Below are 51,640 nucleotides of genomic sequence, written 5' to 3'. Positions count from 1 at the left end.
GCCACAGCCCGTGCCGGCTTCATGGGACACGCCTTTTGTCTGCGTGTGGAATATGACATCCACAGCAAGACTGAACTTTTGCCTCCACCTTTTGCCAATGAATAGACTATCTGTAACTGGCATCTAGGGGGTAATAATTATTTATTGGATAAATGAATCAAAAAATGATTTGGCTCAAATCTATGGCTTTTATTGAAACATTGTTGGGCTACAGTTACAAAGGGTCACCTCTGTTACAAATGCCACAGGGGCTCTGCTTGTTGCTCTCCATGTCATTGACCCTGCTCTTGGTTTTTCTCTGCCCTCCTCCACATAATCTCAGGGTGCCCACATCATCTAAGGATGAGAATCTCAAGGCTAAGTACAACACAGAGCTTTCTTATGGAGCTAGGCACAGACTGGCCTATGACACACAGGGCTGACTTCTCAGTTCCTAGCAGCTTCCACTAGGAGCAAAGCAGGCACTTTCTCTAGTCTTGGAGCTGATTTCTAGATTTAATTTATTAGCTCAAGTTGAAGTTCCATTCCCAGGTGGAGTACTAAAATCCCCAGTTAGCTGTCACGCCCAGCATTTCCTCAACTGGGCTTTTGCCCTAAGTACCCAGACACCCTCTCCTTGGCTCTCTAAAGTGCCTCTTTTTTTTTTTTTTTTTTTTTTTAATGAGATAGAGTCTCACTTTGTCACCCAGGCTGGAGTGCAGTGGGGAGATCTTGGCTCACGGCAATCTCCACCTCCCAGCTTCAAGCAATTCTTCTGCCTCAGCCTCCTGAGTAGCTGGGATTACAGGTGCCTGCCACCACGCCTGGCTCATTTTTTTGTATTATTAGTAGAGATGGGGTTTCACTGTGTTGACCAGGCTGGTCTTAAACTCCTGAGCTCAGGTGATCTACCTACCTCGGCCTCCCAAAGTGCTGGGATTACAGGCATGAGCCACCGCACCCAGCCTAAAGTGGCTATCTTCTAATCCAACCTGTCAACTTCTTCCTACTCCAGCTTTCAGTCTCTAAGCTGTCTACTCCTTCTAGTTCCTGATTAGCCAGAGTTAAGCCAAACAAAAATATGTTTTGATGTTTTGTCTGCTCACCGCACACCCAGGCAACGTGAATAAGGGGACACATTTGCTCCCTCAGTTTATACCAATCACGAGTGCAAGCACAACAGCTGAGAAGAGAGGGCGGTTACTCCTCTGGCTGATGACCCTTTCCACCTCTGGGACATAGGTGTGTATAACATCTGTTCTCCCAACCATCATCCGTGACTTGCTCCCTCTAATCCTTCACAATCTCTCCAGCAGTTGTTTCTCTCTTTTCTTTTCTTTTTTTTTTTTTTTTTTTTTTTGAGATGGAATCTCACTCTGTCACCAGGCTGGAGTGCAGTGGCATGATCTCGGCTCCCTGCAACCTCTGTCTCCCAGGTTTAAGTGATTCTCCTCCTGAGTAGCCTCCTGAGTAGCTGGGACTACAAGTGCATGCCACCACGCCCAGCTACTTTTTCCGTATTTTTAGTAGAGATGGGGTTTCACCATGTTGGCCAGGATGGTCTTGGATCTCTTGACCTCATGATCTGCCAGCCTCAGTCTCCTAAAGTGCCAGGATTACAGGCGTGAGCCACCGTGCCTGGTCCAGCAGTTGTTTTTCTAAAACACAAATAGGCCGGGTGCATAGTTTGAGTAACCTATGATTGTGACACTACACTCCAACCTGGGTGACAGAGTGAGACCCTGTCTCTAAAAATAAAAAACAAAACAGGCTACCTGGTGAGTAGCATAACTCATGGTGGGGTAGAAATCAAGGCCAACATAGTATTTCTGTAATGACTCTGCTGCTTTTAGGTTGGGTTAGGCAATATCCTCTTGCTAAGATTAGTATCGACTCTGAGAAATACTTTATTCAGTTGTAAAGTCCCAGTTAAATTCCTTTGCACAACTGGAGAAATAAAACCTTTGATTAAAAACTAAAATTTCCCCAGCCCTCTAAAAAGGGATGGGGGAGGGGAGCAGGTGGAGAGGAATGTCTGATCTGTCATATTCTTTAGTCAGAGCCATAAACGTGTTTGGGTAAGACAATCTGATGTTCTGATAACGTTGATAAAAGTCACTTGAAGATTGGGTCACAGGAAGCCCAAGATAAATGCTGAGAGGAAACAGGTTCTTTTTGAAGTAGCCTCTTCGTAATCATTTTCCCACACATTCGTTCAACTTCCGAAAAAGGACTGAATACCTGATCTGCTTTGCAAATGAAACAGTTTAAGAAAGAGAAATTGAGATAATAATTAATAAATGTGTTTGGAAGGCTCCTCCAGCTTGCTTTAAGTTCAGGCTGCGGCTTCAGAACTGTGTTAACTTCTCCTGTAAAGACACAGGCTAACGGTGGTCTTCAGTGATTTTTACTCTACCTTGTTTTAAAAATGGATTCAAAGTGATTTATTGGAAAAGATTAAGACAGAAAATAACATTATTAGGACGAAAGAAGAAAGGGAGTAGGAGGAAATGATGATCCAGAGAAAAATAAGACTATAAGCAGGTCATCAGATATTATAGTCCTATCAGTGAAAGCACAGTGGAAAATGCATATTTTACCTCACTCTTTTTATACATGCAGGGAGAAAATAGTCTGATATAATAATCCGGTACTTAGCTTTAAAAGAAATTTTTCTTGGCCGGGCGCGGTGGCTCAAGCCTGTAATCCCAGCACTTTGGGAGGCCAAGACGGGCGGATCACGAGGTCAGGAGATTGAGACCATCCTGGCTAACCCAGTGAAACCCCGTCTCTACTAAAAAATACAAAAAACTAGACGGGCGAGGTGGCGGGCGCCTGTAGTCCCAGCTACTTCGGAGGCTGAGGCAGGAGAATGGCATAAACCCGGGAGGCGGAGCTTGCAGTGAGCTGAGATCCAGCCACTGTACTCCAGCCTGGGCGACAGAGCAAGACTCCATCTCAAAAAAAAAAAAAAGAAATTTTTCTTGAACGTCTTCACAAGATCATAGGATGGACAATGTCTTCAGCAGCATCCCGACAACACAGGCAGTAACAGGTTTTGTAAGGCAGTGGCTCAATGGTATTGCTTGATGAAACTGGATACCATAGCTCCAGAATTCAACTGGAGAAGAGCCGCAAAGGGGGCAAAGGCAGCACAATTTATTATCTTGTACATGCCAGGGCAGGCCTTTAATTCTGTCTTCATGTTCTACACACAGGTAAGAGTTTTACATAAGCTGGAAGTGGGGGAGAGGAAGACCCCTGGAATGGCCAGAGGAGTTTCCGCTCCTACAAAAACCACATTTTAAAAAAGTCACTTGACGCCAGGTGCAGCGGCTCATGCCTGTTATCCCAGCGCTTTGGGAAGCTGAGGCGGACAGATCACGAGGTCAGGAGTCCGAAACCAGCCTGGCCAGTATGGTGAAACCCCATCTCTACTGAAAATACAAAGTAAGCTGGGTGTGGTGGTGCGTCTGTAGTACCAGCTACTTGGGAGGCTGAGGCAGGAGAATCACTTGAACTCGGGAGGCGGAGGTTGCAGTGAGCTGAGATTGTGCCACTGCACTCCAGCCCGGGTGACAGAGTGAGACTCCATCTCAAAAAATAAAAAGTAAAAATAAAAAATTAGCCAGGTGTGGGGGCATGCACCTAGTTACTCAGGGGGCTGAGGCAGAAGGATTGCTTGAGCCCAGGAGTTAAAGGGGGCAGTGAGCTATGAACGCACCACTGCACTCAAGCCTGGGGAATAGGGCAAAACCCTGTCTTTAAAAACAAAGTCATTTGAGACACAAAATTACAGCTAGATAGAAGGTCTAGTGTTTTTACAGCACTGTAGAATGACTATTCGAATAGCTAGAAAATACTGAGTGTTCACAACACAAGGAAATAATGTCTGAGAAGATGTACATGCTAACTATCCTGATCTGATCATCATATATTGTATCAAAACATCACAATGTACCTCATAATATAATTATGTGTCAATTAAAAAATAAAAATTTTAGGCCGGGCGAGGTGGCTTATGCCTGTAATCCCAGCACTTTGGGAAGCCGAGGCAGGCAGATCACGAGGTCAGGAGATCGAGACCATCTTGGCTAACACGGTGAAACCCTGTCTCAACTAAAAATACAAAAAATTAGCCGGGCATGGTGGCAGGTGCCTATGGTCCCAGTTACTCGGGAGGCTGAGGCAGAAGAATGGCATGAATCCAGGAGGCGGAGCTTGCAGTGAGCTGAGATCGCACCACTGTACTCTAGCCTGGGTGACAGAGCAAGACTCTCTAAAAAAAAAAAAAAAAAAAAAAAAATTTAAGTCCTTTGAAACTTGTGGACAAATCAAAATTTCTTGTTTTCTACTTTGCATTTCTTAAGCGTGCCAATCACAGTGCCTGGTAAACAATGTTTGTCAAAAGAACATGATTAACAAAAACCCAATTGTTACTGGGTTGGAGATACTTTAAGCATCTGAATGAGATCATGGCACTGTTACCACTAAGTAATGGTACCTTTCATAGAATACATTCTACATACACACTTCCTTAAGTTATGACCTGAGAATTGGTTTCTGTTCTCAAACACCTAATGAAAAGGATAACAAAACTCAGAAGTATTTTTGGGGCCAGGCGTGGTGGCTCACACCTGTAATCCCAGCACTTTGGGAGGCCGAGGTGGGTGGATCACCTGAGGTTGGGAGTTCGAGACCAGCCTGACCAACATGGAGAAACACTGTCTCCACTAAAAATAGAAAATTAGCCAGGCATGATGGCGCATGCCTATAGTCCCAAGTACTCTGAAGGCTGAGGCAGGAGAATCACTTGAACCTGGGGGGCAGAGGTTGCAGTGAGCGGAGATCGTGCCATTGCACTCCAGCCTGGGCAACAAGAGCAAAACTCCGTCTCAAAAAAAAAAAAAAAAAGTGTTTTTGGTGAAAAATACATTTTATCAATGAGAAGAAGCATATTTAAAAACGTTTGTCCAGCTGGGCACAGTGGCTCAGGCCTGTAATCCCAGCACTTTGAGAGGCTGAGGCGGGTGGATCACCTAAGGTCAGGAGTTCGAGAACAGCCTTAACAACATGGTGAAATTCCGTCTCTACTAAAAATACAAAATTAGCTGGGCGTAGTGGTGCATGCCTGTAAACCCAGCTACTCAGGAGGTTGAGGCAGAAGAATCGCTTGAATCTGGGAGGTGGAGGTTGCAATGAGCTAAGACTGTGCCATTGCACTCCAGCCTGGGCAACAAGAGTGGAACTCTGTCTCAAAAACTAAACTAAACTAAAATTAAATTAAATTAAATTAAATTAAAAAAACATATTTCTCTAAGGAATCGACCTAAATGTCCATCAATGACACACTGGATGAAGAAAATGTGGTACATACACACCATGGAATATTATGCAGCCATAAAAAAGAATGAGATCATGTCTTTTGTGGGAACATGGATAGAGCTGGAGGCTATTATCCTTAGCAAACAAACACAGGAACAGAAAACCAAATACCGCATGTTGTCACTTATAAGTGGGAGCTAAACGATAAGATCTTATGAACACAAAGAAGGAAACAACAGACACTGGGGTCTACTTGAGGGGAGAGGATGAGAGGAGGGAGAAGAGCAGAAAAGGTAACTATTGGGTAGTGGGCTTAATACCTGGGTGATGAAACAATCTGTACAACAAACCCCATGACATGTGTTTACCTATGTAACAAACCTTCACATGTACTGCCAAACCTAAAAGTTTAAAGAAGTAAATAGCATCTCTCCCAGATTTGCTTCATGATTTCTGCTTAAAAGACCCCACAACATTAAGCGTTTCTGGGTGTGAAATTACACAGGCCTCTCTTAACCACAAATTGAGATGCCAAGCACAAAGAACATGCTCATTAATATCAGGGTGGAAGTAAACACAAAGATAGTTGAGAAAAGCAGCAGATCACTACTACAGGCATTAGGTAAAAGATTTTTATTCTTATTTAACCATGCTGCATGTATACATACAATATCAATATATACAACTTGAACAAATACAATTTATACATAAAATACAATGAAAGCGTGGCTTCTGAAATTAATGCAACAAACTGTACAATTTGTAATTCTGGCCAGTATACAGTATTATAGTAATGCTACTGAAGTTATTCATTATTTAAATTAGTCAGACTACAGTGTAAGTTCAAAGGCACTAGAAACATCTATGTTTTCTTCTAGTATTTTTAAGAACAAAAAATAATTAAAAACAAACAAATGTATACACTAGGAAATTGGGCAGACATTGGTGTACTTAAATGTAAACATTACCCATTCCTTAATTCACAGCCTGTAGGAAAGAAGAAGACTTTCCTTAAGAGTGAAGGGGAAGGATATTAAAAACAGACTAAAAAGAAACAAACAAAACAAAAAACAACCAAAAACCATAATCATAGTTTTAAAAACATGTTACAGAGGAAGTAGCACCACCCCCTCCCCCAAAACAACCTTAAATTTTTGCTGCAAAAAGAAAACAACAACAACAACAACAACAAAAAACTCCCTTTCTCCAGAAAGGAAATGAAATGGCTTGTCAAATGGATTCTATTCATGGGGCAAACATGGAGATGCAACCCTCCCCTTGATTACTCATCTCATGCTTTATAAGAATCTAAACACAAATAGGAAACACTATGATAATTTTAACATCCTATTAGTATATGTAATTGTAAGGATTATTAAAGAAGATACTATAAACCAATAATTCTACCAATGCTTCTTTTAATAAATAAATATTACTTTTTAAACTAAAGGGAAAAGAGAATACCCATTCAATAACCTATTTATATGTATGTGCCACTCATTTTAAATCTGCATATTTATTTCAAAAAATGAGCAAGTATGTTCATCTATATTGTCTCAGGAAATTAACACTGACCATACAAAATATTTCATTTATGGACAAAGACACAGTAAATGTGAGGAAACTACAGAATTGCTATGACTGGAGCTAAATGAATAGCTCTGAAGTCAGTGTCCCATATTTGCATATAGATATTCAGACCAGGCTTGAGGCCAGGTGTGGTGGCTCACACCTGTAATCCCAGCACTTTGGGAGGCCGAGGCGGGTAGATCACAAGGTCAGGAGTTTGAGACCAGCCTGGCCAACATGGTGAAACCTGGTCTCTACTAAAAAAAATACAAAAATTAGCAGGGCGTGGTGGCGCCTGCCTATAATCCCAGCTACTCAGGAGGCTAAGGCAGGAGAATTGCTTGAACCCAGGAGGCGGAGGTTGCAATGAGCCAAGATCGCGCTACTGCACTCCAGCCTGGGCGACAGAGTGAGACTGTCTCAAAAAAAAAAAAAAAAAAAAAAAAAAAAAAAAAAAAAAAAAAAATTCAGGCCAGGCTTAAATATCAAATTTTTGGTATTTCTGAGATGGATATTTAATGTCCATCTGGTATAATCAGTTCTAACATAATGCTTTTTTAAAAAAACTGCTATAGTAGGTGGGGTGTGGTGGCTCAAGGCCTATAATCACGCCTGTAATCCCAGCACTTTGGGAGGCTGAGGCAGGTAGATCACTTAAGCTCTAGGAGTTAGACACCAGCCTGGGCAACATGGCAAAACCCCCTCTCTACAAAAAAACACAAAAATTAGCCAAGCATGGAGGCATACAAGTGTAGTTCCAGCAACTCAGGAGGCTGAAGAGACAGAGGCTGCAGTGAGCCGAGATCATCCCACTGCACTCCAGCCTAGGTAATAGAGCAAGACTCTGTCTCCAAACAAACAAACACCCCTGCTATAGTAGCCTGCTTTAAGAAATTCTCAATTGACTTTCTATAGATCGGCTTTTTATTTTGACTTTTTATAGATTTCTTTTTATTATCATGGTAGGGTGGGATAGAAAAAACATCTAACATACTGGCTTAAATTTCCATGTTTTAAAGCTTGATTTAAAAGTTACTCCTTTCCTATTAACTGAATTGTAAAGGTTAGAAACATGAACTTTTAAAAAGAAGCATTTTTTTTTTCAACTGGTAAAATTAAGATATCTTTACAGTAATTACTAACAGAGTTAAATGTGTATCATCAAAAACATTTTATAATTACCAAAATATTCTGATCACACAAAGCTTTTTTACAAGACACATATTTACCTCAACTCTTCACAGTATTTAAACAATGCCCCACAGAGTTAAGTAATAAACTTCTAGCTATCTTACATACCACAAATAAATGCTGCCAGTGAAATGCAATTCTAATCACCTAGAAAATGTTCACCACACACAGGACATTCAGTGTTCCAATTATGGAATGGACTTGAAATTTATGGATACATTTTTATTACCACCTCACCAGTACTCCACCTTCACTCACCCCTACTCTATACACAGCTTTGTCATTAAACTAAGATTTAACAAAACTTATTAAAATAATATTAATTTAATAAATACTAACTTATAAAGTCTCAAAATATTTTCAACCAATGTGTTTCAGGGCTGATTACATAATTTTGAAAACCACAAAACATATATTAAGTGGTTTAGGAGTAGCATAACTTTACTTTTATTTTATTTTTATTTTTTGAGGTGGAGTCTTGCCCTATCACCCAGGCTGGAGTGTAGTGATGCCATCTTGGCTCACTGCAACCTCTGCCTCCCAGGTTCAAGTGATTCTCCTGCCTCAGTCTCCCAAGTAGCTGGGATTACAGGCGTGTGCCACCACACCCAGCTAATTATTGTATCTGTACTAAAGACAGGGTTTCACCATGTTGGCCAGGCTGGTCTTGAACTCCTGACCTCAAGTGATCCACCTGCCTTGGCCTCCCAAAGTGCTGGGATTACAGGCGTGAGCCCCTGTGCCCCGCCAGGAGTAGCATAACTTTAAAAAAAAAAATAAAATAAAAATTTCATAAGCAGCCAACAACAGAAAAAAATAATTCTATTACAGCTTACTTTACTATGAAATCAACATAGTTTTTATTTGTAGAGGAATATGGTCTAACTAGATTACTCAATAGAAGAAATTCAGAAAATAATATTTTATTTTTAAAACAGAAAAACAAAATAAAAAGTGTTTTAAAGGCAAAGTATTTAAAAGATATTTTTCTTGCTTAGCTGTATTTTCTGGAAAATGGAGACCTTCTCAACTGGGAGATATAAAGTAATTCCCACCAAAATTTAGAACTCAAAGAAAAGCATCCGTAAGTTACACTTCAGAGTGAATTTTTAAAACTACACATGCAGGCAAAGATAACTGAGCAGTACTTAGCTTCTTAATTTTCTGCAACAGTAGATCCTTTATATTTACGTACAATTCAATATTTCAAGAGAACATGAAACCAGAACATAAGATGTATTTGATTTGAACTCAAACTGGCAAAAAAAAAAGTTAGGAAAGGTTCAGATGAAACATTTTCAACTTTTTAAAAAACATGTATACTCGCAAAGATTGTTAAATTATAAAATTTTCTACAGAACATCAATAAGATCAGTCATCTCATACTTAAAATGCAACAAATGTTAGACAATTAGAATGTGTTTAAACAGGCTGGGTGGGTTAGTGTTAGGACGGAATCATTTCTTAGATGTACAGTCCAAACATTCATATATAACAGTGTAACATAGGACAATCTGATCTGCTTCTTTCTATGTGCAAAACAGGACACAGTTTTTTTTTTCTATTTTGAAATTCTAGTTACCTAAATATACAGTAGTTGGATAAATAGCTAATCAATTTACACATACATCTAAACTGTAACTCTCTATAGTATGAACTGCTCCCCCAACTTCCCTGCACAGTACAATTGAAGAGTAGTAGTACGACAATTTGAACAATCACCAGTTGTACAATTTTAATGTTATATTAATATATGTAGACTAAAAGTTATTAAGCAAATTATTATTTCCAGTCTTATTCATTGATCTACAGCTTCCATCAACTGAAATTATAGAGAAGTCTTCACTGTTTTAATTAAAGATTTTGTACAGGCATGAGAATATCACTAATTTTTATTGTGACTTTAAGTCTGTAACATTTACTGTAGTAAAGAGTCAATTACAGTTTCAGGCTTTGCAGAACGCTTTCTGTTTGGAGAAGAAAAAAAGCAAGCATGAATGCTTTCCTAAAAGACTGAAATGCAAACATTTTACATTATATAGAAAATATGGGGTGGCCTGTATAGAGTCTGGAAACAAGCCAAAATTTGACACGTTTGACCATGGTAAGTGTTCAATTAATGCTCACCTTTTCAGGCTACAGGAAGTTGACTTAGAGTAAATGCAAGAGGATGGCAGCCCACCCCATTATGCCAGATAGTGAGGGACAGGACAGGTGATAATTTCCAAGACTGGACTAGGTCATGTGGCCAGGCCAAGTGAGCTGCATGCTTGCCAGATTTGAACCCCCTGATTATCTCTTCTGAGGTACTCGAAAAGGTACAAGTGCATTCAGAGGAAATCAGAAACAAATCATCTCAGGCAACATCTCACAGATGCGTATGTAGGGATTTACGGAAATGCTATATTAATGTATTATATTTATTGCAATTTTGACCAACCCATCTAACTATGTGTTTCTAATGAGGAACACCACATTGAACATATCATATAATGTAATATAACATCAATAAGCCATTTAATGCATGTATTCATCCATGTTTATGGCTATCATTTTCTTAGGGTTTCCATGGTTATAGCAGGCCAATTCTAGTAAACAGAGATGGTGAGTGGCTCATATAATATTGGGCCACACGATTTTTTTAATGTTAAACTAAAAAAATGACATATCTTAAAATGGGTGTTCTGGAAAATGTATTCAAATATCTTATCATATTATTTATTCGTTTGCTTTAGGGTCCATACAGTTTAAAAAAAAAAAAAACAGTAACTAAAACCGAGAGATCTCAAGTAAATAATTCCAATTTCTGGCTCTTCCTTAGAAAAGAGAAGATCCAGGCCAGGCACGGTGGCTCACGCCTGTAATCCTAACACTTTGGGAGGCTGAGGTGGGCAGATCACCCGAAGTCAGGGGTTCGAGACCAGCCTGGCCAACATGGCAAAACCCCATCTCTAGTAAAAATACTGAAATTAGCCGGGTGCAGTGGCAGGTGCCAGTAATCCCAGCTACTCAGGGCACTCCAGCCTGGGCAACAGAGTGAGACTCCATCTCAAAAAAAAAAAAGAAAAGAGAAGATCCAGAAACAATGAGCCCTCTATTTCCATAGATAACTAGGAAGAGAATAGCAGCCACTCACTTTAGACAGGACTGCTCACCACTGCCAATTTTCCTCCTACGCTGAGGACAAATGTCTTACCGATTATCATCACTCTTGCATTGTCATTTTATTAAAAATGGAAAAGTAAAAGATACATCTAAAGGGACTCGTGTTTCTTAGAAATGATTTGCTTCACTCATAATATGCACGGCATGTGTTGGTAAAGGAAAGTTTTTAACCCCTCACCTAAATGCTACAGAATGTAAAAATTTGTACATTTTTAATATTCAACTGTTTGCCCAACCCTGAGTTCAACCTTCCCAAATTTTTAAGTGTTAAGTCATGTCTGTGAGATTATGTAACACAAAAATATCAAAACCATACAACTTCATCCCACATGTAACTTTAAAGTCCATGCACTCAAAGTAGGGAACAAAGCAGCTTATTATTTTCTACATTTCAGGAGCCCCAGAGTCTTAAAATCAGCTTAAATAAACTGAAGAGTCCTTGATGTAGGAAAGGGAAAGGAAAAAATAAGCTCCAGCCCAGGACTCCCATATCCCGATTTCCCTGAGCTTATGTGATGATACATGCAGACTACCCAACAGTCAAAACCAGTGCCCAAAGGAGAGGGGAAAATGTCCAAGGAAGTTCTCCTTAGCTGGTGACTGAGGAAATCAAGGTTCTTGGGGTACTGTGACAGAAAAACTAACCAGCTGAATACAATACCTTGGGAGACCAAACAGGCAAATTAATTAGCATTTCACAAGAAGAATTAGTCTAAGAATTAAGGAATTAAACCCATTATACATTTCGGAAATAACAGAGTGAATTAAAAATAAATTCTATTACTCAGGAGCCTAAGAAGTTGGAAGACCTTAATTCTTTGGCCAGATTTTATTTACTCAAATTCTAATACACAAGGAATTTGATTTTTTTTTTTTTTTTGAGACCAAGTCTTGCTCTGCCACCCAGGCTGAAATTCAGTGGCATGATCTTGGCTAACTACAACCTAGGTTCAAGTGATTCTCCTGCCTCAGCCTTCCAAGTAGCTGGGATTACAGGCAAGAGCCACCATGCCTGGCTAATTTTTGTATTTTTAGTAGAGACGGGGGTTTCACCATGTTAGCCAGGCTAGTCTCAAACTCCTGATCTCAAATGATCTGCCTGCCTCGGCCTCCCAAAGTGCTGGGATTACAGGCGTGAGCTACCGCACCTGGCCAGGAATTTGATTTTTAATAAATCAGCTAAAATATGTATTATATTTTAACTAAATAAATGTTAACTTCCTGTACATGTATCTAATTAGAATACCTCAATGCCTTCATTACATCAGCTTCAAGGACAGTCCTTACCTTCTCCCTGTCTTTGGCCTGGCTTTCCCCTTTGAAGTTCGTGGTCTTTCTAGTTTCATCAAAGACTGACGCAGACTCTCCTCAGTATAGGCAAGATACACATGAGAAAGGTCCACTTCAAAGGGCTAAAAGAAACAAACACAAAGCACTCTTAAGGGAAAGAGTTAAGCCAGATTTGGGGGAAGATTTAAAATACTGAATAAACTCCTCAAAAAAAACTGTAGAAACTAAAACCAAAGAAACGTCTAACGACATCATCTTCTAATCCCAGTATCTAAAACGTACTCACCAAGGTTGGTGAGTAAGAAGCCCTGACACACTATAAATTTCCTTCCACACAAAGAAAAACTGCTGCTGTTTTTCTTAAAGCTGCTCCCTCTTCTTTTTTTTGAGACGGAGTCTCGCTCTGTCGCCCAGGCTGGAGTGCAGTGGCGCAATCTCAGCTCACTGCAAGCTCCGACTTCGGGTTCACGCCATTCTCCTTCCTCAGCCTCCAGAGTAGCTGGGACTACAGGCGCCCGCCACCGCGCTCGGCTAATTTTTTTTGTATTTTTTTAGTAGAGATGGGGTTTCACCGTGTTAGCCAGGATGGTGTCGATCTCCTGACCTCGTGATCCACCCGCCTCCGTCTCCCAAAGTGCTGGGATTACAGGCGTGAGCCACCGCGCCCAGCCTGCTCCCTCCTCTTCTTGACCTATGACTAGAACTAGCTTTGAAGAGAAAGACAGACACATTCTAGTCTCTACCCATAACCCTATGACCCAGAGTGGTAGTGAAAAGAGGACTCCAAAGAGTGACTCCATGCCGTCTTATGGTGGGAATAAGCCTGACATCAAGACTGATGGTAAGCAGAACGGTCCTCCTCATCACCCCATCCTAGAGCCTTTATTCCCAAAAGATCAGCCCGTTTCTCAGCACAGCTGATTAACAGATATCAGGTTGATAATACAATTTAATGACTCATATTCCTATAAAGAAACAACTGTAGTTTTGTGTTTTTTAAAGAAGTACTCTTACATCTTTCTCCTTTTTATCAGGTACTGGGGTTTGCTTCCTCATGTTATTTCCTGTATAGGCAACACATTTCTCAAAAAAAGAAACGGGGGAGAGAGAGAAATGTCTTAATTAGTAATCAATACTGTGAGTGAGGCAACTAACTGAGAAATCCTAATATTACACTAGTAAAACATGATTTGAATGCTGGAGCAGAAAGGGCCCCAGAGGTCACTTAGTCCCACATAGCCCCTGACCCTGACCATTTCCACCCAGACCATGATCTGTATGTTACAATTAATTACACAGAATTAGAAAAATATTTTATCTGCCCTACTGGATTCTCATCTGATTCATCCACTGGACCACGTTCCTCCCCGTTGTAGCCAGCACAATATCTAGACCATAGGAAGTACTCTCATGAAAGAATTAAGGTAATACTCACTAGCTGCCATTCTCCTATGTCTTCATTCCAATGGACATAGTTTTCAATCATTTCCTTTTAAAAGGATGAAAGAGAGTCTATTTTTAATATTTAATAACATTTAAAATATTGAAGTCATACAACTAAAATCTTAATAACATTGAGTAATAAAAGTCTCAAAACATTATATACTGATATAACCTTTTTATAAATTCTAAAATATATATTTCTTAGGAATGGATGTAGATGCAATAAAACTAAATAAAAATGAAAAAACAACAGAATGAGAAACTCGGGAATCAAGATAATGATTACCTTGGGTTGGAAGAGGCAAAGGAATGAAATAAGGGAAGGGGAAACTGTTTGGTTAGAAGTAGGTTATTACCAGGGTCCTAGCTTTTGTTTTGGGTGATGAGTTCATTACAAAAATAACTAAATAAAAGCAGGCCATCCTAGGACCAATAAGGAGAATGTACCATGAACCCAGGATTAATTCCATGTACCTGTGGTCCAAAAAAAAAAAAAAAAAAAAAAAAAAAGACTAAGACTTATTTTCAGACAAATTTCTTAAAGTTGTATTGAGAGTCAAAACAGGTTTTTAAAAAAATTGGCCAGGCATGGTGGTTCACACCTAGTAATCCCAGGACTTTGGGAAGCCAAAACGAGCAGATCACCTGAGCTCAGGAATTCAAAACCAGCCTGGCCAACATGGCTAAACCCTGGCTCTACTAAATATACAAAAATTAGCTGGGTGTGGTGGTGCACACCTGTAATCCCAGCTACTCAGGAGGCTGAGGCATGAGAATCGCTTGAACCCTGAAGGCGAAGGTTGCAGTGAGCCAAGATCACACCACTGTACTCCAGCCTAGGCAACAGGGTGACTCTCCCTCCCTTACAAAAAAAAAAAAAAATCATAATGTTAAAGTTTACCAAAATGTACTGAAAAGACAAATTTTGGATTAAAAAAAAATAGAGGCTGAGGTTTTAAAATTATACTAGTACTAAGAATTAGCATCCATCTGGAGATGAATGATGGTGCAGGTTGCACAACAATATGAATGTCCTAAATGCCACTGAACTGCACACTTAAAATAGCTAAGATGGTAAATTTCATGCTATCTACATTTTACCACATACACACACACACAAAAGAATCAGCATCCACAGCAGGGAGAAAAAGGTAGCATAGGGGTTCCATTTATTCTACTTGTACGATACTGGGTGCTGAATGTAGGAATGGGACCCACACCTTGATTCTGATTGCATGTACATGAATCTGAGTTCATCTAAAAGGTTAAAAAATTCTCATTGAGGCCGGGCGCGGTGGCTCAAGCCTGTAATCCCAGCACTTTGGGAGGCCGAGACGGGCGGATCACAAGGTCAGGAGATCGAGACCATCCTGGCTAACACGGTGAAACCCCGTCTCTACTAAAAAATACAAAAAACTAGCCGGGCGAGGTGGCGGGCGCCTGTAGTCCCAGCTACTCGGGAGGCTGAGGCAGGAGAATGGCGTAAACCTGGGAGGCGAAGCTTGCAGTGAGCTGAGATCCGGCCACTGCACTCCAGCCTGGGCGACAGAGCAAGACTCCGTCTCAGGAAAAAAAAAAAAAAAAAAAAAAAAAAAAAAAAAAAAAAATTCTCATTGAGATCCTTAGATTGAAACACAGATTATGTATTAAGAAAAGTTAACAACTAAAGTGAAAAGTGATGGCATTTGTTCAAAATATTGTACATTCAATAACTGAAGTATTAAGTATTTACCATCAATTAAATTAGAAATCCTTGTTCCTTAACCCCAGTCAAGTGACTATCTGGGTCAGAGAACTTCCTTTTTACCTGATAATCCCGAGGTATAAAATTATCAATAATAAGCATCTGAAGTCGAAGCTCCCGGCTAAGTTGTCGAATATTCTCCAGTAGACCTTCAATTTCCCTCTGATGTTCCTGTTGAAGATCAGCCATCTACCAGAAAATCCATAAAAATATTATGAACAAACAAGACTTTAACTACCAAACAGCACCATCTCACATAGGACGCTTGTCTAAGAGACCTTGTGAGAGCTTACCTAGTTCTTTTATAAAAATGATAAACAGCGTGACACTATCAGCATCTATTCTACACTATTCGTTAAGGTTGAAAAGAAACAACTTAGCCTAATAGATAAAATTAAAAATTGCGCATAAAGGATAAATATTTTATTTCTTTTAAATTATAAGCTCACATTATGATTACTTATAAATTCTTAATCAAACAACTCCTTTTTCAAAAATTCAGAACTGCATTAGTAGGTAATTTCTAAGAGAACCAACCTCTGATTTTGCAGCCATCAGCATAGTCCAAACTTTCTTTAACTTCTTGGTCTTTCCCTGTGCTTCCTCTTGCAAGCTGGTATATTTTTCTTCAATATCCAAGCGTTCTTGCTATGACAAAAATTAGTAAACTTCAGAATTTTCTTTGTAAAATCAAATATCTAATTCTTTAACAAATGACATAAATGATCTTAGCAACTCTGATCTTCAAAGCAATCCATAAACATGCTTTAAAATTTCAATACGATTATAGATATTTAGCTTTCCACTAGAAAAGTTAAATCTCGCCGGCAAAATACCAAACTAAAAACAGAAAGTCACATTACCTCTTTTTCCTCAAGTTCTCTGCGAAGTTGCTCTGCTCTTTTCCTCCTTTCTTCCAGTTCCATGTTAGATTCTTCAAGAAGTTTCTCTTGTTCCTCAGCTTTGGCCAACAAATCAACCCCACCAACAATTACCTTCTTTTCCAGGGCAGATAATTTTTCCAGCAAAGACTGATGCTCTTGTCTGTTGATTAGAATGAGGATACTCTATATTCACTGATCATCTATTATTCTACTAATAACATTTCCCAAAATTTAACAAAAATTTGGATATACAATTTCAAAATACAAATATAATTATGTAACATCTCTACCAAATTATACCACTGTGTAGTATCGATTTCTCATTTAATCTATAACTCATTCTAATTCATTGATATGTTCTCCTATCACGTGGAAATAAAATAATCAAAACAGATCTAGTTTTTAGAAATACACTATATACAATAGACCCTTCTATCCAAAAATAGTTACACTGGAGACAAAAATCAAGCTTTTAATCACTATTCAATTTTCCTATTTTATATATGCTATGAAAAAACAGAAATTTAAATCATGAATTCATCTCAATTCAATAATACTCACTGGGCTTTAAGAAGATCTTTTTCTCGTTTCTCTAATTCAGCTCTAGCCTTGTTTCTTTCTTCTTCTTCCATGTCGAGCTTTGTTTCAAGTGCTTTTCTCTCCTCATCAATTTTTGCTTGCATTTCAATCATCTTGTCTGGGGATACTTTCTTTTTTCCTATTTGAATCATTTAATTGAAACAATCACTAAAATGAGTCAATGTTTCAGACTTATATAAATTACCTCCTTCAATGTAGAAATGCCTACACTCCTCAATAATACAAAACCAATTATCAATATTTTAAGGAAATCAAACCAATAATACCATGCATTTCCATTTATTATGTTCCTAGAAGAACTTTATAACTCATTGCTAAATTCAAACTGTTGTCCAATTTTACAATGATAACTAAGAACAAAAGTGAAAGAGAAGCAAAATAGATGAGCTAAGTAATAGGAAAAGAAAGATTAACAGGAAAGCCAAATTAAAAAAAAAAATTATGTCCCCAGATAACAAATACAGGTTTAAAAAAAAGCAACATGATTCTTCAGTTACTTTTTCTTGATAACCAAGTACAAAATCAAGTGACTCCTTAAAATATATTTCCCAATTTCACATAAAACAAGTAAATAAAAGTCACATATAGGTATAAAACGCACAGATAAAAATATCAAGCAGAATTTGTATCAAGTAGTTTTAATATATTTTTCAGAGTTTTTCTAAAATGTTTGTTAAATAACATTAAAGTATTTAATTTCACAGCATACTTTCAAAGGAAAAAATTCTATGCTATGTAATTATGTAACAGTTACATACACAGTAATTAACCAAGCATTTCACTCCTCAGCTGAGCTGTCAAGATATATCATCATACACTAAAGGAACAACTAAAATAGCTTGCTATTATGTCAAACTCAGGACTCGAAGGCTCCCTAAGTCAGAGTAACCATGCCAAGTGTCAAATATAAGTAGAAATGCTACCAAATAATAAAGCTGGAATACGGTTTCCAATTGATTATTTTTGCTAATAATGTCTAATAAAGTATTTTACATACATGTAACAGGTGCTCAAGGAAAGTTTATTAATGAATTTCAAAATCATAAAATCCAAATAAAGCAAGAGAAAATAAAACTAGCTTATTAAACTGGTTATGAAACTGAATCAAAGACAATTCATTTCTGGTCATACAGTTTCTTAGAAACATACATTCCTTCAGAAAACCAATAAAATTTTTCATAGAATTGGTCTGAGGCTCTCCTAGAACCTTTCTGTCATTCTTAACTTCCTTCCCAAAGAACTATAGAAGAAGAGTGTAAATCATAAGAGTTTATAAATTGTTAATGTCTCCACCCAAAAGCTAACCCCCCACCACCTAACAAGGTAAAAGAACTGAAAAACAATTATGATGGAGATACATAACTGAGTATATTCTTTCAGGAACTATGAAATGAAGAATCATTAATAGGCTTTAACTCTTCAGGACAAAATTACGTAAAAAACTCAAGGGTTTAAAATACATTACTTCTATAGAACTGTAAGTCCAAAGCAAACCTAAGGCACGAGACAAATGAAACAAAAGAGTAAATAAAAGCACTGATCCAAATTCATGCTTTGGTGTGGTGTGATTAATTGCATTCCAAAAGTCAGGATGTAGACTGATTCTATTTACTGGCTTGTTTGGCACAGTCATCTGTATTGAATCTTACGAATTAGCTATTAAAAAATAACTTTAAAATAATTTAACTACTATTCCCATAGTACTTCCCATTAGTTATACTATGTCTTAGAAATTTGAAGCTACAAAGTATCAGTTCAGGTATATAGTAAATATATACATTCAAAAAAGTGTAACTTGCTTTCCACCTCAGAATTATAAGTATTTAAAGACAAAATGGGACATATGTTAAGATAAAAATAATAAATGCATGAAGACAGTGATGCTAACAGTATAGAGGAAATGATCTAATCAACATATGAACAGTAGTATGTACAGGCTTCAAGGGTTCTAATTGTTTTAATAGTTAAAAACAGTTTCAAAACCTATTAAGAAGCAGTAAAATAAAAAGATTTTTTTAATAAAAAGATTTTATATGTAGAAATACAAAGACACATAACTGTTCATGAATTAATACATTACATTAGTAATTTAAAACTTTTCAGGTATGTTTCCAAACTGATACTTTAGCAGCAAAAGTCTTACTGTGGTCTTGTAACACTTTCATGAAGACAATCAAAGAGATATAGCCAGGGTTAGTTTCAAAAGCCTAATATTTAAGTAACATATTACTCTAGCCAAAATCACTCTGATAAATCATTATATTTCTTCACAAATAATATTTTAAGCTAAATGTGAATATGTACTAACTCTCCTAACCAGGTATTTAAAAATGTGACATCACTAAAAGTCACTTTTACATGTATTTTTTAAGACTTTTTTTTAAAAAAAAAACCTTATTAAACAAACCAAACAAAAAAGAAATCTATTTCTAACAATGCATGATAAAATTCAGCACAAAATTTCAGGCAAATAAATATTTTTAAAAGTTAATGCCTTGGGAGGTCGAGACGGGCGGATCATGAGGTCAGGAGATTGAGACCATCCTGGCTAACACGGTGAAACCCCGTCTCTACTAAAAAAATACAAAAAACTAGCCAGGCGAGGTGGCGGGTGCCTGTAGTCCCAGCTACTCGGGAGGCTAAGGTAGGAGAATGGCGTAAACCTGGGAGGCGGAGCTTTCAGTGAGCTGAGATCCGGCCACTGCACTCCAGCCTGGGCGACAGAGCGAGACTCCGTCTCAAAAAAAAAAAAAAAAAAAAAAAAGAGTTAATGCCATAAACAGTATTTAATTAAACCAGACATAAGTAGCAACATTTTTTATTGCCCTTTGCCATGTGCTCTAATATTGTGAAGGTAAACTGGCCAGGGTAAGTTAAAGGGGAAGAACTTCAGGGCAGTCCTAACTGAATCATTTTTATTACATAAGCACCCACGGCATAACCAGGCATCTGATTCTTGGCTTTTTAAAAAAAGGAGAAAAATGTTTGAATGTGAAATAATTTACACTTGTATTTCCAAAATTTGGCTTAATGGGTGTTTAAGAATTTAGGAAAAAAAATGAAGTTCTTTTTAAAAGCTAAAGTTGAAAGAGTGTTAAAAATACAAAAGATAGATACTTACCTGGCAAAAAAAAAAAAGTATTAAATTTTAAAAATTTAATGTATTTAAATAACATAGTTCTTTATAGGATAAATAATTGTACCATGTGGAGTGCAAATCAATCACACCAACCTGCTTGATCTTGCAATAAGAAGAAGTAAGCAAATCGCAGACAGGAAGCATATGCACAGAGATGAGGAGGAAAAAAAGGAAAACATTATTTCTCTTGTAAAACAAAGAAAAATACATAATAGCATTCATTTAAGTGTAGAAGTAAAAATCAAATCGTTATCAAAACTGAAATAGAGCCCATGTAAAAAGAAAGCATATTCAACACAATGAGAGATGTCATTTAAGGAAGAATATTAAAGTTAACTTAGTCTTAGATTATAACTCAAGCCAATCTCAAGAGCTCACACTGATTCCCCAAGTCCTGCAAAGGTCACAGTTCAACACCATGTGGTTATGCTAACAGTAGACATGAAATTAGGAACCTGCTAAGATCTGGGAAGTAATCTAAAAGAGCAAAACAGAAAATTAAGCCAATTTTAACAACTAGTATGTTTAAAGTGACAAAATTCACACCGTCCATATCAAAAATGTCCCAATTCAATATTTCTTTTTGTATATGGATCTATTACAGGCATGCTTCACTTTAAGAAAATCTAACACAAAAACCTGAACCAAACAGATAAATTAGATTACAGTAATTTCCCGATTATTTGATCAACAGAAAGGTCTAATGAAGAATTTTTAAAGACAGCAAGTTCTCCCAATATATCCGATTTCCCAACCGGATTAAGGGCTTTTTTTTTTCCAGAAAATAAAATTATTACGTAAAATGAAGTATACCTGTACAGTAACAAACTTACATTCCTTCTATTAGTAGACTGTTAAGGGTAATTATAAACAATGATTCTATAGGAGTCGGTGTCAATGATTCAAGCAAGAAACACCTTTTACAAAGGCCATTCAGATATTTAAAAGGGAGGGTACACACAATTTACACACAGCAACCACATGCTAGGACAACCATCTCTCCACTTTACCAACACGCCCACATTACAACAAAAAAATTCTGTGCTAGATATGCAAATAGGAATTAAAACTTCTTGAACAAAGTACAACTCATTTCATAACATACTTTCATATAACTACTCTTTAATAATTAAGTTTTAAAACAGAAAACTAAATTGCAATGCCTCCCACTCAAATATTTTCTCATATTTCACAGTTTATTATACAAAGTAATACCTCTATGTGGTTTCTAATGCAATTCCAAGTATTTTACAAATTATCCTTTGAAATGAATTGTTTTGGTAACTTGCCTACGAATTGTCAATAGAGAAAGAAATTTCTAATATTCTTGGAATTCTTCTTCTAGAAAGCTAAAAGCATAAGAACAACAAGCAATTATTTTTGTCATTCGTTTTGAAAGGGTAAGTATATAGATAATGCTTTAAAAGACAGTAAGCTGCAGGGTGGTACAAGAAAGCAACACTACTCCCCTTTCTTCTGAAAATAAAATATAAATAAATTAAGTAACACTTTTCAATTTAATTAAACTAGGTTTTAACAAAAGCCTTTAAGTTTGAAATAAGTCTAGATGGATCCTGCACAAACTTCTCGTGATTCTGCATTCGCAAATCATACCTTAGAAAATTTCTTAAAATCAGCTGGGCGCGGTGGCTCACGCCTGTAATCCCAGTACTTTGGGAGGCCGAGGCGGGCAAATCACGAGGTCAGGAGGTCGAGACCATCCTGGCTAACACGGTGAAACCCCGTCTCTACTAAAAATACAAAAAGGAGCCGGGTGTGGTGGCAGGTGCCTGTGGTCCTAGCTACTCGGGAGGCTGAGGCAGGAGAATGGCGTGAACCCGGGAGGCAGAGCTTGCTGTGAGCAAAGACTGTGCCACTGCACTCCAGCCTGGGCAACAGAGGGAGACTCTGTCTCAAAAAAAAAAAAAAAAAAAAAAAAAAAATTTTTCTTAAAATCTACCAGGTAATTTAGAAATATGGATAAATGTCCGTTTGAAACAAAATGCTATTCAATTCATTATTACTTGCTTCAAGCTTTACGTTTTTCTTTATTTGGGAGCCTTTAATCTTAAGCTACCAATAAGAACAGGACACCAAAGTGTAAAAACTTGCAACTTTACGACATGTTATAATGGGCATTGGTGTACTTCAAATATAATTTGTACTTTTAGATATATAAGATTTGATGTTACGTGTCCATTATTCTGAGCAGGATTACAAATGTGTCACGAAACCTAAAAAAGAACCATAAGAATTATTCTTTTATACAGCTTACTAGCTCTCTTTACATTATCTCAATTGCAAAAGCATGAATCTCTCTTCCATTGTCTCAAACATAAGCTAAAGCATATGTTTTAACAATTATGATTAACTGGAAGCAATGAAAGGGGGAGGAGGAATCATCACATGCTTTGTTCTACTGAGGAATCCAACATGTATTCTTTAGGTAATGACAGGGAGTGGTGCAGCAGCATTGCTCAAATGAAGCCCATGGGTTATGGAAAAGCCAAAGCTCTGTTAGAGAATGTAAGAGCTACCACTCACTAGGCAAGAACTTATCCAGAGGTTTCTCTATGACAGAACATGTGGAGTCTGAACTACTGCTGCTGCTACTGCCTGGAAAACAAAGAAATGAGCCCAACGGGAACCAAAGAAAGAGGAAACAAGAAAATGAACACATACACAGAGAAAAATTCAGTTTTGAGAAAAAAATTTTAAAGGACAATCAAGCTCTGTATTAAAGAACCAAAATTTACTTTCCTAAAAAACCAGTCTTGGTAGTTTATCCAATATTCTCTACTTTACAAAGCCATACAGAGGAATTAGAAAGTGTACTGCTTTAAGCAACTACTGTGGGCAAATTCTACTGGTCACCTAAAGCCTAATCATTCAAAGGGTTGAAATGAGAAGAATAAAAAATAAAGAAGTCATTTGGTGAGATTTTAGTCTATTGAAACGATTTAGGTTGATAAGCTAAAGGAATGGAGTTTTAAAACTTAAAGCCATATGTAATATTATAGGAGTGATATATTACCCTTCATAATAGGTTAGTCTGTCTCCACTTTCAGTCTCTCCCCACCAAAATATCAAACTATCAAATATGTTTAAGATTGGATAGCAAAACTTTCAAAAGGCTCATTGAAAAGTTTTAAATTTCTAAGCCTGGAAGGAAGATATATTACTGTTAAATATTTTAACATATTAAACAGTGGCATTTTTCTATTTAATTTTATTTTTAACAAATCTGTTATCAGCTTCTGCTGTGAAAGTAATAATCTACTCTGTGAAAAACTAGGTGTGAACAAAAAAAAAATTTCTCTAAGTCAGGCAAACATTTTCTGCAAAAGGACAGATAAGCGTTTGAGACTTTACAGGCCATACAGCTTCATGTGAAAGCAGCCATAGAGCATAGGTAAATAAATGAGCATGGCTGTTTCAATAAAATTTTATTTACAAAAACAGGTGGTCAGCTGGATTTAGCCAGCAGATATTTTGCCAATTTTTGCTATAAAACATTATTTTTCTGTCTTTTGAAGTTACAAAATCTTTACATAGTTTCTAAATTTGGGACTTCTAATCAAGCAGTGATGGGTTTATTTTCAGCACGATCATTTTAATAAGACAAACAAAATATGCACCAGCTTGAAAACAATGACCACATTAATGGAAGAGAGTTCTGAAATAAATATTTATGGTAAAAAGGTTTGAAATGTAGGCCATTATAATATGTCCATTTCATTTGCATACTATCTATATTCTTATCATAATAAACAGTCTTAATTCACACTTGGCAACAAATCCCCCAACAAGGTGAGAATGAGAATACATCTTATAAAGAAAAAGAACTAAATTTAAAAATGGAATTCTTCATATAAATTTACTATTTAAAAATTCAATGACTTTTAAAGACTAATCTTGTTTGCGGAAAAACTCCACATTATCCTAATTTCCTTAAAAAACTTAGGTTCCAGCCAGGCATGGTGGCTCATGCCTGTAATCCCAGCACTTTGGGAGGCCGAAGCAGACAGATCATGAGGTCAGGAGATCGAGACCAGCCTGGCTAACACGGTGAAACCCTGTCTTTACTAAAAATACAAAAAATTAGCCAGGCGTGGTGGCACTGTAGTCCCAGCTACTCGGGAGGCTGAGGCAGGAGAATCACTTGAACCCAGGAGGTGGAGGTTGCAGTGAGCCGAGATCATGCCACTGCACTCCAGCCTGGGCGACAGAATGAGACTCTGTCTCAAAACAAACAAAAAAACTTAGGTTCCTAACACAGATATAAGTCCCTACATAAAATTAAAACCCACAGGAAATTTTAAAACAGCATACCCACTATTATAGAGTCTTACAATTCTAAATTCTAAAAAACAGAAGATATATTCAAAGTCAGCTATAAACGGATCAATACAGGAGAATAAATGCAAAGTTAACCAGGTAAATGGCATACACCTTCCAATTGTTATAACAACAACTAGATAATTGTTATCTAATATATTAAACAGATAATGGCAAAATAAAAGTCATGCACTCTACCACCTTGTGAAACCACCTAACTTCTACAAATTAGAATACTAATCAGAACTTACCCCTTCTTTTTTTCCTTTTCTCTCCATCTTCTCCAACCTCACCTTCTTCATCATCATCTTCCTCTGACCCACTGATATCAGAGCCTGATATTTCTTCTCCTTGGACAGAAATTTAATAGGATGTTTTTTATCCTGTACCAAGTCATTAGCTATTTAGGCAATACCTATATCAACTTTCTTCCTTAGGTTTTTGTTACTGCAAACAACAAATTTAAATACTATTTAAATGCTCTAGAGAGTATAACAGATATGCCAATCTCAGACATAGATAAGATGTACAAAAAGACTTTATTTTTAAAGTCTCTAAAGAGAAATTAAATTCTGACCCAATTAAAATTTCAAATCATTCTGGCTAGGCAAGGTGGCACACGCCTGTAATCCCAGCACTTTAGGAAGCTGAGGCAGGCAGATCACTTGAGGCCAAGAGTTTGAGACCAGCCTAGTCAACATGGCAAAACCCCATTTCTACTAAAAATACAAAAATTAGCTGGGCGTGGTGGTGCGCACCTGTAATCCCAGCTACTTGGGAGGCTGAGGCAGGAGAATCACTTGAACCTGGGAGGCAGAGGTTTCAGTGAGCCAAGATGGCGCCACTGCACTCCAGCCTCGACAACAGAGTGAGACTCTGCCTCAAAAAAAAAATACATAAAAATATTCAAATCATTTAGTTATGTATAATTTTAAACATATACATAAATTATGTGATAGAATTACTAATTCAGTCTTTAAAAATGTGATCACTTTTGAGGAACAATTTCTTCCAAAACAGCTTCCTGCTTAAGATTTCAAGAAAATCACTTAATCTGTATTTTTAAGAGACACAGAACTGTCACGTAGCAGTGATCCCACTATTAGGACTGTATCACAAGATATTTTCAAAAAAAGAAATGCTTATTTGCACAAAGATAGTGCTAACTACAAATTAACTTAAAGATAAAAAACAATAAAAAAGGAATGATTAAGCCAAGAGAACAGATCAGCACTGTATCATCTTCACATTAGCTATTTTTAAATGCCACTGTTTACATATGAAATGTCCAACAAAATAAAAGAGGAGAAAAAAGTAAAATATACCCTAATCACAACCAGGTAATACTTGTACCTGTAAGTACAAGATGGAAAGGAACACAGAGTATTGGGAGGAAGAATCACTGAAAAATATTTTGTTCTCTGGGCTTAGAAACAATGATATCTTGATAGTAATGAGCATAGCTAATGCCCAAAACTGGGTTTCTAAATACCACTCTCCTACCAAAGGGACCAGAGAGAAGTGAATGATTTTAAGGCTGGGCAAGGAAGACACAAGATAAACCTTTTGTAGTGCCAAAAAGTAACCAAATGCTCAAAAACACTGAAGAGCACATGCTGAAAGAATACAGGAACTACTCTGAAGGATTTCCTAATAGCCAAAGCTGGGACAATTCAAGAAACAAAATAAATAATGATAATACTGGATTATAATCCATGATCTAAATAAGATAAATACTTGAATAAATAAATAAATGGGAATGAAGGGGCTGCTCTTCCTCACAATAGAATCCTAAACACTAACCAAGAAGAAATGATGAGAATAGAAAATAACATTGAGCAAATGCCACAGGATTATTGTTGCAGGTAAGAACTACTGATGAATACTAAAAATAGTAGGAGAAAGTATGACGAGAAACAGGACCTTTGCAGTCTCAAAGTATCCCCAATGAGATATTATTAATTACAAATGGAAAAATAAAACAATAGATTTGCAGGGTCATTATAAAAGAAAAGTAGACAAGCCCAAATTAATGAACATTCAACAAATATATGACCAGTACTCTTCAAAAATGTCAAGATCAAGAAAGACTGGGGAATTATAAAAGACTGAAGAACAAGTGTGCTAGACATCATCATTAAGAAGGCATGACAGGGCCGGGCGTGGTGGCTCATGCCTGTGGTCCCAGCACTTTGAGAGGCCGAGGCGGGCAGATCATGAGGTCAGAGGATAAAGAACATCCTGGCAAACATGGTGAAACCCTGTCTGTACTAAAAATACAAAAATTAGCTGGGCATGGTGGCACGTGCCTGTACCCCCAGCTACTCGGGAGGCTGAGGCAGGAGAATCACTTGAACAGGGAGGCAGAGGTTGCAGTGAGCTGAGATTGCGCCACTGCATTCCAGCCTGGCGACAGACAAGACTGTCTCAAAAAAAAAAAAAAAAAAAAGAAGAAAGCAAGCAAGCATGTCAAATAAATGCAATGTGTGATCCTGGATTGTATCCTGGACCAGGAAAAGAAAGGCACTGGAAGGAAAACTGGCCAAATTTGAATAAAGTCCACAGATTAGTTAATAAGACTGTATCGATGTAAATTTCCTGGTTTCAATAACTGTTGTATGCTTATATAAGATGTTAACATGAGGTGAAGCTGGCTAAAGGGTAGATAGGAACTCTCCATATCATGTTTGCAAGTTGTATTTAAACCTAAAATAATTTTTAAGTTTAAAAATTATTCTTTTAATGCTATGCTTTTTTCTTGTTGTTATTATCAGCTCCATTAACCGGATTATAAAAAGAAATGTCATAAGAGCAAAAATAAAATGCAATGTATTAAAAACAGTATTATCATAGAATCCAGCAATTCCATTGCTGGGTACATACCCAAAAAATGGTAAAACAAGAATTTGAACAGGTATTTGTATACCCACATTCATAGCAGCATTATTCACAATAGCCAAAAGGTGGAAGGAACCAACTGTCCATTGGTGGGTGAATGGATAACAAAATGTAGTATATACACAATGGAATATTATTCAGAATTAAAAAGAAGTCCTAATACATGCTACAACACAGATGACCCTTGAAGGCATTATACTAAATGAAATAAGCCAGTCACAAAAAGACAAATGCTGTGTGATTCCACTTTCTTTTTTTTTTTTTTTTGAGATGGGAGTCTCACTCTGCCACCCAGGTTGGAATGCAGTGGCATGATCTCGGCTCATGGACACCTCCACCTTCCAGGTTCAAGTGATCCTCCTGCTTCAGCCTCCCAAGTAGCTGAGATTACAGGCGAGAGCCACCATGCCCAGCTAATTTTTGTATCTTCAGTACAGATGAGGTTTCACCATGTTGGCCAGTCTGGTCTCAAACTCCTGACCTCAAGTGATCCACCCGCCCCGGCCTCCCAAAGTGCTGGGATTATAGGCGTGAGCCACTGCGCGCTGCCGATTCCACTTTCATAAGATACCCAGAGCAGTCAAATTCACAGACAAAGCAGAATGGTTGTTGGCCAGGACCTAGGGGAAGGGAGGAATGGGTAGATACTGTTTAACGAGTATAAAGTTTCAATTTTGCAAGAAGAAAACTGGAGACGGATAACTGCAGAACGATGTGAACATAACACCACAGAAACGTAGACTTCAATGTGGTTAAAATGGTAAACTTTATGTTGTGCAAGTTTTGCCACAATTTTTTAAAAAGGAAAAAATTCAGGCACTTGCTATAATATGGATGAACCTTCAACGTTCGGTTAAGTGAAATAAGCCAGTCACAAGAAGACACTATGATTTTACTTATATGAGGTACCTAGAATAGTCAAATTTATAGAGACAGAATAGTGGTTACTAGAGACTAGGGGGAGAAGAGAATAGGAAGTTACTACTTAATGGGCACAGCGTTTCTGTTTGGGATGATGAAAAAGTTCTAGAAATGAAGAGTGGTGACAGTTGCACAACAATGTGAATATACTTGATGCCACTAACTGTACACTTAACTAACAATGGTTAAAATGATAAATTTTATGTTGTGTATATTTTACCACAACAAAAAAAATGTAAAACATAAAGTCAGCAAAATAAAAGTATGCACTCACCATTAACATCGCTAAGAAATTAAAAATCTTTAAAACATACTGGCTATAAATACCACCTAGTGGTCACATTTAAAATACCAAATTTCATTATCTAACAGTTCTCTTACTGCTTTTCCTCAATAACTGTACTTGTTTACTAAATAAGTACCTTCTCTAAACATTTGTGATGCTGGCGTCTCTGAATTTCACCTCTGATCTAGTCAGTCTCCTCACAGACTACAAAGGTGCTTTGAAACCAAAGCCCTCTGTTTACCTGGTTCGCAAAGGAGCTCTGTACCTATCAGAAAGGATCTGTTTCTTGCATTAAGGTGCAAGGAATCACTGAGCACTTAATGCCTGGGAAGCATCTCACTCTCATAAATAAGATCTTCAAATTTTCCAACTTTCTAGCATCATGATGTTAGAAAAGAATTTCCAAAATAGAATCTCATGTTCAAATTTAGGTATGAAAGGATATTGTAAAGGTGACCTCATGCAACGCATTTTTCCTTATAGCAAACTTGGTTTACTCACGACTAACATCTTTCTTTACCTCAAACAATAGTGAGCTCATATTGACTGCAATGCCAGAATTCTGGTCATTTTCACCTAAATACATACATGGCAGAATTTGCTCTTATACAGAGACAAATAAACATTCATTCTTTAACAAGTGGTCATATGAAATCTATAAAACATCATGGGAATGTTTAAAAACCACATACACAAATATTATGTAATTTTACTTAAGCTTAATATGAAAATGCAAAAGTATATAAGTACCAAGTCACTTTCCAGAAATATTCATTTAACTACCAATGTTAAAGGCTCAAAAAAGGTTTAATAGAGGGGGCTTTTGTTACAACACTTAGTGGTTCAACAACATATTTTTAGCCAATATAAAGATTAATATTTTGAGAAAAAGTTACCTTCTTCAAGTTTCTTTTTCAGTTCTTCTATTTCTTTCTGGAACTGACGCAGCAAAGCATCCTTTGGATCTTCATTAATTCTAGCTTTATTTTTAATATTCTTAGCACGATTGGCATACCGTAATGTACTGATCGTTTCATCATAATTGTAATCTGCTGGCCCAATATTTGCACACTATTGAATTAGAAATATCAAACAAATCATTTTACACTTGACACAGTTAAAATTAACACTACCATTACAAATACGTCAAAAACTGTTTAAAGCACATATGCACCCTTGGCCTTCTTGAAAATGAGAGTGTCAACCACATGGGTTTCCAAACGACACTATTATGGGCTAATACACATGCGTGTACCACAGAAAGGACAACCACAAGTCAAAAAAAGGGAAAATAATCAAGTTTTAAAAATGTGATACATATCAATTATTGGCATAAATTAGAATCTTAAATTTGCCTGATGTTAACTATATCACCAATTAAGTCTTACCATCATGGTTTTTGAATTTCCTCCTAAGGAATCCTGAAGAAGACGAGTCAATTTAGAGTTACGATAAGGCACATGAGTGCTTTTTCCATCAACCAAGGCAGAAATTACATTACCAAGGGTGGAAAGTGAAAGATTGATTTTTGTAGCTTCCTTTAGGCGCTGTCCAGTAGCTCCAGTTTTTGCCTGCCTTTCTGAACCCTAGCAAAAACAGAGATGAAAGTAAAGCTAAAATGTTTGAAAAAATAGAATATTCTTCCCAAGGTTTTGTTAAAAAGTAATGTAACAGTAAAAAACCTGATATGATGCCTGAATTCACTTCAAAATAATATAGGAAGGGAAGAAGTGGGTGAGAGTACATGAAACAAGATTAGCCATGAACTAATTGTTGGAGTTGGGAGTGTATGGGGGATCACTATACTATTCTATCTACTTTCATTTACATTTAAAATGTTCCATAATAAATAATAAACATACACAAGTAACAACTTAAAAATCATATGTAAATTATACCTTTTCACCTCAATTTTCATTCATTTATAAAATAAATGGATCACAAGAAAGAGTTATTCCTTAAGCAGCGTCCTGTTACTTACAGCAAGATCTACAAGATGGAGCTTCCCCATCCTGACATGCATGTTACCATCAATGCCTTTTTCACTGCATTCTATAGTAATTGTAAAGATGGCATGGGAACGGGAACTATGTTCATTCATATTAGTTGCACCAACAGAACCTTTAATAAATAAAGGAAATCCTTAAAAAGTGTGACAGAGAGTACCTTTAAAATTAATTAAACACCCCGAACAGTTTAAAATACTTAATTTTATCACAATCAAAAGCCAGAGAGCATGGCTAAACCATAAAGGCATGAGTGTGTACTTAGCCATTACATGAAATTTATCTTATACTTTGTTGATAACAAATGAATTTGTAAGGTTTCTCATACTAAAGACGTAACTTTAGCAAAAAATAATTTCAATCCCAAGTAATACTGCCTAAAAAGTAACTAACTTACACCCAAAAAAACCACATTAAGTAATTGGAAAAAGTATTGCTGATTTAGCTGTCTAAAGAGAATTATGCAAGCTGGTGTACTGTAGGAAGTAAAAAATAATAATAATAAAAAATAAATAATAGCTGGGCGAGAATTTTAGCTACTTGGGAGGCTGAGGCACAAGAATCACTTGAATCCAAGAGGTGGAGGTTGCAGTAAGCTGAGATTGCGCCACTGCACTCCAGCTTGGGTGATAGAGTAAGACTTTGTCTCAAAAAAAAAAAAAAAAAAAAAAAAAAAAAGAATTATGTTCTGGGCATATAAACCACAGGAACACTTGCGTGTATATGTTAGATAATACAACAATATTCAGTGCAGCATTAAAAAAAAAGGTAGATCTAAAGACATGGAAAAATGTCCATAACATATAAATTAAAAATAAAAGCAAGTTAGAAAAGAATACATAATCCTACTTCTGTAAAAAAAAAAAAAAAAAATCCATTCAAAATATGCAAAGTATTTGCATATGTGTAAATATATGAACACATTGTGTAAACAAAAAACGCTTTTTTACAATAGACCTGTATTAGCTTTTTTCTTAAATTCCAAAGTATTTTAAAAGCATTGTTAATTTTACTCAGTGCCAAAATTATCTTCCTACTATACATTCATGCAGAACTTTTCTACGCAAGCTTTGATTTTAGAATTGAAACATTAAAGCGGTAGTCTTTAATGAAGAGACCAAAAGTTCCCACTAACTACCTGAGAATTAAATTAATTTCATTCTATGAATGAAATATTATGTTAACAATTTTAATTTTAATAACCAATAATTAACATATTTCTGGTATTTAAATTTTTTTTAATAAAAGCATACAGAAAGTATAAAGTGAAAACTCCTGACATTCCTTTTCCCCAATTTTATTTCTCCTTCCCTAAGGGTAACCACTACTATCTGTCCTTTCATTTTGTATTTTATATACACACATGTAGACACAAACACACACACAGTGCCCAAATAAATATACAGTTTAACAATTTTTCACATATAAATAAATGGGGTAAGGCAGTACATACACACTGTTCTACAATTTGCTTTTTTCCCCCACTGACAAACGTACTTTGAAATTCTTCCAGGTCTGTACAGGCACATTTAACTGATTGGGTTTTTTTTGTTGTTTTGTTTGAGACAGGGTTTCACTCTGTCGCCTAGGTTGGAGTGCAGTGGCGCGATCTCGGCTCACTGCAACCTCCACCTCTCAGGTTCAAGTGATCCTCCAGCCTCAACCTCCTGAGTAGCTGAGATTTCAGGCGCACACCACCACGCCCAGTTAATTTTTGTATTTTTAGTAGGACAGGGTTTCACCAGGTTGGCCAGTCTGGTCTCAAACTCCTGGCCTCAAGTGATCCACCCACCTCGGCCACGCACAGTGCTAGGATTATAGGCATGAGCCACCATGCCCAGCCTGTTTTTTTTCTTGTTTTTTTTTTGAGACAGAGTCTTCCTCTGTTGCCCAGGCTGGAGTTCAGTGGTGCTATCTTGGCTCACTGCAACCTCTGCCTCCCAGGTTCAAGTGATTCTCCTGCCTCAGCATCCCAAGTAGCTTGGATTACAGGCATAAGCCACCACGTCTGGCTGATTTTTTTGTATTTTTAGTAGAGACGGGGTTTCTCCATGTTGCCCAGGCTGGTCTCAAACTCCTGAGCTCAGGAAATCTGCCCACCTTGGCCTCCCAGAGTGCTGGGATTACAGGTATGAGCCACCTCACTCAGCCTAACTCATTGTTTTTAACAGCTTTATTACAGTCTATGGTATTTTTGTGCCATCATTTACATAATCAGTGTTTTGTTGACGGTTATTTAGATTGTTACATCTGAAAATATCTTCCAGAATATGTCTAAAATTAGAAACACAGAGTCAAAAGGAATGTATTTTAAAATGTCAACAGATACTGTTAACATTGCCCTTCAAACAGGCTGCGCCAATTTATATTCCATCCTCAGTGCCCATTTCTTCAAAGTCTCACCAACCTACATATCCTTCATCCAATCTGATGGGTGAAACATCTCTCTCTCTCTCATTTTAGCATTTTCCTGATTACTTGTGAAGTTAAAGAGCCTTTCACATACTTATTGCTGTGTTTAGTTCTTCTACAAATAAAATACATATTTTTCGCTAATTTTTCTATTAAGATTTGGTCTTTTTCTATTAATTGGTTCACAAGAATATAATCAATTTTTGAAGTTTTTTTGATTTCCTTGGGTTTGATAGATCTATGGTCAAGTCGTAGAAACTTATAAAAATTTTTCATTTTTTCATTTCCTATTTCTCATCTTTTACCTCTAATCTTTTTTTTTCTTTTTTCTTTTGGTTGCTGTGTTGCCCAAGTTGGAGTGCAGTGGCGCGATCTCGGCTCACTGCAACCTCTGCCTCCCTGGTTAAAACGATTCTCCTGCCACAGCCTCCTGAGTAACTGGGATTACAGGCACCCACCACCACTCCCAGCTAATTTTTGTATTTTTGGTAGAGACGTTTCACCATGTTGGCCAGGCTGGTCTTAAACAAGTGATCCACCCACGTCAGCCTCCCAAAGTGCTGGGATTACAGGCGTAAGCCACCGCGCCCGGCCTTTTCACCTCTAATTTCTAATTGCTGTTAGCTGCATCACCAGTACTAGGTTTGAGGCATCTGTATAACATCGCTGAAGCTTCTTACTCTTTAGACTAAAAACTTGACACAATTACTAAAAAGAACGTAATTTTTTAATTTAAATTTTGTTTTTCTTGTCAACAAAAGGGAAGCATTATAGTGCCTACTTAATGCAGACTGCCGGCCTAGGTTTTTTGGGTTTCTTCCAGGTGTGTTTCTTTAGGACAGAGGCTCCCTATTGCCCAGGCTGGTCTCAAACTCCTGACCTCAAATGATCCTCCCAGTTCAGCCTCCTGAGTTGCTGGAATTACAGGCATGAGCCACCGTGCATGGCTATAGCTTAGGTGTGATCACTCACTCTATCACTTAGTAGTTATAGTACTTAGACAAGTTACTTAAACTAAGTCTCACTTTCTTCATTCATAAAGTAAGAATTTAATATCTTCATAGTCTCCTGTGAGGACTGAGACAGCATTCTTATAAAGCACTTAGCACAACACTCTCCACTAAGAGCTCAATAAACATTACCAATTTTACTATTATAGCTACCAAGAGACAGCTGTATAAGAGTTGCATAGATTGGCACTACTAAAAAGAAACAAAATTTTGCTTGGCATGGAAAATTATTTGTGCTATCTTTCATTCATATATGCTCCCTACACGGTAAATAATCAAAGTGGAATGGTTTTCAAGAAACCTAAAAATTTCAGTCTCTACAGGGCAAAGTGCCATACCAAATTTGCTTCTAAACCAGCATACTCAACACACAGAGGCTTAATCACAATTACACGTATACTATACTTACGATTTTTGTGGCCTAGTGTCATAATTCTATCCATATCATCAGCATTATTTACCACATAAGCTGATAAATCTTTGATATAAACTCCCACATCAGGTCTTTCTTTAACCTAAAAAAAAAAAATTAAGACTTCATACTATATCAATAACTCTCCCACAGTTATTTATTGAGGATCTCCTATGTGTTGGACACTCTACTAGACAGGGGGGATATAGCGATGAGTAAGACAGACACTGTTCCTACATGCATGGAGATGTCAGTCTATAGGAAGAACATACAAATGAAGAAGTATACACAAAAATTATTTTATTTCAATTGTGATGACATGAAGAAAAATACAGAAAAAGTACAGAACACTAAGCTAGTTAAGGAGATAGGATAAAATTCCCCAAGATGATGTTTAAGCTAAAATTTCTTTAAATAAAAAGGAGGTAGACAGTCAATTGAGGTAGGAGAAGAAGAAAATGTGCAAGAACCCTGAAATAAGAAAAAACTAGGCACTTAACAACAAACCGAAAAAGACAATGTGGTTGGAGAGAGCAGGAAACAGGGAAAAACAGGTGAGACATCTGGTTATACAGGAAGGCAGAGACAAGTTTAGAATAGTTTTTGGTCTTTATGGTAAGAATAATTTGGAGAATTTCAAGCAACTGAGGGAAATAATCAGATCTATGGTATCAATGTTAAAATATGATCTTTCTGTGAATTACCTTACGAGAATTTTTAACCAAATTTGAAAAAGGTATTTAGGATGGATTTACCTAAAATACAAGTGGCGTTGTATAAACAAAATTCACTTTGAAGGTTCAGAGTCACCTCTACAAACCAACAGAATGAAAAGTGAAAGTGGGGCAGAAGTCTGTGGCTGCCAGTGGGAAAAATCATTCCACGGGTAGGAAAACCTCATAGACATCAAAGACAAACGAAAATGTGATAAACAATTCCAGGAGAAAAAGTTATAAGCGCAGACACTCAACATTCCAGTTGTTGATTTTCAATGTTGTGTGTGTGTGTAAGCGCACCTTTTATAACAATTGATAAGATAAATTTAGAAATTAGGAAAAATCCTTTATCTGTCATGGGATATAAATTAAGCCCTAATTTTATTAGTAGTAAAAAAAAAAGTGTGATGATCTCTATAAACCAGTGGATTTTAGACCTTGCTCTGAAAAGCCCTAGAGGGTCCATGGTGGCACTGAGGGGGCCACTGTAGGAGTTCAGGGGTCTTCAGGCCCATAGAAGTTCTAAAGAGAAGGGCGCTTTCATGAATTTTACACATTGAGCTTCCACATAAGGTCTAGTTTGATGAAAGTGTTTAAATGCTTTACACCTTTTAAAAGGTTTGAAAACTATTGGTCTATATCAATACTTCTCAAAAAATCTGTGATAAGGGATGTATATATTTGTAATACGATAATTTTGTAAAATACAAAAATCATGCACTTGGATGCCATGGCCAATGTCAAATTGCTATGAAAGTTTTTAAGCAACTACTCTCAGTTTTTGTATTCATTCTCACTGCAGACTGAAAATGGACATTCTTCAAACTGATATCTGTCTGCAGACTCGTGGTCTTTTCCAGTCACTATATGATACTAATTCAAAATTCGATTAATAAGTATATTCAACTAATAACTGATTAAATATGAAAGATGAAGAAAGAAAATATAATTCCAAATCTGTGAAAGTTAAAAAACTGGATAGAAATGCTACCAAAGAATTTTTATCATAAAAAACATAGGAATTCAATATCTATGACAAACACAGTTTATAACAATGGATCTCAATGGAAACAGTTACCCTCTTGTCCTAGAATGTTTTAGAAATTTGCACAAGAGTTTCTGGTTCACTTGAGGACACTGTAGTATTGACAGGCAGGGACCAGGGATACTAAATATCCTGAAATAAGTGGGACAGTCTCACCCAATGAAGAACTGTCCCACACAATTTTGAATGTCCTACCAGATATTCACATGGTAAAAAAAAACTACTTATAATTATTTGAGTCTAGACCCAGATAATTATATCTGAGTCTGTCATATGTAACTTTATTTCACATATAAAGACAAAGTGCTTTTCCATATAGCAATAATAGGAGAACACAGAAAAACTGAGGAAAGAATTGTACTTTATTTTGCTCCAAACTCTACCAAGAGCTAGTCACTATTTTAAAAGACCATGTCATTGACAATAACACCAATCAAGGGGTTTAGATCAACAATACAACATACCTGTTGACACTGCATTTGAAGCTGTTACAATTTTGATTCTATATGCCTCTATTTTATTATGTCATCAAGTGTGGTCACATCTAAGCATTTACATACCTAAATTTATTTTTAATTACTTGTATTCTCCTTTATATTACGGTAGGGTAGTATATGAATTTTTTAAAAGTATGTGTATAGGTAGATTTTATTAATGTCACTTATGAATTTTATTTCAGGACAGTCAAAAGAGCATTACAAAATGTACGTTATTTAGAAAGGAGCACTGGGTCTAACAGAGTTGAGAACCATTGACAAGAATCTTCCTGAGAATAAATCTGATCTATAATTACTGGTACAAAAATGGAAATGTTCTTTCCAAATGATTTTTTCCTAGAATTTGCATAAGACAACAAATTTTTTAGGACATGAAAGCACAGAATTAATCAGAACTAAAGTTGAAAACTAGCAACAAAGAAATTTGTTTCTATATTTGCTATATAAATGGTATCAGAGAATAAGGCTTCATGAAGGTCCAACAAGCACAAACAATCCTTAACACTGTAATACATTGCTCCAAAAACTCCGTTTATGCAGTAAACTCAAAAAGAAAAAAAAGCTAATATTTATTATTTTATGTCAGGCATTGATTTAAACACTTTGATCTGTTAATGTTGGTAATAATCCTATGAAGTAGATACCATTATTATTTCCATTTTTATGGCCAAACCAAGGCTCACAGATATTAAGTAACTTGTTCAAGATCAAAGCCAGAATTCAAGCTAAGATGGTAGACTGCTAGAATCACCTTCTTAATCCTAGATGATACTGCCATTCACTTGCTATGTGACCTTGAGCAAGTCAAGAAACCCCTCTAAATTTCAGTTTCCACATCACTGAAATCGAACTGCTGGGAAGATTAAATGAAATTAATTATTTACTACTACCAACAACTATCAATTACTGCACTGGATGCCTATATCATATTACAAGAGCTCAGCAACGCTGGCTGCTGTTCTACACATGCTCTATACTATCCTACAATGGCAGCTACTGCTGTTCTACATGTTACTCTACATACGTTATTCTCCTCTATTTTACTGGTGATGCAATCCATCTAAAATTCCAGGATTAACCTTTTCCTTGCTGTATGTCTCCCATCTTAAAATACTAAAGTATGCAGCAATATCAAATTTACCAATCATTTACCACCTGACTCAGCAATCCTGCTTCAGTAATTTATCCCCAGATATGTCTGCAGATGTACGACATTATATATGTACTAGGTTATTTAAAATATAAAAAGCAACTTCTGTTTAAAAAAAGAAGGGGGACCTTAATTTAGTAAACATTCTACTGCTTTGGAAAAAGTACTCCACCAATTTCAATTATCCTTACCTCTAACCTTTGTGTCTGATCCTTGCCCAAAAGGTCACGAACTTCTTCATTATATATTTCCAAATAAGACACTCGAACCAAAAATCTATAAATAAAACATCATTTTTAAAAAGTCGAGGAGAGTGGAATATTTGTAAGAGCCGTTTTAAAACATGTTTATAAAATTTATACCTATGTGCCTTTTCTGTGTTTGTACTTCTCAATACTAGAAAATAAAAGAATTTCCTTTTACCTTGTATCACCCTCTGCTTTTGCAATATGACCAAATATGTGAGCAAATGAATTGGGAATTATTCCTCTAAGTTCAGGAACAGCTCGAACACCTTCCATGGTAAAAGTTTTGCCTGTTCCAGTTTGTCCATATGCAAAAATAGTCCCTGAAAATGATGAAGAGAATCAGTTACTTCTTAAAAGTCTAATGCTACAGAACAATAGCTCTTAAAATTAATTCCTTTGACACTGTGATGTAATTTCTTCCCTGGATTCAAAATTTATTCTCACAGAAGTTTCACCTTTATTATCAACAATTACACTGTGTAGTCTGTACCACATGCACAAAGCACTGTTACAGCACCAGAGTCAATGAGAGATATCCCTAATAATTAATAAAAAGCATCCCAAGTCCTAAATGCAAAAATCTTCCAATATATCTAATTATGAGACATTTCTTATCATGTGTATATAAAGTACTTATTGTGGACATTAAACTGGAGAAGGTATTATAAGCACAGCAAAAGAATACAGGCTCTAGAGTGGAAAGACCTGTCTCAAATCACATCTGCCACTTTTTAGCCACTGACCTTGGACAAGTTATCTACCCAGAGACTGTCTCCTCAACGGTAAAATGGGGATAAGAAAACTCGCCACTGATAGTAAGAACCAAATGAGACAATTTCCTTCAAGTAACCAACACAACATCTCATAGAAAGTATCAGTAAAATGATAGCTTTTTTTCTTAGTCCTAAAATAAGTGTATTTTTAAACAATTGTTTTAAAGTAACAACTGTAAGAAACAGAGTTAACAAAAAGATGACAATACAATTATTACAGGTAATTACAGATAAAATCTCAACTTTCTAAATACCTAAATTCATTCATTCAACAAATATTTACCATACCTGAGTTTGGCATTGTGCTAGGCACTAGAGACAGAATGACAAGACAAACGCAATCCTTAATCTTATGATGTGTATACTCTTGGGTTTATCATGATAATGAGTATTCAGAATGAGAAACACGGAGTTCAAGATGGGAGTCAGGGACATCAACTGGGCAGAGGAATTGTAGTGGGAAAAAGGGAGAGAGGGTCAGGGAAGACTTTCCAGAAGAGGTAAGGTTTAGATCTGAAATACAAGTAAGAATCAGATAGGAACAGTGTGGACAGTAAGAGGCAAGAAAAAGAATGGAAATTTTGAGGACTGAAATGAGACAAGAATGGAAGAAACAGAGATAGAAAGGGAAGGTGGATACAGGCAGAGCTAGAGAAACTGACAATGCCATAATCACACAGTGTAATAAGGACCATATTAAACTTTTTAGACCTTATCCTAAAAGCAACATGAAGCCATAAAATGATTTTTCAATCAAAGGAGTGACATCATGATCACTATGGCTATACTGTGGATGAAGAATTGGAGAAAAGCAAGGGTAGATGTGGGGAAACAGAGGGCTGGAGTAGTTGGCCAGGACACAGTATAGTAAGAGAAGATAGCCTTGGATGTGATGGCATATATGAAAATGGTTCCTCAACTATTACTACTCTATTCAGTTAACCTCAACTTTTCTCAGACTTTTTTTTGTGAAAATAATCATAACATACTTTTCAGACTTTTCTGTGAAAATAAATGAATCATACCAGAAGCCATTTTTTACACACGGGAATAAAAAAGTCTCAATTTTTTCAAACTGACTAAATATTTCAAACTCTGCTATTAGGAATATAACACTACACTCAAAGAAGTGGAAAATATGAACTCAGAGACTGCATTTCAGAATAGACACATTAAATTATTAAATAAAAAATAAAGCTTATTTTTTATTTAATAATTTAATGTGTCTATTCAGTAAGGACAACAGCTGTCACTTACTGATAATTTGCTATGTGCTAGGCCATGTACTTTACTTTTTTTTTTTTTTTTTAAGAGATGAGGTCTTGCCCTGTCACTCAGACTAGAGTGCAGTGGCATGATCATAGCTCACTGCAACCTCAAACTCCTGGGCTCAAGAGAATCCTCCTGCCTCAGCCTCCTGAGTAGCTGGGATTACAGCTGTACCTCCCAGTTATGTTTGCATTCTTATTTAACTTCCATCCCAATCCTAAGAGATAGGCACTATTTATTATTATTATTATTATTTAAAAATAATAAACAATGGCCAGGCGGGGTGGCTCATGCCTATAATCCCAGAATTTTGGGAGGCCAAGGAGGGTGGATCACTTGAGGTCAGGAGTTTGAGACCAGCCTGGCCAACACGGTGAATCCCCACCTCTACTAAAAATACAAAAATTAGCCAGGTGTGGTGGCGCACGCCTGTAGTCCCAGCTACTTGGGAAGGTGAAACACAAGAATTGCTTGACCCTGGGAGGCAAAGGCTGCAGTGAGCCAAGATTGCACCATTGCACTCTAGCCAGTACCACTGCACTCTAGTCAGGGCGACAGAGTGAGACTCTGTCTCAAAAAATACAGTAAATAAATAAATAAAAACAATAAACTATATTCTGGGCTGGGTGCCGTGGCTCATGCTACAGTCCCAGCACTTTGAGAGGCTGAGGTAAGAGAATTACCTGAGCCCAGCCTAGGCAACCCAGTGAGACCCCATCTCTACAAAAAATTTTAAAAATTAGCCAGGTGTGCATAAAAAGGAACGAAATAATGGCACTGGCAGCAATCCGGCTGGGACTAGAAACTATTATTCTAAGTGAAGTAACTCAGGAATGGAAAACCAGACATCGTATATTCTCACTTACAAGTGGGAGCTAAGCTAGGAGGATGCAAAGGCGTAAGAATGATACAATGGACTTTAGGAACTCAGGGGAAAGAGTGGGAGGGGGGTGAGAGATAAAAGACTACACACTGGGTACAGTGTACACTGCTTGGGTGATGGGTGCACCAAAATCTCAGAAACAACCACTAAAGAACTTATTCATGTAACTAAACACCCCCTGTTCCCAAAAACTTAATTGAAATTAAAACTAAATTAAAAAAAAAAAATTAGCCAGGCAAGGTAGGATGCACCTGTAGCTACTGGGAAGGCTGAAGCTACTGGGAAGGCTGAAGCCAGAGAATCACTTGAGCCCAGGAGGTTGAGGCTGCAATGAACTGTGACAGTGCCACTGCACTCCAGCCTGGGTGACAGGGTAAGACCTTGTCTTGAAAAAAACAAAAACAAAAAACAACAACTAAAAGAAAAACTATATTCTGGGTCATAAAACAAGTCCTAATAAATTTAAAAAGGTTCAAGGCACATAAAGTTGTTCTCTAACTAAACTGAGATTAAGTTAGAAATCAATAACCGAAAATCTCCAGAGAATCTAAAAATATTTGGAAACTAACACATTTCTAAATAACCTAGGATCAAAGAAGAAATCAGGAGGTAAAATAGTATTTTGAACTACATGAAAATGAAAACACAGTATGTCAAAATCTGTAGGATGACACTAAAACAGCACTCAGTGGCAATCTATAGCATTAAACTCCCATATTAGGAAAAAAGGTCTCAAAACAATGGCCTCAGCTTCCACTTTAAGTAGAAAGAAAAGAGGAAAGTAAGCCCAAAGTAAGTAAGAGAAAAAAAAAAAAAAAAAAGATCAGAGCAGAAATAGATGAAATAGGAAACATAAAAACAGAAAGAAAAATTAATAAAACCAAAAGCTGGTTCTCTGAGAAGACTGATAAGATTGATAAACCTCTAGTCAGACTAATCAGGAAAAAAAGAAAATACTAAGTTACCAATATCAAGAATGAGAAAAGTTATACCAGTACGTTCAACATACTAAAAGAATAATAAGGGAATAGTATAAACAACTTTTTGCCAACGAATTTGACAACTTAGATGAAACAGACTAATTCTGTGAAAGACAAGCTACCAAACCTCACTTAAGAAAAAACTGACCAGGCACAGTGGCTCACGCCTATAATCCCAGCACTCTGGGAGGCCAAGGCAGGCGGATCACCTGAGGTCAGTAGTTTGAGACCAGCCTGACCAATATGGTGAAACCTGTCCCTACTAAAAATACAAAAATTAGCCAGGCATGGTGGCGTGTGCCTGTAATCCCAGCTACCCACGTGGCTGAGGCAGGAGAATCGCTGGAACCCGGGGAAGGAGAGGCTGCAGTGAGGCGAGACTGCGCCACTGCACTCCAGCCTGGGCAACAGAGCAAGACTCCGTCTCAAAAAAAAAAAAAAAAAAAAAAAAAAAAAAAATAGATAACCTGGCCAGGCATGGTAGCTCACGCCTGTAATCCCAGTGACTTGCAAGACTGAGATGGGAGGACTGGTTGAGTCCAGGAGTTCAAGACCAGCTTAGGAAACATAGTTTCTTATCTCTACCAAAAAAATAAAAAATAAAAATAAAATTAGCTGGGCATGGTGTGGTGGCACACACATATAGTCCCACCTACTCAGGGGGCTGAAGTGGGAGAATTGCTTGAGCCCGGGAGGTAGAGGCTACAGGGAGCCACAATCACACCACTGCACTCCAGCCTGGGCGATAGAGACCCTGTTTCAAGAAAAAAATAATAATAATAGAAAAAAATTAGCCAGGCATGGTAGCACACACCTGTAGTCTCAGTTATTGGGGAGGCTGAGGTGGGAGGATTGCTTAAGCCCAGGAAGTGGAGGTTGCAGGGAGCTGTGATTGTGCCACTGTACTCCAGCCTGGGTAACAGAGTGAGACCCTGACTAAAAAAGGAAAAGAAAAAATACATAATCTGAATAGTCTTGTCTATTAAAGAAATTGAATCAATAGTCGAAAACCTTCCCACAAAGAAAACTTCAAGCCCAGATGGCTTTACTGATGAATTCTACCAAACATTTAAGAAATAATACCACTTCTAAACAAATTCTTCTAGAAAACTGAAAAGAAGGGGATACTTTCTAACTCATTCTATGAAACTAGCATTATCACAATACCCAAACCAGAAAAAGGCATTAGAAGGAAACTACATACTTGCATCCCTCATGAACATGGATGCCAAATTTTTTTTAATTTAGCAAATAAATCTAACAATATATGAACAGAACAATGCATCATGACCAAGTAGCAAAGCTAGTTTCACATTCAAAAATCAATCAATGTCATTTACCATATTAACAAACCTTTAAAAAAAAGATTATTTCAATAGGTGCAGAAAAAAATGATATTTGACAAAATCCAATATACAATCCAAAAACTCTCAGCAAACTAAGAACAGAAGGGAACTTCCTCAAACTTACAAAGGATATCTGTTAAAATCTACAGACATCATCATACTGGTGAAAGAATGAATGCAGTTTCCCTAAGGTCAGGAACAAGACCAAAATGTCCACTCTCACCATTTCTAGTCAACATTTACTGGAGGTTCTAGTCTCCAGGTGCTATCAGGTAACAAAAATAAATTTAAGGAAACTGGAAAGGACAAAGTAAAAACTGTCTTTACTTGCAAACGACATTTTTTTTTTTTTTTTTGAGACAGGTTTGCTCTGTTGCCCAGGCTGGAGTGCAGTGGCGCGATCTCGGCTCACTGCAAGCTCCGCCTCCTGGGCTCACACCATTCTCCTGCCTCAGCCTCCCGAGTAGCTGGGACTACAGGCGCCCGCCACCACACCCGGCTAATTTTTTGTATTTTGTTTAGTAGAGATGGGGTTTTACCGTGTTAGCCAGGATGGTCTTGATCTCCTGACCTCGTGATCCTCCTGCCTCGGCCTCCCAAAGTGCTGGGATTACAGGCGTGAGCCACCGCACCCGGCCCATTTTTTTTGTGTTTGTTTTGAGAGAGTCTCGCCCTGTCGCCCAGGCTGGAGTGCAGTAGCGTGATCTTGGCTTACTGCAACCTCCGCCTCCAGGGTTCAAGTGATTTTCCTGTCCCAGCCTCCCAAGTAGCTGGGATTACAGGCATGTGCCACCATGCCTGGCTAATTTTTTTTATTTTTAGTAGAGACAGGGTTTCACCATGTTGGTCAGGCTGGTCTTGAACTCCTGACCTCGTGATCCGCCTGACTTGGCCTCCAATGTGCTGGGATTACAGGCGTGAGCCACTGTGCCTGGCCAACATATTCTTACATGGAGAAAATCCTACAAAATTTACAAAAAATCCAAAACATAAAAAAAGTACTAGAATTAATAAGCAAGTTTAGCAAAGTTGCAGGATACAAGGTCAATATACAAAAATCAATTGTGGGTACTAAGAGGGCAGTCATCAAAAAGATAATAACAAGTGCTGGCAAAGATGTGAAGAAATCAGAAACCTCACACATTGCTGATGGGAAGAGAAAATGGTGTAGCTACTGTAGAAAAGTTTGGCAGCTCCTCAAAACGTTAAAGAGTTACCATGTGACCCAGTAATTCCACTCTTAGGTATATACCCAAGAGAAACTAAACATATTTTCACACAAAAATCTGTAAAAGAATGTTCAAAGTAACATTATCTGTAATAGCTAAAAAGCAGAAACAACAAATGTTCATCAACTAATAAATGGATAAACAAAATATGATATATCTATACAATATTATTCAGACATAAAAAGTAATGAATTGCTGGCCATGTGCAGTGGCTCACACCTGTAATTCCAGCACTTTGGGAGGCCGAGGCAGGTGGATCACAAGGTCAGGAGTTCGAGACCAGCCTGGCCAATATAGTGAAACCCCCATCTCTACTAAAAATACAAAAATTAGCTGGGCATGGTGGCGGGCACCTGTAGCCCCAGCTACTCGGGAGGCTGAGGCAGGAGAATCACTTGAACCCAGGAGGCAGAGGTTGCAGTGAGCCAAGATCACACCACTGCAATCCAGCTTGGGTGACAGAGCAAGACTCCGTTGCAAGAAAAAAAAAAAAAAAAAAGACCAGGTGCGGTGGCTCACGCCTATAATCCCAGCACTTTGGGAGGCCAAGGTGGGCAGATCACGAGGTCAGGAGATCAAGACCATTCTGGCTAACACTGTGAAACCCCGTCTCTACTAAAAACACAAAAAATTAGCCGGGTGTATTGGCGGGCGCCTGTAGTCCCAGCTACTTGGGAGGCTGACGCAGGAGAATGGCGTGAGCCCAGGAGGCGGAGATTGCGCCACTGTACTCCAGCCTGGTCGACAGAGTGAGACTTGTTTCAAAAAAAAAAAAAAAAAAAGAAGGAATTGCTGATACACGTTTATATGTTACAATACAGATGAAGCTTGAAAACACTGTAAGTGAAATAAGTTATTCACAAAAGGCCACATAGCATATAACTCCATTTACAGAAAATGTCTAGAACAGGCAAACTCATAGAATAGATATAGACAGCAAATTAGTAGTTGCTGGGTTGGGGGAAGGGAGGTGGTAATGGATTGGGAGTGACTGCTAATGGATACAGGGTTTCTTTTTGGAGTGATAGAAATGTTCTGGAAACAGACAGTGGTGACAGCTGCACAACATTGTAAATGAACTAAAAACCTATGAACCGTAAAATCATAAATTTGATATTTGAATTTTATCACAAAAGCTACCTAAAGAAATCAAGTTCATCTCTATATATTAGTAACGTACAATCCAAAATTGAAATTATGAAAGCAATCCTATTCACAATAACATCAAAAAAATACTTAGGAATAAATTAATCAAAACAAGTACAAGACTTGTACACTAAAAGCTACAAAATACAGATGAGAGAAATTAAGACATAAATAAATGGAGAGAAGCTGGACATGGTAGCTGACATGGGAAATCACAGTGCTTTGAAAGTCCTCAGCAGGAGATTCCTTGAGCCTAGGAGTTCGAGACCTGAGTGAGCAACACAACAAGACTTAGTTTTTACAAAAACAAAAAAATTAGCCAGGTGTGGTGGTGCACAGCTGTAGTTCTCGTTACTTAGGAGGCAGAAGGGAGAAGATAGCTTCAGCCCAGGAGTTCAAGGCTACAGTAAGCTATGACCGCACCACTGCACTCCTGCCTGGGCAACAGAGCAAGACCCTGTCCATAATTAATTAATGTTTCAACGTTTTAAATGGAGAGAAGTATCATGTTCATGGACTGGAAGACTCAATATTGTCAGAATGACAATTCAACACAATCCCTATGAAAATCCTAGTAGGATAAACTTCAAAAACATTATTTGATGTGAAAGAAAAGATAAACAAGGTGACATATGACATTTCAAGAAAAGGCAAAATTACAGTGACAGAAAGCAGATCAATGGTTGCTTGGGGGTGGGTCTGCAAACGGACATAAAGGAACTTTTGGGGATGACAATGGTGTTCTAAAGCTGGATTGTGATGATGGTTTCATAACTGTATACATTTACTACACTCATCAAACTGTACAGTTGCAATAGGTGAATTTACGGCACGTTAATTATGTCTCAATAAGGGTGTTTTTTAAAAAAGTAAATATTCACTTACCATTGTAGCCTTCAAGTACAGAATCAATAATAGGTCTTGCAGTTAAGTTATAAACATCAAGTTGTTTACTCTCTGGTCCAAAAACAGTATCAAAAGTAAATGTCTTCGGAGGTTCATTGGAAGAATCAGTCTTATGTACAGTGATAGTTCCCCTCATCTCATCCACACTGACAGCCTGTTTGTAGCACATTGATTTCTCTCTCTCATTGAGGGGCCGGCACCTAACAACAACCTTCACATTATCGCAGCTTTCTGGCTTCTCTGATTTATTGATCTGTTGGAGATAATATTTACAAATAACGAAAAGAACATTTATTTTTACCCTCAACAGATTAAATGTATAAATTTTAAAAGGCTACTTTGCCACCTCAGTGCCTCGCACACATTAAACACTTCGTAAGTATTTGTTAAATGCAATTAAAGATCTTACATATAAGTGAAAAGTTTATTAAAAGATATAAAAAGGAAAATAGTTTCTTTTAAAACATAAAAGGGAGAGAAAATCTAGTTTACATTTGTGGCAAAGGCTGTACAAGCAGAAACTGAACCAATATATTCTAGATTGTCTTTCTGCACAAAAGTCTCTGACCCAGGGTTTCCTGCCTATAGAAAAACACATGTGACTATGGTTAACAACTTTAACTCAAGAATATAGTAGGACCTCTGTTTCCCCCTGAGACTTTAGTTTTATCCCCTATCATGCATCTGTAAAATGGTTTTTATTATGTAATATATCCATATATGCCTTCTCTACAGAAGACAACAATAAGATAAAGACAGAAATGAAAGTCTAATGGCAAAGAAAAATGCCTTATATTACCTAACCTTATGAGCATTTGTGCATGTAAAGTTTCCATTTCTGAATGTTTTTTTCTTATTTTTGAGACAGAGTCTCACTCTGTCACCCAGGCTGGAGTGCAGTGGCATGATCTCGGCTCACTGCAACCTCTGCCTCCCAGGCTCAAGCGATTCTGCTGCCTCAGCCTTCCCAGTAGCTGGGATTACAGGCGTCCATCACCATGCCCAGCTAATTTTTGTATTTTTAGTAGAGATGAGGTTTCATTTTGTTGGCCAGGCTGGTCTCAAACTCCTGACCTCAAGTGATCCACCCATCTCGGCCTCCCAAAGTGCTGAGATTACAGGCGTGAAACACCGCACCCAGCTATTTCTGAAATTTTATGATTAAGAAAATATAATGAAACACAATCCTATTATTGAAGTGAAAAGGACAGTTTAGTTGAACAGATACTTGTTAAATTCCTACTGTTTCAGATTCTCTTCTAAGCATTAAAGAGAAACAAATATAAGCCATTGTCATTGACTTTGACATTGTCACTGACAAGTAACAGATTATATCAGTACAATACACTTCTATCTATCTCTGCCTTCATCACACTAGTCTAAATTACCATCATCTTGGCCCTGGATTACTGCCTCCTAACTATATTCCTGAATCTAATTAGATTGCCCTACTGCCTATTCTCCAAATAGCAGTCAGTGTCAACACAAATCTAATCATGTCACTCTCCTACTTAAAAATTCTTCAGTGGTTTCCCATAGATCTCAGGACAAAAACCAGAATCCTTAAGGTGGACTGTAAGGTCTGGCTTCCACCCATGTCTGCTTCTCTAGGCTTATTTCACAAGATATTCTGCCTGACTCATCCATGCCACAGCCACACTGAGCTTCTTGGCCTTTTCTTGTCACCAGGCTCCTCACCACTGGCCTTTCCAGGTGCTGTTTCTTCTACCTAGAACCATCTTCAGTGGCCTCTTCATTTAGCTAACATCTACTTATCCTTCAGAACTCAACAGCCACTTCACCTGGGAAGACTTCCTGACTAGGTCAAATACTCTTATAGGCTCAGAAAGCACCTGCTCTCCCCTTCCTGGACACGAATTTTACTTTTGCTTGTTCCTTATTTGATTAACGTCTTTCTGTCTACACTGGAGGTTGCAAACAGGTAGTCAAGAGGCTGAATTCAGCCCACAAATTTCTTTTGTTTGGTTCATAGTATTTAAAGAGCTTCTGAATTAGTTGCTAAAATTAAGAAATTTCACAAAAATGATTTCTAAAGTCTCTTCTTGGGAGGAAAAAAAAATGACCTGTTATCATCTGCAGACCATCAATCTTACATGGCAATACTTTCCAATTCACCAGAATCTACTTCTCTCTATTGTAGGACACCCACTCACTTCATTCATTAAGGTTTTGTGTCTTATTTCTGCAAATACGTATGATTTTCACCTCTGCCCAAGAAGGCAAGCCTCTCTCTTTCCAGGTTCAAGAACCTGACTGGTTTTGCTCAATGTTGTATCTTCAAGGCCTAGCACGTGGTTGGCGCCCAGTATTTATTGAATTAAAAACTTGAAAGCAGTGAACAGGTACAAATATAGAGCGTTTAATCTTAAATGTCAAGCACTGTCCTTCTAGTCTCCTGTGCATTATTTCACGCGGATAACAACCCCATGAGGTAAAGTTTACTTGGGCACTAAGGACCCAGACAGATTAAATAATTATGCCAGGCTTCACAACCACTAAATAAGCGGCCATGGCTCAATTTTCCTCCATGACCCCTAACAAGGGGTCTTACAAGGCCCCATTATTAAGTTCACGATAACAATCTGTGAAATCCTGGAAGATAAACATAACACCGCCACACACACAAAGACACCTACAGGTTTCATTCTGCATCATAAGCTAAAGCGCCACAAGAGAAATGACAGCTCCAGGCTAGGAGAGTCGGAGTCTGGGGCTCGGAATAGGGGCAGGCAGCCTTCGCTCCGCTGCCTCCCTGAGCTTGCTCCGAGGCGCAAAGGCCTAACGAGGTGTGGAGCATCCAAAGAGACCCTCCGTGGCCACCCCCAGACGCCCCGCTCAGCAGGCAGGGCTGCGAGCCAGAGAGCAACCTCCAGCCCAGCGCCTTTTTGATAAGCGGCGCAGGCCCCACGGGACGCAGCAGCGACGAGGGCGGCAGGGCCTGCCCCCAGGCCCCTCTCGAGGCCGGCCGGACGTCCGCGGCCCCGGGGCTGACTAGCCAGGCTCTCCAACCACCTCCGCCGCACGACCGAGCCTGCCCCGCCCCACCCAGGCAGCCAGCCTGCTCCGCGCCTCCATGGCAACGGCCGCGCCCCCGGGCCAGGCCGCGAGGATGAGAAGAAACCCCAGAGGCGAAGCGACTCTCCTCACCGGCATCTTGGCTCCCTCCCGTGCCCGGCGGACGTCCCCGCCCGGGGTACAGCGCAACGACACCGGGTGCGCAGAAAGGCTGGCCAAAGACTACCGAAGCACCTCGTTAGCGCTCTCGAGACTGCGGCTTCCCGGGCGAGAGCGCCCAGTGCGCAGCCGCATTCCGAGCTCGCCCCGCCCCAAGCCCAGTCTCAGACTCTCATGGCCCTTGAATTACGCCTGCGCGGAGGCTTTCCGAGTCCATCTCCTAGGACTCCAGACAGAGGCCGCGCGTGCGCAATGCTGCCATTCTGCTGCGCTAGAAATGTGGCCCGCACTGAGGCGGAGATAACCTGGCAGCCCCGGGTTGGGAGGAGTAGCAGCTCTTAGGCCCGTCTGCTGGTCCTTGCAATACCCGGAATGTTAAAATCAGTAATAGCAATTGCACATTTTCTCTCATCCGAAGAGTTAAAGACCTCACCTACCTGACCTCGCTTGATTGCTAACTTCCTCATGACCGGTCTTACCATTAGAAAGTGAGCTCTTAAGGAGGTGGTTTAGTATTTTCACACGTATCTCCAGAGCCTACACAGAGCCTGGCACAGAGTGGGATTTTTATACGTGTTGGTCAAAGAACCAATGATCCGTCCATCCTCTTTCCAGTCCACTTGAATGTGTAATGGGTATTTCAAGTTATTCATGTCCAGAATTGAAATCTTGATCCCCCATCAGTCGCCCCACTACCCCACTCCACCCCCATTAAAAAATTAAAAAGGGCTCCCTCTCATTCTTCCCAGACTTCCTTCGTCTCAATATGTGGGAGCTTAATTCCGACAACTGCTCAGGTCAAAACTGCAAGCTCTTTCATGTGTATGAATAGTGTATCTTTAAATACAGCCTGTTGTATCTGTCTTCGTAGTGGAACCATTTGGCCACTTCTCCCACCACCATCGTCTCTCACATGCATTACTACAGTCGCTTAGAACTGGTTTCCTTGATTGTGTCCTTGTCCCCTTTCAGTGTGCTGGACAAGAGCCAGAGTGCTGGTGCTAAAACATGAATCAGATCTTCTCTTTTCTCTGCTCAAAACCCTCCATTGATTTCCCATCTTACAAAGCTAAAGCCACAAGCCCTACAATCCTCCCTCTTGCTTCTTCTGCACCAGCCCCACCTGGCCTCCTTGTATCATCCAACATTCCCGTCGTGCTTCCATCTTAGCATGCAAGGGCTGTGAGCTTGCAGTAGGAACTGAGGAAAATAATGATAAGGCATTTTACATAGTGCCAGTGTACTGTTCTACATGCTTTCTTTTTTAAATTCATTTAATCCACACAATAACCTTTTGAAATAGATACTATTTATTATTATTTTACAGATAAAGTAATGGCGGCACAGGACCATTAAATAACTTTTCCAAGGTCATACATTCAAACAATGACAGAGCCCAGGTCCAAACCCAGGCAGCCTAGAAAGTTCTTTCCCTAAATAACCACCTGACCCACTCACCTCCTCCAGAAAGTCTTTGTTCACATAATCCCAGTGAATCCAAATATGATTTCCTTATTTAAAACTCCAACCTTCAGCCCCAACTCTTCTTTTTTTCCCTGCCTACTTTATATTTCTCCATAGTACCTATCACCATTCAATATTTTATATATGTACACACATACAAGCTTTACTGAGATATAATTTA

At 38.0% G+C, this 51,640-nt stretch overlaps 1 protein-coding gene across 3 annotated transcripts; it reads right to left on the bottom strand.

The window, feature by feature from the left end:
- Positions 1 to 5,922: 5,922 nt before the first annotated feature.
- On the bottom strand, positions 5,923 to 50,149 carry KIF3A (kinesin family member 3A). 3 transcript variants are annotated; one of them, XM_050792778.1, is made up of 18 exons: positions 49,969 to 50,149; positions 46,780 to 47,053; positions 38,444 to 38,588; positions 38,212 to 38,296; positions 34,610 to 34,715; positions 30,754 to 30,893; positions 30,161 to 30,358; positions 29,669 to 29,843; positions 24,919 to 25,017; positions 22,874 to 22,945; positions 17,152 to 17,308; positions 16,570 to 16,750; positions 16,244 to 16,354; positions 15,770 to 15,895; positions 13,955 to 14,008; positions 13,534 to 13,602; positions 12,517 to 12,641; positions 5,923 to 10,031 (listed from the first exon to the last, which is right to left on the bottom strand). In XM_050792778.1, exons 1-18 carry the CDS (start codon positions 49,972 to 49,974, stop codon positions 9,983 to 9,985), a joined length of 2,172 nt encoding a protein of 723 aa, XP_050648735.1. In that variant the 5' UTR covers positions 49,975 to 50,149; the 3' UTR covers positions 5,923 to 9,982. The 3 variants fall into 3 exon arrangements, with proteins under 3 accessions (XP_050648735.1, XP_050648736.1, XP_050648734.1); XM_050792777.1 differs by lacking the exon at positions 5,923 to 10,031 and adding an exon at positions 10,193 to 11,890; XM_050792779.1 differs by lacking the exon at positions 22,874 to 22,945.
- Positions 50,150 to 51,640: the final 1,491 nt, after the last annotated feature.

This window comes from Macaca thibetana, chromosome 6 (genome assembly GCF_024542745.1).
Source record: "Macaca thibetana thibetana isolate TM-01 chromosome 6, ASM2454274v1, whole genome shotgun sequence".
NCBI classification, from domain to species: domain Eukaryota; kingdom Metazoa; phylum Chordata; class Mammalia; order Primates; family Cercopithecidae; genus Macaca; species Macaca thibetana.
Note: the sequence above shows the minus strand (reverse complement) of the source record. Positions and strands in the feature narration are given on the sequence as shown.

Coding starts and splice junctions, on each gene's coding strand:
- KIF3A (XM_050792777.1), bottom strand. Junction 38,297..38,443: donor AAAGCAGAGGGTGATACAAG/GTAAAAGGAAAT, acceptor TTTTATTTATAG/ATTTTTGGTTCGAGTGTCTT. Junction 16,751..17,151: donor AAAGATCTTCTTAAAGCCCA/GTGAGTATTATT, acceptor TCTAATCAACAG/ACAAGAGCATCAGTCTTTGC.